The 72,089-nt window shown below is 30.3% G+C and overlaps 1 protein-coding gene across 1 annotated transcript; it reads right to left on the reverse strand.

The window, feature by feature from the left end:
• Positions 1-5,637: 5,637 nt before the first annotated feature.
• LOC129808900 (uncharacterized protein F54H12.2-like) lies at positions 5,638-6,077 on the reverse strand (the record flags this gene model as incomplete). Its single annotated transcript, XM_055858804.1, has 1 exon — positions 5,638-6,077. A coding segment is annotated over exon 1 (440 nt), but the record flags the coding sequence as incomplete, so codon positions are not given.
• Between the last annotated feature and the right edge of the window lie 66,012 nt (positions 6,078-72,089).

Here is a 72,089-nt window from a genome sequence, read left to right on the forward strand (position 1 = left end):
TTATGATTTGTTTGCACCAAGGCGCTTATGTACATGTTCATGAGCATAAGTAGTCATCATGGAAAGTTAGAATAGGTCCTACACTCGCAATATTCAGCAAAACTTTGTGATCGTACCATTAGACATGTTGGTTTAGAAACTAACAAAAAAATTATATATAATTTTTAATAAAATGAATTATGATTTGTTTGCACCAAGGCGCTTATGTACATGTTCATGACCATAAGTAGTCATCATGGAAAGTTAGAATAGGTCCTACACTCGCAATATTCAGCAAAACATTGGGATCTTACCATTAGACATGTTGGTTTAGAAACTGCCAAATATATTATATACATTTCTTAATAAAATGAATTATGATTTGTTTGCACCAAGGCGCTTATGTACATGTTCATGAGCATAAGTAGTCATCATGGAAAGTTAGAATACGTCCAAAACTCGCAATATTCAGCAAAACATTGGGATATTACCATTAGACATGTTGGTTTAGAAACTGCCAAATATATTATATACATTTCTTAATAAAATGAATTATGATTTGTTTGCACTAAGGCGCTTATGTACATGTTCATGAGCATAAGTAGTCATCATGGAAAGTTAGAATAGGTCCTACACTCGCAATATTCAGCAAAACATTGGGATCTTACCATTAGACATGTTGGTTTAGAAACTAACAAAAAAATTATATATAATTTTTAATAAAATGAATTATGATTTGTTTGCACCAAGGCGCTTACGTACATATTCATAAATATAAGTAGTCATCATAGAAAATTAGAACATGTCCTACACTCACAACATTCAGCAAAACATTGGGATCTTACCATTAGACATGGTGGATTAAAAACTACCAAAAATATTATATATAATTTTTAATAAAATGAATTAGGATTTGTTTGCACCAAGGCGCTTATGTACATGTTCATGAGCATAAGTAGTCATCATGGAAAGTTAGAATAGGTCCTACACTCGCAATATTCAGCAAAACATTGGGATCTTACCATTAGACATGTTGGTTTAGAAACTAACAAAAAAATTATATATAATTTTTAATAAAATGAATTATGATTTGTTTGCACCAAGGCGCTTATGTACATGTTCATGAGCATAAGTAGTCATCATGGAAAGTTAGAATAGGTCCTACACTCGCAATAATCAGCAAAACATTGGGATCTTACCATTAGACATGGTGGATTGGAAAATGCCAAATATATTATATATAATTTTTAATAAAATGAATTATGATTTGTTTGCACCAAGGCGCTTACGTACATATTCATAAATATAAGTAGTCATCATAGAAAATTAAAACATGTCCTACACTCACAACATTCAGCAAAACATTGGGATCTTACCATTAGACATGGTGGATTAAAAACTACCAAAAATATTATATATAATTTTTAATAAAATGAATTATGATTTGTTTGCACCAAGGCGCTTATGTACATGTTCATGAACATAAGTAGTCATTATAGAAAGTTAAAACAGGTTCTACACTAACAATATTCAGCAAAACATTAGGATCTTGCCATTAGACATGGTGGATTAGAAACTGCCAAATATATTATATACATTTCTTAATAAAATGAATTATGATTTATTTGCACCAAGGCGCTTATGTACATGTTCATGAGCATAAGTAGTCATCATGGAAAGTTAGAATAGGTCCTACACTCGCAATATTCAGCAAAACATTGGGATCTTACCATTAGACATGTTGGTTTAGAAACTAACAAAAAAATTATATATAATTTTTAATAAAATGAATTATGATTTGTTTGCACCAAGGCGCTTATGTACATGTTCATGAGCATAAGTTGTCATCATGGAAAGTTAGAATAGGTCCTACACTCGCAATATTCAGCAAAACATTGGGATCTTACCATTAGACATGTTGGTTTAGAAACTAACAAAAAAATTATATATAATTTTTAATAAAATGAATTATGATTTGTTTGCACCAAGGCGCTTATGTACATGTTCATGAGCATAAGTAGTCATCATGGAAAGTTAGAATAGGTCCTACACTCGCAATATTCAGCAAAACATTGGGATCTTACCATTAGACATGGTGGATTGGAAAATGCCAAATATATTATATATAATTTTTAATAAAATGAATTATGATTTGTTTGCACCAAGGCGCTTACGTACATATTCATAAATATAAGTAGTCATCATAGAAAATTAAAACATGTCCTACACTCACAACATTCAGCAAAACATTGGGATCTTACCATTAGACATGGTGGATTAGAAACTGCCAAATATATTATATACATTTCTTAATAAAATGAATTATGATTTATTTGCACCAAGGCGCTTATGTACATGTTCATGAGCATAAGTAGTCATCATGGAAAGTTAGAATAGGTCCTACACTCGCAATATTCAGCAAAACATTGGGATCTTACCATTAGACATGTTGGTTTAGAAACTGCCAAATATATTATATACATTTCTTAATAAAATGAATTATGATTTGTTTGCACCAAGGCGCTTATGTACATGTTCATGAGCATAAGTTGTCATCATGGAAAGTTAGAATAGGTCCTACACTCGCAATATTCAGCAAAACATTGGGATCTTACCATTAGACATGTTGGTTTAGAAACTAACAAAAAAATTATATATAATTTTTAATAAAATGAATTATGATTTGTTTGCACCAAGGCGCTTATGTACATGTTCATGAGCATAAGTAGTCATCATGGAAAGTTAGAATAGGTCCTACACTCGCAATAATCAGCAAAAGACATGGTGGATTGGAAAATGCCAAATATATTATATATAATTTTTAATAAAATGAATTATGATTTGTTTGCACCAAGGCGCTTACGTACATATTCATAAATATAAGTAGTCATCATAGAAAATTAAAACATGTCCTACACTCACAACATTCAGCAAAACATTGGGATCTTACCATTAGACATGGTGGATTAAAAACTACCAAAAATATTATATATAATTTTTAATAAAATGAATTATGATTTGTTTGCACCAAGGCGCTTATGTACATGTTCATGAACATAAGTAGTCATTATAGAAAGTTAAAACAGGTTCTACACTAACAATATTCAGCAAAACATTAGGATCTTGCCATTAGACATGGTGGATTAGAAACTGCCAAATATATTATATACATTTCTTAATAGAAATGAATTATGATTTATTTGCACCAAGGCGCTTATGTACATGTTCATGAGCATAAGTAGTCATCATGGAAAGTTAGAATAGGTCCTACACTCGCAATATTCAGCAAAACATTGGGATCTTACCATTAGACATGTTGGTTTAGAAACTAACAAAAAAATTATATATAATTTTTAATAAAATGAATTATGATTTGTTTGCACCAAGGCGCTTATGTACATGTTCATGAGCATAAGTAGTCATCATGGAAAGTTAGAACAGGTCCTACACTCGCAATATTCAGCAAAACATTGGGATCTTACCATTAGACATGTTGGTTTAGAAAGTAACAAAAAAATTATATATAATTTTTAATAAAATGAATTATGATTTGTTTGCACCAAGGCGCTTATGTACATGTTCATGAGCATAAGTAGTCATCATGGAAAGTTAGAATAGGTCCTACACTCGCAATATTCAGCAAAACATTGGGATCTTACCATTAGACATGGCGGATTAGAAACTACCAAAAATGTTATATATAATTTTTAATAAAATGAATTATGATTTGTTTGCACCAAGGCGCTTACGTACATATTCATAAATATAAGTAGTCATTATAGGAAGTTAAAACAGGTCCTACACTAACAACATTCAGCAAAACATTGGGATCTTACCATTAGACATGGTGGATTGGAAAATGCCAAATATATTATATAAGTAGTATACATCGAGCAAGTCGCTGTTTGTGACGTCACTATCGAGCAAGTCGCTGTGTTGTGACGTCACGTGTATGCTGACGTCACACCCTGGAGGCATGACGCAATATTTTGGGATGACGTCATCCCGGAGGAGGGAGCGCCATCTGTGATTGCGAAATTGAAATATGGGCTGCCATTTTGAATGCCCATCCTCCATTTTGATTTTTGTCCGCCATTTTGAATTATGGTCCGCCATTTTTATTTTTGTCCGCCATTTTGAATGCTTATCCGCCATTTTTAATTTTTATCCGCCATTTTTAATTTCCGACCGCCATTTTTATTTTTGTCCGCCATTTTTATTACCGACCGCTGCTCTTATTTTCTATGTGCGCGCCCGCCCTCTGTTATTCCTATTATTAACTATTCCCGTAATTTTTTTTCGCGACGTGAAAATTTTTTGGCCGAGACCTGGGATCGAACCGACAGATACTTAAAGTCTTAAACGTAATGTGTACCACCGCTTAGACCACTCGGGCACGGCGGCATGTTGGTGGGTTCCCGCTGAATCGTGAACCGTTGCATCGTCCACAGGCTGACGTCATCCATGCATAGATATCCCGTATAGACATTTCCCATGCATGCATACATTTTCATACACATACACATGCCCCGTGGGAATAATTGCGCGCGTCACTTGGTGGGAAAAATAGCAGAGACAGAAGATCTCAGATTACTGCGCGAGCTGTCTGGACATATGAGCCCTCCTGTGAGCCAGCCACACTTAAAGAGTGCATCCGATAGCAAAAAATTGGCACGGGCTGTGTCATATGGGATTGCAGATTAATTGTCGTGGGATTTTTTTAATTGCTGTGGGAATTTTCTATTTTTAATAATAAAACAAATCATTTTTACATGAAAAATATTTTTATTATAACATTTTCCTGGTTTTCTTATGACAAGATGATGTTCCTATTCTTATCTATTTCAAGCTTTGCATCATACTCAGCATATACAATACAAGTAATTGTGTTCTGTATGGTTTGCGAAAAACGTGCCTCTATACGAATTGAGCCCTGATCTAACAAAGAAAGACACCCTTGTGAATGAGCATCGGGATTTAGATCGTAGGCAAGAATAAAGTAGCCATTCTTGAAATCTTTATAAGTGATCTCATGGCCCCTATCATCATAATGAATCCCTGTGCCCGTGAAGAGAGTTTGATAAGCTTTCGCATATTGATCTTGAGCAAAATTCATCTGCAATGGTTGTACAGGATAAGGTGTACCATTGACAAGAAGAGCAAAATCTGAAACATTGTAATGGTGGAAGTTAAATGGATTTTTAGACTTTTGGCCATTGTATGCTAGATTATCCACCATAGCAAAAATTACTCTTCGGGGCAAAACTCCGTGAATAATGTTATCTAGATTTATAGAGTTTGACCCTGATGGGACTGTAACAGTTTTAATTTCAACTTTCTTATAATGATATTGGGCATTTTTATGTTCCAAAACCTTGTTGTGTGCAAACAATATGTTAGGATTTAGAGTCACCTGCTTCATGTACATGGTGGCTTCATGAACGCGAAATTGGGGGTTCAGACTTTCATTGCATAAGATAAAGAATGATGGTTTTTCAAGAGTGATAATTACGCGCAGATCCACATTGTTAATTAGAAATGTGGGTTGATTAAACAGGTCACAATGCAGTTTCCCTAAAACTTCAACTACTTTGCTATTTTTAAACAAGTTCTTCCTTTCAGTAAACCCAGTGTTGGTAAAACTTAAATCTTCCATACCCCCAGTATCCTCGAATCCATCCAGAATTGCGTAGAAATGTATCTTTTGCTCCCTTTCCATAGGTTAGAAGAGTCTCAAAGTAGCTTCGATAATGATAGTCTCCTTCATTTTGGGAAATTGTTTTCCCATTTAGAGAAACTGAGACAGAACGAATCATCGAATGAAGAATGTTATTTACAACTCCTGGCTGCTCCACATCCTCCTCGTTGAAGTTTTCGCCATTCTCCTTAAGGAGTTGGATTTTAAATTTGATGTAGATTGAAGACAAATCTCGGTAACAATCTCCATGCGCGACTGAGTAAAATTCTATAACTTTAGGATTCTCGAGGCTTGCCAATGGTTGATAAGAGATTTCATCGGCGCGTAGAATGGATGTTTGTACAGGAGGTGTTAGAAAAATATCCAACTCGCTCTTCATGCACTCTTTGTACTCTGCCATTATGAGAAAATGTCTAAATTTCGCGGTTTTTGATTTTTATTCGATTTCACTTTCTTTAATTTGCGCTTCTTCTTTGAAATGGCTGATTTAATCTTGTGGAGAATATTATGCTTTTTACTTGTTCCTGCAGATCCTGAAGGTAAGGATGATGTAGAAAGAATAGGATTTCTCTGTCGAGATCTGGTATTTATACCTTCCCCAGTCATATTTCGTACTTTTTTAATAATTTTCTGCTTCAACTCATCTCGGGCCTCTGTACCACGCTGCAACAAAATCTGTTTGATTGGTTTTGTACCAAGATCAGTTAGAATTTGAGCACCAGTTTTCGCAGCTTGTGTCTTGAGAGCTGACAATCCATTCATAAATAATGGTCTTAGAAATCTCATCAGACCTCCAAGGATTGACCCAAGACCTCTTCCTCTCTGTACACCGAAAAAATCAGGAACGTATACATTCCCAATTTCTCCGTGTCCAATTTGTTTCATATAATACGACGTGTAAAGGCTAGCCATGTTTGATAGAGTGTAGAAATTTGCAATTTCAGATGTATTTATACCCTTGCAAGATCTCATCTCAGCTTCCTCTTAAAATGAAGCACTAACATTGTCGGTGTAGAGCTTGGCTGAAAATTGTATGTTTCTCCATTCTGAGATGTTATAAGTATTTCTATTGTATCAAAACTGTTTTTTTCGAGAGGAAAATATTGTATGGCATTAAAAGATTTATAAATTTCACTATTTTGAATCAATAGGATTGTCCTCAAACATCTTGCAAAAGTATTACTCACTAATTGAGGCTTTATAATGTCTGAATAAACAAACATTAAATCGCGGGTATGATTTGGTGGAGCTGCTTGGGGTGTTATAGAGGGATGAAAAGTTGATGTTACAATTTCATCTTCATTGATGTTTCTCTCAATAGGAGGTGATTGAGAATTATGCAAAATGTCCAAAAGCTTTTCTCTGTTTATTTCTTTATAAGGTATTTCTTGCAATATTATTTTCATAATTTCTTCGATTGATTCGTAATTGTCTTTGTACAGAGGTACATTAATCTCCCCATCACCCACAGGAACTGTTATTGTAGTTAGAGGGGTTTCTGAATTATGAGATCCAAATGTTTGCCCTACTGAATAATCAGGCCCTTCACATTCAATTTCCATGATATGTTCTGACGGACCACCATCTTTTGTAGTATTAATTATTTTAACAGAATCTGGTTTAATTGTGGAGCATTTTGTAAATTCATCTATGACGCTTTTCACACGACTATCAAAATTTTTCTCCTCTAAACTGGTCCCAAGAATTATTTCATCACGTGGAGGCTCTTCTAATGAGAATCCATTTCTCAAAAGAAAAAGTAAACTGTGAAAAGGGGTGATCGTTGCATAAATTGGTATTTTCGTGGGTTTAACCCTCTTTTCATTATGAATCAATATAGTTCTTGGCTTTATTACTTTGGGCTTTGTACGTTCATCAGCTGTTTCAGCGACATTGAATGCAATTTCAGCGAGTCCAACGACCCAGTCGTCACCGAGGAAAAGCTTAGTCGGCAGTTTCGTCCGGAAATGTGCAAGTGTATTGCTTGGAAAATATTTCTGTCAGGAATTGCTGAGAAGAGTTAAATAAAACTCGTCTCTCATTTCAAGCGATGCCATGCTGTTTCAATAGATCAGATTGATTGATCCAATGGGGTGTGTTATCACCCTTAAATTTTACAAAGTACTGTAATTTTTTCCCCAAACCCCGGGTTTTTATAATTTTCTCTATTGGAGGATGTCCATTCTTGATTCTTACTTGCTGCAATTGTTGCTCATAAAAGCGACCAGAAATTGGCGTATTCTTATAGTCACGGAGAATGTACATGGGAAATGGAGATTTATTAATTATGCGATCAATGTAAAATTTTTCCTCGGTCCAACGGGGGTGAAATCCTCTATCAAAATTAGCCTTAGGCTTTGCAATACGTACAAGAACATCAATTTGAAATTTATGCCGCTTATTGCCATACTTTTGTACAAAAATTTTGTTCTTTTCTCTGTATAATCTATTCAATGTAGGAATATCTTCTTCTGAAACATCTGCGGGAGACATTTTTATAGTGGAGTGATAAGAACTATTGTACACATTTATTAATTTATCGAGAACATCAATATACCTGTTCGTTTTCTTATGAGTAAAATATCTGAACATTAATTGCTTTAGTGTTCTGTTAAAGCGTTCAACTACTGCACATTTTACGATGGGGTTGTAAGAAAAATATTGTGCAATATTCTTCTCCTCCAAATATTTTTTGAACACAGAATTCTTGAATTCTTTTCCATGATCTGATTGAACTTTCTCGGGGATGTTTCCACTCTTTTCAATTATGTGAGAAAAAGCCTTTGTAACCTCTTCAGCAGATTTAGTCTTTAATATGCGTGCATATGCAAATTTAGAAAACACATCAATCACTGTTAAGATGAAAGTGTAATTGTCGTTAAATTTTTTGTACAGTTTCATGTCCACCAAATCAATTTCCCACAATTCATTAATGTTGTAATAAAGTAACGGTTGCCCACCAGCTGCATCCCCTGGAAGGACAGCTCCCATTTTCCAGGTTGTATAGCCGAAATAACATCGTCGCGCAGCTCCCTTGAAAATGATTGGGGCAACCAGACCTTTTGTCCCGATGTAAATGTAACTAGGACCTGTTCCCCGAAACGGGTTGTTCTGCGCTCCATCCTTTCAATTGGGAAATATTCCCCCACCTCCAGTGAAGTGGCCGACTTGGTTGGTGTAACAGTATTAGCCCTGGTAAAAGCAGCTTTAAGATCCTGTGAGAAAATAAAACGAAAAAAATATTTGAAATCTCAAGCAAATGAAATAATGAACTCGCAATATAGGTATAGAAGTTTACTTAATATATTAAATCTTACCATTTTTTAAATTGAAGATATTAGAGATCTAGAGATGTAGCTGGAGACGTGAAGATTGTCTTATCCCTTAGACGACCAGATGAGTTAATGAGCTTCAACACAAATTCACTTTACAAGAAACCTCGGTCTCTATGCACATTTGCTAAAATAATTTCTTTCCCACGAAAAATCAACTGGTATTAAATTTCGTCTACCTTGGCTGGAAAAATGCTAAAGTCCACGATGAGGTCAATAATTTCACCATAATGAGAAATATTGTAAAATTATTTTTCGTCGCCGATTGATTTTTTCCCACCAAAAGTGCAATTATGCAGATCATCATCGAGGAAAACAGAATAGACAAAAAATTCCACGAAAACTGATCCGCTGCATTTCACACGTGCGCGAGCTGAATTTGATCCTCTTTTTCCTCTTTCTATGTCTCTCGATCAGAGTGCAATGTATGATTCATATATGCAATTCTTGTGATTTGGAATATGATGGGAAAATTGAAAATTGCAATGCTGCAAAAAATGTCAGGTCAACGATTCATGGGCGAAATTATATTATAAATACAGGGGAAAAATCAATTTGTCCTCACTTTTAAGTACCCAAGCAACTAATTCAATTGTTTTAATTCTCGCGCCCCGCGTAAATTATATTACGGATTTTTTTTTTTTATCTAAAATGAGTGGAATCGAAGGTTTTAGTGTAGAGAAAGTGGCTGCTCTTCTAGTGAAAACTAGATCAGTCGTTGATCTTATAAATTATGCGTTAGAAGGAAAAAGTGTTGCGGAACTCCTCAGTTTGCTAAATGAGGAAGGAAGCAGCATCCTACTAGATGCAATAATTTCGCGCATTGAAGACCTTGTGAAGAATGGTGTTGTGCTAAGTGAAGAAGAAAAACGATCTCTTTTAAGAAGTGCAATGGTTCATGGTCAGGGATCCTCTTCGCAGGCAGACCGTGTGTGCACTATCCTATTTAACAGGAAAGATACTCCGATAAGTGAACCCTCTGTGAAAAAGAGGAAACTGGATGATGCGATCCCCGGCTGTTCTAAGACCATTGATTCCAAAATTACGTGTAACTCAGTGTGCGATGTAATTGATCTGTGCGGGAGTGATTCGGAAGATAATGTTCCTGAGGAAAATCTTCCGATTAACCAAGGCCCAATTGTACAGACTGGAGGAGGTGGGATCGTGGATACTGCATCCCCAAGGACTGAGGCCTTTGATGGTGTAGAAGAAGATGATCAGCCATCATTGCTTAAAATTCTCGCTAAATCCAAAAATTATAGCGAATTTTTTAAGGTCACACAACTGATCATCAACTTCAAGTTGAACAGGCCCCAAAATTCTACGACAGGAGACTGGTTGGAGGGAGGCTTTGATGCTCTCATTAGGGAGATACAGAAAGAATCCCAATCTGATGCTGATTCCGTGATTTTGAAGGTAAATATTTTTATTCCCTTGAGAAATTTCATACATCAACCGTAACACAAAAGGGGTTTTTTAAAATGCATACATTTATTTTACAGATCTTTGTAGCAGAAGAACCCACGGAAAATGGATTTCATATCGGAAAAAGGCCATTGAATGCCCTCACTTCAGAGATAATTCTGGACATTATGGAAAAGGTATGTCTTAGAAGCATTTTAATTTTTTTATCTGATAGTATATTATTATCTAAAATATTTCAATGCAAATTTCAGATCCATCAAAGTAGGTGGTCTGATACTTCATCGTGGAAACGGGATCCAGAAGGACCGTTAATACCTCTGGGGAATTGAATACATAGAAGAGCCTTCCCGACTAGGTCTTCGGTTGCATAAAAACAAAAATGAAAGCTACCTTCCATAAGGTTACTTTCGGCGTACTATAAAAAGCATAAAAAAGAAGATGGCCTTCCATAAGGTACACTTCGGGCACACAAAAGATATAAAAAAAGATATACATCAATGTTCCACTCATCTGAGGCTCTGCAAGTGAGGGCATATTTATTTCACCCCGCCGAAGGACGTGGCAGGAACTACAATCCTGATGGAATGATTACTGAAAACATTCGCCGTTTCAAGAACAAGAGCTCTGTGGACTTCCCCAATAGCCAGAATAACTGTCTCCCGATATCGCTCATTGTGGGTAAGTCCCTTTTAACTAATAGTGCTGAGGCGGGCAGGATCATTTATCGGTACCAAAGGTACACGAAGGCTCTTAAAAAAGATTCGGAGAAATTTGTTCTCAGCCTCGGGATAAAGCCTTCAAATGAAGGGAAATATAATTTGGATCTCATTCAGAAATTTGTTAAAAAAGAAGACTACCGGTATAGAGTAAATGTTTATAACAAACTTAATGACTTCAAAAGTATAATTTTCTCCACCAAAAAAACCGAACAAAACATTGATAATATTATAAATTTATTTTATTCCGAGGCTGAGAAACATTTCTTCTGCATAAAAAACTTAAGGGGGTTTTTCAATTATAAATATGATTGCAAATTTTGTGGCCATCTTTATAATAACAGCCATATATGCCCCGAGAAATTTAGTTTCTGCAGGAATAGCCCTCCGTGTCCCAATACCCCTGAGAAAATTGATTGCTTAAATTGCAATCGTAGAGTCCTTGGTGAAATCTGCTTCAATTTTCATAGTGAGAATGGCACATGTGGACAGGTGAAATGTTGTAAAGACTGTGATACGATATACAAAACAAATGAGCCACATAGTTGTTTTACAACATTATGTAATATTTGCTACAAAAAAGTAACCTGTCCCCATTACTGCTACATTCAACCCCTTAAAAAAGCACCCCCTAAAGAATTTTCGATAATTTTTTATGATTTCGAGTGCGAACTCGTAGAGAAGGAAAATGGTTTCTCTGACCATATTCCCAATTTATGTGTGGCCCATGAGGTTTGCCATTTATGTGCAAAGTCTCCAGAGTCCGATTCTGAATGCGAAAATTGTAGCCCATCAAACAAAATTTTTGAAAATGATAGCTCCGGGTCGTGTGTTAAGAAATTTGTAGATCACGCACTCAAATTTAGACCTTTTCCTTCAGCAATAATTGCTCACAATGCCAAAAGCTATGATGGGCAATTTATTCTGGAGGAATTGTGCAAGAGGGATGAGCAGATCAACCCTATCTTCACAGGGTGAAAAATTTTATACGTGAAGATCAGTGATATTGTATTCTTAGATTCTCTGAGTTTCATCCCTTTTGCACTGTCTAAATTTAGTGCAAGTTTCGGGCTTCGTGATTGCGAAAAGGGAGAGTACCCTTATAGATTTAATACTTCGGCTAATATGAATTATGTTGGGAAATATCCCCCACAAGAAATGTATGCAATAGAGTCAGTGTCGTCAAATCGATACGAAAAATTCCGCGCGTGGTACGATGCCAATAAAGACAAGACATTTGATAACCGGAAAGAGTTGATTCATTACTGTAACCAAGACGTCAAAATTCTTAAGCTCGGGTGTTTAAATTTCATGTATTCGTTTTTAGATACCACCGGAATCAATCCATTCTTGCAGGCGATTACTCTGGCCGATGCTGTAATGAAGGTGTATAGAAAGAATTATCTTCAACCGAAAACTCTTTCTATCACGCCTAAGAATAATTACAGCTCGAGCTATATTAAACTCCAGAGCAAGATTGGATTGAAATGGCTCGTTTATCAAAAAATGAATACAGGAAAAGATATTCGCTATGAAGTTCGGTTGAAAAATTCACATTATATAGTCGATGGATTTGACGACAGCACAAACACTGTGTATAGTTTCGAGGGTTGCTATTATCATGGACATACATGTTTATTCTCCGTGACTATAAGAATACGCCAATTTCTGGTCGCTTTTATGAGCAACAATTGCAGCAAGTAAGAATCAAGAATGGACATCCTCCAATAGAGAAAATTATAAAAACCCTTGGGAGTTTTTTTTTTAATTTTTAAAAATGCCAAAATCTGCTCTAGAAACCGCAATTCTTAAAATTTCTCAATGAAAATCACATTAGAATACTTCAAATAATTCTACCAATCAATTAATATCATTAGTTGAATTTTTTTCTTGGAAAAATTCCCACCAAAAATCATCATGATCCCACCCTTGGGAGTTTTTTTTTAATTTTTTAAAAATGCCAAAATCTGCTCTAGAAACCACAATTCTTAAAATTTCTCAATGAAAATCACATTAGAATACTTCAAATAATTCTATCAATCAATTAGTATCATTAGTTGCATTATTTTCTTGGAAAAATTCCCACAAAAATCATCATGATCCCACCCTTGGGAGTTTTTTTTTTTAATTTTTAAAAATGCCAAAATCTGCTCTAGAAACCGCAATTCTTAAAATTTCTCAATGAAAATCACATTAGAATACTTCAAATAATTCTACCAATCAATTAATATCATTAGTTGAATTTTTTTCTTGGAAAAATTCCCACCAAAAATCATCATGATCCCACCCTTGGGAGTTTTTTTTTAATTTTTTAAAAATGCCAAAATCTGCTCTAGAAACCGCAATTCTTAAAATTTCTCAATGAAAATCACATTAGAATACTTCAAATAATTCTACCAATCAATTAATATCATTAGTTGAATTTTTTTCTTGGAAAAATTCCCACCAAAAATCATCATGATCCCACCCTTGGGAGTTTTTTTTTTAATTTTTTAAAAATGCCAAAATCTGCTCTAGAAGCCGCAATTCTTAAAATTTCTCAATGAAAATCACATTAGAATACTTCAAATAATTCTACCAATCAATTAATATCATTAGTTGAATTTTTTTCTTGGAAAAATTCCCACCAAAAATCATCATGATCCCACCCTTGGGAGTTTTTTTTAATTTTTTAAAAATGCCAAAATCTGCTCTAGAAACCGCAATTCTTAAAATTTCTCAATGAAAATCACATTAGAATACTTCAAATAATTCTACCAATCAATTAATATCATTAGTTGAATTTTTTTCTTGGAAAAATTCCCACCAAAAATCATCATGATCCCACCCTTGGGAGTTTTTTTTAATTTTTAAAAAATGCCAAAATCTGCTCTAGAAGCCGCGATTCTTAAAATTTCTCAATGGAAATCATATTAGAATACTTCAAATAATTCTACCAATCAATTAATATCATTAGTTGATTTTTTTTCTTGGAAAAATTCCCACCAAAAATCAACATGATCCCACCCTTGGAAGTTTTTTTTTTTTTAATTTTTTAAAAATGCCAAAATCTGCTCTAGGAGCCGCGATTCTTAAAATTTCTCAATGAAAATCACATTAGAATACTTCAAATAATTCTGTCAATCAATTAATATCATTAGTTGAATTATTTTCTTAGAAAAATTCCCACAAAAATCATCATGATCCCACCCTTGGGAGTTTTTTTTTTTTAATTTTTTAAAAATGCCAAAATCTGCTCTAGAAACCGCAATTCTTAAAATTTCTCAATGAAAATCACATTAGAATACTTCAAATAATTCTATCAATCAATTAATATCATTAGTTGAATTTTTTTCTTGGAAAAATTCCCACAAAAATCATCATGATCCCACCCTTGGGAGTTTTTTTTTTTTAATTTTTTAAAAATGCCAAAATCTGCTCTAGAAACCGCAATTCTTAAAATTTCTCAATGAAAATCACATTAGAATACTTCAAATAATTCTATCAATCAATTAATATCATTAGTTGCATTATTTTCTTGGAAAAATTCCCACAAAAATCATCATGATCCCACCCTTGGGAGTTTTTTTTTTAATTTTTAAAAATGCCAAAATCTGCTCTAGAAACCGCAATTCTTAAAATTTCTCAATGAAAATCACATTAGAATACTTCAAATAATTCTACCAATCAATTAATATCATTAGTTGAATTTTTTTCTTGGAAAAATTCCCACCAAAAATCATCATGATCCCACCCTTGGGAGTTTTTTTTTAATTTTTTAAAAGTGCCAAAATCTGCTCTAGAAACCACAATTCTTAAAATTTCTCAATGAAAATCACATTAGAATACATCAAATAATTCTATCAATCAATTAATATCATTAGTTGCATTATTTTCTTGGAAAAATTCCCACAAAAATCATCATGATCCCACCCTTGGGAGTTTTTTTTTTTAATTTTTAAAAATGCCAAAATCTGCTCTAGAAACCGCAATTCTTAAAATTTCTCAATGAAAATCACATTAGAATACTTCAAATAATTCTACCAATCAATTAATATCATTAGTTGAATTTTTTTCTTGGAAAAATTCCCACCAAAAATCATCATGATCCCACCCTTGGGAGTTTTTTTTTTATTTTTTAAAAATGCCAAAATCTGCTCTAGAAACCGCAATTCTTAAAATTTCTCAATGAAAATCACATTAGAATACTTCAAATAATTCTACCAATCAATTAATATCATTAGTTGAATTTTTTTCTTGGAAAAATTCCCACAAAAATTATCATGATCCCACCCTTGGGAGTTTTTTTTTTAATTTTTAAAAATGCCAAAATCTGCTCTAGAAACCGCAATTCTTAAAATTTCTCAATGAAAATCACATTAGAATACTTCAAATAATTCTACCAATCAATTAATATCATTAGTTGAATTTTTTTCTTGGAAAAATTCCCACCAAAAATCATCATGATCCCACCCTTAGGAGTTTTTTTTAATTTTTTAAAAATGCCAAAATCTGCTCTAGAAGCCGCAATTCTTAAAATTTCTCAATGAAAATCACATTAGAATACTTCATATAATTCTACCAATCAATTAATATCATTAGTTGAATTATTTTCTTGGAAAAATTCCCACCAAAACTCATCATGACCCCACCCTTGGGAGGTTTTTTTTAATTTTTTAAAAATGCCAAAATCTGCTCTAGAAACCGCAATTCTTAAAATTTCTCAATGAAAATCACATTAGAATACTTCAAATAATTCTACCAATCAATTAATATCATTAGTTGATTTTTGTTCTTGGAAAAATTCCCACCAAAAATCAACATGATCCCACCCTTGGGAGTTTTTTTTTTTAATTTTTTAAAAATGCCAAAATCTGCTCTAGAAGCCGCAATTCTTAAAATTTCTCAATGAAAATCACATTAGAATACTTCAAATAATTCTGTCAATCAATTAATATCATTAGTTGAATTATTTTCTTGGAAAAATTCCCACAAAAATCATCATGATCCCACCCTTGGGAGTTTTTTTTTTTAATTTTTTAAAAATGCCAAAATCTGCTCTAGAAACCGCAATTCTTAAAATTTCTCAATGAAAATCACATTAGAATACTTCAAATAATTCTATCAATCAATTAATATCATTAGTTGCATTATTTTCTTGGAAAAATTCCCACAAAAATCATCATGATCCCACCCTTGGGAGTTTTTTTTTTTTAATTTTTAAAAATGCCAAAATCTGCTCTAGAAACCGCAATTCTTAAAATTTCTCAATGAAAATCACATTAGAATACTTCAAATAATTCTACCAATCAATTAATATCATTAGTTGAATTTTTTTCTTGGAAAAATTCCCACCAAAAATCATCATGATCCCACCCTTGGGAGTTTTTTTTTAATTTTTTAAAAATGCCAAAATCTGCTCTAGAAACCACAATTCTTAAAATTTCTCAATGAAAATCACATTAGAATACTTCAAATAATTCTATCAATCAATTAGTATCATTAGTTGCATTATTTTCTTGGAAAAATTCCCACAAAAATCATCATGATCCCACCCTTGGGAGTTTTTTTTTTTTTAATTTTTAAAAATGCCAAAATCTGCTCTAGAAACCGCTATTCTTAAAATTTCTCAATGAAAATCACATTAGAATACTTCAAATAATTCTACCAATCAATTAATATCATTAGTTGAATTTTTTTCTTGGAAAAATTCCCACCAAAAATCATCATGATCCCACCCTTGGGAGTTTTTTTTTAATTTTTTAAAAATGCCAAAATCTGCTCTAGAAACCGCAATTCTTAAAATTTCTCAATGAAAATCACATTAGAATACTTCAAATAATTCTACCAATCAATTAATATCATTAGTTGAATTTTTTTCTTGGAAAAATTCCCACCAAAACTCATCATGACCCCACCCTTGGGAGGTTTTTTTTTAATTTTTTAAAAATGCCAAAATCTGCTCTAGAAACCGCAATTCTTAAAATTTCTCAATGAAAATCACATTAGAATACTTCATATAATTCTACCAATCAATTAATATCATTAGTTGAATTATTTTCTTGGAAAAATTCCCACCAAAACTCATCATGACCCCACCCTTGGGAGAAAAATTCCCACCAAAACTCATCATTTGGGAGGTTTTTTTTAATTTTTTAAAAATGCCAAAATCTGCTCTAGAAACCGCAATTCTTAAAATTTCGCAATGAAAATCACATTAGAATACTTCATATAATTCTATCAATCAATTAGTATCATTAGTTGATTTTTTTTTCTTGGAAAAATTCCCACCAAAAATCATCATGATCCCACCCTTGGGAGTTTTTTTTAATTTTTTAAAAATGCCAAAATCTGCTCTAGAAACCGCAATTCTTAAAATTTCTCAATGAAAATCACATTAGAATACTTCAAATAATTCTACCAATCAATTAATATCATTAGTTGAATTATTTTCTTGGAAAAATTCCCACAAAAATTATCATGATCCCACCCTTGGGAGTTTTTTTTTTTTAATTTTTAAAAATGACAAAATCTGCTCTAGAAACCGCAATTCTTAAAATTTCTCAATGAAAATCACATTAGAATACTTCAAATAATTCTACCAATCAATTAATATCATTAGTTGAATTTTTTTCTTGGAAAAATTCCCACCAAAAATCATCATGATCCCACCCTTGGGAGTTTTTTTTTAATTTTTTAAAAATGCCAAAATCTGCTCTAGAAACCACAATTCTTAAAATTTCTCAATGAAAATCACATTAGAATACTTCAAATAATTCTATCAATCAATGAATATCATTAGTTGCATTATTTTCTTGGAAAAATTCCCACAAAAATCATCATGATCCCACCCTTGGGAGTTTTTTTTTTTAATTTTTAAAAATGCCAAAATCTGCTCTAGAAACCGCAATTCTTAAAATTTCTCAATGAAAATCACATTAGAATACTTCAAATAATTCTACCAATCAATTAATATCATTAGTTGAATTTTTTTCTTGGAAAAATTCCCACCAAAAATCATCATGATCCCACCCTTGGGAGTTTTTTTTTAATTTTTTAAAAATGCCAAAATCTGCTCTAGAAACCGCAATTCTTAAAATTTCTCAATGAAAATCACATTAGAATACTTCAAATAATTCTACCAATCAATTAATATCATTAGTTGAATTATTTTCTTGGAAAAATTCCCACCAAAACTCATCATGACCCCACCCTTGGGAGGTTTTTTTTAATTTTTTAAAAATGCCAAAATCTGCTCTAGAAACCGCAATTCTTAAAATTTCTCAATGAAAATCACATTAGAATACTTCAAATAATTCTACCAATCAATTAGTATCATTAGTTGATTTTTTTCTTGGAAAAATTCCCACCAAAAATCATCATGATCCCACCCTTGGGAGTTTTTTTTAATTTTTTAAAAATGCCAAAATCTGCTCTAGAAGCCGCAATTCTTAAAATTTCTCAATGAAAATCACATTAGAATACTTCAAATAATTCTACCAATCAATTAATATCATTAGTTGAATTATTTTCTTGGAAAAATTCCCACAAAAATCATCATGATCCCACCCTTGGGAGTTTTTTTTTTAATTTTTAAAAATGCCAAAATCTGCTCTAGAAACCGCAATTCTTAAAATTTCTCAATGAAAATCACATTAGAATACTTCAAATAATTCTACCAATCAATTAATATCATTAGTTGAATTTTTTTCTTGGAAAAATTCCCACCAAAAATCATCATGATCCCACCCTTGGGAGTTTTTTTTTAATTTTTTAAAAATGCCAAAATCTGCTCTAGAAACCGCAATTCTTAAAATTTCTCAATGAAAATCACATTAGAATACTTCAAATAATTCTATCAATCAATTAATATCATTAGTTGCATTATTTTCTTGGAAAAATTCCCACAAAAATCATCATGATCCCACCCTTGGGAGTTTTTTTTTTAATTTTTAAAAATGCCAAAATCTGCTCTAGAAACCGCAATTCTTAAAATTTCTCAATGAAAATCACATTAGAATACTTCAAATAATTCTACCAATCAATTAATATCATTAGTTGAATTTTTTTCTTGGAAAAATTCCCACCAAAAATCATCATGATCCCACCCTTGGGAGTTTTTTTTTTCAATTTTTTAAAAATGCCAAAATCTGCTCTAGAAACCGCAATTCTTAAAATTTCTCAATGAAAATCACATTAGAATACTTCAAATAATTCTACCAATCAATTAATATCATTAGTTGAATTTTTTTCTTGGAAAAATTCCCACCAAAACTCATCATGATCCCACCCTTGGGAGTTTTTTTTAATTTTTTAAAAATGCCAAAATCTGCTCTAGAAACCGCAATTCTTAAAATTTCTCAATGAAAATCACATTAGAATACTTCAAATAATTCTACCAATCAATTAATATCATTAGTTGAATTTTTTTCTTGGAAAAATTCCCACCAAAAATCATCATGATCCCACTCTTGGGAGTTTTTTAATTTTTTAAAAATGCCAAAATCTGCTCTAAAAACCGCAATTCTTAAAATTTCTCAATGAAAATCACATTAGAATACTTCAAATAATTCTATCAATCAATTAATATCATTAGTTGAATTATTTTCTTGGAAAAATTCCCACCAAAAATCATCATGATCCCACCCTTGGGAGTTTTTTTTTAATTTTTTAAAAATGCCAAAATCTGCTCTAGAGGCCGCGATTCTTAAAATTTCTCAATGAAAATCACATTAGAATACTTCAAATAATTCTATCAATCAACTAATATCATTAGTTGAATTATTTTCTTGGAAAAATTCCCACAAAAATCATCATGATCCCACCCTTGGGAGTTTTTTTTTTAATTTTTTAAAAATGCCAAAATCTGCTCTAGAAACCGCAATTCTTAAAATTTCTCAATGAAAATCACATTAGAATACTTCAAATAATTCTACCAATCAATTAATATCATTAGTTGATTTTTTTTCTTGGAAAAATTCCCACCAAAAATCAACATGATCCCACCCTTGGGAGTTTTTTTTTAATTTTTTAAAAATGCCAAAATCTGCTCTAGAAGCCGCGATTCTTAAAATTTCTCAATGAAAATCACATTAGAATACTTCAAATAATTCTATCAATCAACTAATATCATTAGTTGAATTATTTTCTTGGAAAAATTCCCACAAAAATCATCATGATCCCACCCTTGGGAGTTCTTTTTTTAATTTTTTAAAAATGCCAAAATCTGCTCTAGAAACCGCAATTCTTAAAATTTCTCAATGAAAATCACATTAGAATACTTCAAATAATTCTATCAATCAATTAATATCATTAGTTGAATTATTTTCTTGGAAAAATTCCCACAAAAATCATCATGATCCCACCCTTGGGAGTTTTTTTTTTTAATTTTTTAAAAATGCCAAAATCTGCTCTAGAAACCGCAATTCTTAAAATTTCTCAATGAAAATCACATTAGAATACTTCAAATAATTCTACCAATCAATTAGTATCATTAGTTGATTTTTTTTCTTGGAAAAATTCCCACCAAAAATCATCATGATCCCACCCTTGGGAGTTTTTTTTAATTTTTTAAAAATGCCAAAATCTGCTCTAGAAGCCGCAATTCTTAAAATTTCTCAATGAAAATCACATTAGAATACTTCAAATAATTCTACCAATCAATTAATATCATTAGTTGAATTATTTTCTTGGAAAAATTCCCACAAAAATCATCATGATCCCACCCTTGGGAGTTTTTTTTTAATTTTTAAAAATGCCAAAATCTGCTCTAGAAACCGCAATTCTTAAAATTTCTCAATGAAAATCACATTAGAATACTTCAAATAATTCTACCAATCAATTAATATCATTAGTTGAATTTTTTTTCTTGGAAAAATTCCCACCAAAAATCATCATGATCCCACCCTTGGGAGTTTTTTTTTAATTTTTTAAAAATGCCAAAATCTGCTCTAGAAACCACAATTCTTAAAATTTCTCAATGAAAATCACATTAGAATACTTCAAATAATTCTATCAATCAATTAATATCATTAGTTGCATTATTTTCTTGGAAAAATTCCCACAAAAATCATCATGATCCCACCCTTGGGAGTTTTTTTTTTTAATTTTTAAAAATGCCAAAATCTGCTCTAGAAACCGCAATTCTTAAAATTTCTCAATGAAAATCACATTAGAATACTTCAAATAATTCTACCAATCAATTAATATCATTAGTTGAATTTTTTTCTTGGAAAAATTCCCACCAAAAATCATCATGATCCCACCCTTGGGAGTTTTTTTTTAATTTTTTAAAAATGCCAAAATCTGCTCTAGAAACCGCAATTCTTAAAATTTCTCAATGAAAATCACATTAGAATACTTCAAATAATTCTACCAATCAATTAATATCATTAGTTGAATTTTTTTCTTGGAAAAATTCCCACCAAAACTCATCATGATCCCACCCTTGGGAGTTTTTTTTAATTTTTTAAAAATGCCAAAATCTGCTCTAGAAACCGCAATTCTTAAAATTTCTCAATGAAAATCACATTAGAATACTTCAAATAATTCTACCAATCAATTAATATCATTAGTTGAATTTTTTTCTTGGAAAAATTCCCACCAAAAATCATCATGATCCCACTCTTGGGAGTTTTTTAATTTTTTAAAAATGCCAAAATCTGCTCTAAAAACCGCAATTCTTAAAATTTCTCAATGAAAATCACATTAGAATACTTCAAATAATTCTATCAATCAATTAATATCATTAGTTGAATTATTTTCTTGGAAAAATTCCCACCAAAAATCATCATGATCCCACCCTTGGGAGTTTTTTTTTAATTTTTTAAAAATGCCAAAATCTGCTCTAGAGGCCGCGATTCTTAAAATTTCTCAATGAAAATCACATTAGAATACTTCAAATAATTCTATCAATCAACTAATATCATTAGTTGAATTATTTTCTTGGAAAAATTCCCACAAAAATCATCATGATCCCACCCTTGGGAGTTTTTTTTTTAATTTTTTAAAAATGCCAAAATCTGCTCTAGAAACCGCAATTCTTAAAATTTCTCAATGAAAATCACATTAGAATACTTCAAATAATTCTACCAATCAATTAATATCATTAGTTGATTTTTTTTCTTGGAAAAATTCCCACCAAAACTCATCATGATCCCACCCTTGGGAGTTTTTTTTTTTAATTTTTTAAAAATGCCAAAATCTGCTCTAGAAGCCGCGATTCTTAAAATTTCTCAATGAAAATCACATTAGAATACTTCAAATAATTCTATCAATCAACTAATATCATTAGTTGAATTATTTTCTTGGAAAAATTCCCACAAAAATCATCATGATCCCACCCTTGGGAGTTTTTTTTTTAATTTTTTAAAAATGCCAAAATCTGCTCTAGAAACCGCAATTCTTAAAATTTCTCAATGAAAATCACATTAGAATACTTCAAATAATTCTATCAATCAATTAATATCATTAGTTGAATTATTTTCTTGGAAAAATTCCCACAAAAATCATCATGATCCCACCCTTGGGAGTTTTTTTTTTTTAATTTTTTAAAAATGCCAAAATCTGCTCTAGAAACCGCAATTCTTAAAATTTCTCAATGAAAATCACATTAGAATACTTCAAATAATTCTACCAATCAATTAGTATCATTAGTTGAATTATTTTCTTGGAAAAATTCCCACCAAAAATCATCATGATCCCACCCTTGGGAGTTTTTTTTTAATTTTTTAAAAATGTTAAAATCTGCTCTAGAAGCCGCAATTCTTAAAATTTCTCAATGAAAATCACATTAGAATACTTCAAATAATTCTACCAATCAATTAATATCATTAGTTGAATTATTTTCTTGGAAAAATTCCCACAAAAATCATCATGATCCCACCCTTGGGAGTTTTTTTTTTTAATTTTTAAAAATGCCAAAATCTGCTCTAGAAACCGCAATTCTTAAAATTTCTCAATGAAAATCACATTAGAATACTTCAAATAATTCTACCAATCAACTAATATCATTAGTTGAATTTTTTTCTTGGAAAAATTCCCACCAAAAATCATCATGATCCCACCCTTGGGAGTTTTTTTTTTTAATTTTTTAAAAATGACAAAATCTGCTCTAGAAACCGCAATTCTTAAAATTTCTCAATGAAAATCACATTAGAATACTTCAAATAATTCTACCAATCAATTAATATCATTAGTTGAATTTTTTTCTTGGAAAAATTCCCACGAAAACTCATCATGATCCCACCCTTGGGAGTTTTTTTTTTAATTTTTTAAAAATGCCAAAATCTGCTCTAAAAACTGCAATTCTTAAAATTTCTCAATGAAAATCACATTAGAATACTTCAAATAATTCTACCAATCAATTAATATCATTAGTTGAATTTTTTTCTTGGAAAAATTCCCACAAAAAACATCATGATCCCACCCTTGGGAGTTTTTTTTTTAATTTTTTAAAAATGCCAAAATCTGCTCTAGAAACCGCAATTCTTAAAATTTCTCAATGAAAATCACATTAGAATACTTCAAATAATTCTATCAATCAATTAATATCATTAGTTGAATTATTTTCTTGGAAAAATTCCCACAAAAATCATCATGATCCCACCCTTGGGAGTTTTTTTTTTTTTAATTTTTTAAAAATGCCAAAATCTGCTCTAGAAACCGCAATTCTTAAAATTTCTCAATGAAAATCACATTAGAATACTTCAAATAATTCTACCAATCAATTAGTATCATTAGTTGAATTATTTTCTTGGAAAAATTCCCACCAAAAATCATCATGATCCCACCCTTGGGAGTTTTTTTTTAATTTTTTAAAAATGTTAAAATCTGCTCTAGAAGCCGCAATTCTTAAAATTTCTCAATGAAAATCACATTAGAATACTTCAAATAATTCTACCAATCAATTAATATCATTAGTTGAATTATTTTCTTGGAAAAATTCCCACAAAAATCATCATGATCCCACCCTTGGGAGTTTTTTTTTTTAATTTTTAAAAATGCCAAAATCTGCTCTAGAAACCGCAATTCTTAAAATTTCTCAATGAAAATCACATTAGAATACTTCAAATAATTCTACCAATCAACTAATATCATTAGTTGAATTTTTTTCTTGGAAAAATTCCCACCAAAAATCATCATGATCCCACCCTTGGGAGTTTTTTTTTTTAATTTTTTAAAAATGACAAAATCTGCTCTAGAAACCGCAATTCTTAAAATTTCTCAATGAAAATCACATTAGAATACTTCAAATAATTCTACCAATCAATTAATATCATTAGTTGAATTTTTTTCTTGGAAAAATTCCCACCAAAACTCATCATGATCCCACCCTTGGGAGTTTTTTTTTTAATTTTTTAAAAATGCCAAAATCTGCTCTAGAAACTGCAATTCTTAAAATTTCTCAATGAAAATCACATTAGAATACTTCAAATAATTCTACCAATCAATTAATATCATTAGTTGAATTTTTTTCTTGGAAAAATTCCCACCAAAAATCATCATGATCCCACCATTGGGAGTTTTTTAATTTTTTAAAAATGCCAAAATCTGCTCTAGAAACCGCAATTCTTAAAATTTCTCAATGAAAATCACATTAGAATACTTCAAATAATTCTATCAATCAATTAATACCATTAGTTGAATTATTTTCTTGGAAAAATTCCCACCAAAAATCATCATGATCCCACCCTTGGGAGTTTTTTTTAATTTTTTAAAAATGCCAAAATCTGCTCTAGAAACCGCAATTCTTAAAATTTCTCAATGAAAATCACATTGGAATACTTCAAATAATTCTACAAATCAATTAATATCATTAGTTGAATTTTTTTCTTGGAAAAATTCCCACCAAAAATCATCATGACCCCACCCTTGGAAGGTTTTTTTTAATTTTTTAAAAATGCCAAAATCTGCTCTAGAAACCGCAATTCTTAAAATTTCTCAATGAAAATCACATTAGAATACTTCAAATAATTCTACCAATCAATTAATATCATTAGTTGAATTTTTTTCTTGGAAAAATTCCCACAAAAATCATCATGATCCCACCCTTGGGAGTTTTTTTTTTAATTTTTTAAAAATGCCAAAATCTACTCTAGAAACCGCAATTCTTAAAATTTCTCAATGAAAATCACATTAGAATACTTCAAATAATTCTACCAATCAATTAATATCATTAGTTGAATTTTTTTCTTGGAAAAATTCCCACCAAAAATCATCATGATCCCACCCTTGGGAGTTTTTTTTAATTTTTTAAAAATTCCAAAATCTGCTCTAGAAACCGCAATTCTTAAAATTTCTCAATGAAAATCACATTAGAATACTTCAAATAATTCTACCAATCAATTAATATCATTAGTTGAATTTTTTTCTTGGAAAAATTCCCACCAAAACTCATCATGATCCCACCCTTGGGAGTTTTTTTCAATTTTTTAAAAATGCCAAAATCTGCTCTAGAAACCGCAATTCTTAAAATTTCTCAATGAAAATCACATTAGAATACTTCAAATAATTCTACCAATCAATTAATATCATTAGTTGAATTTTTTTCTTGGAAAAATTCCCACCAAAAATCATCATGATCCCACCCTTAGGAGTTTTTTTTTAATTTTTTAAAAATGCCAAAATCTGCTCTAGAAGCCGCAATTCTTAAAATTTCTCAATGAAAATCACATTAGAATACTTCATATAATTCTACCAATCAATTAATATCATTAGTTGAATTATTTTCTTGGAAAAATTCCCATCAAAAATCATCATGACCCCACCCTTGGAAGGTTTTTTTTTAATTTTTTAAAAATGCCAAAATCTGCTCTAGAAACCGCAATTCTTAAAATTTCTCAATGAAAATCACATTAGAATACTTCAAATAATTCTACCAATCAATTAGTATCATTAGTTGATTTTTTTTCTTGGAAAAATTCCCACCAAAAATCATCATGATCCCACCCTTGGGAGTTTTTTTTAATTTTTTAAAAATGCCAAAATCTGCTCTAGAAGCCGCAATTCTTAAAATTTCTCAATGAAAATCACATTAGAATACTTCAAATAATTCTACCAATCAATTAATATCATTAGTTGAATTATTTTCTTGGAAAAATTCCCACAAAAAGCATCATGATCCCACCCTTGGGAGTTTTTTTTTAATTTTTTAAAAATGCCAAAATCTGCTCTAGAAACCGCTATTCTTAAAATTTCTCAATGAAAATCACATTAGAATACTTCAAATAATTCTATCAATCAATTAATATCATTAGTTGCATTATTTTCTTGGAAAAATTCCCACAAAAATCATCATGATCCCACCCTTGGGAGTTTTTTTTTTTAATTTTTAAAAATGCCAAAATCTGCTCTAGAAACCGCAATTCTTAAAATTTCTCAATGAAAATCACATTAGAATACTTCAAATAATTCTACCAATCAATTAATATCATTAGTTGAATTTTTTTCTTGGAAAAATTCCCACCAAAAATCATCATGATCCCACCCTTGGGAGTTTTTTTTTAATTTTTTAAAAATGCCAAAATCTGCTCTAGAAACCGCAATTCTTAAAATTTCTCAATGAAAATCACATTAGAATACTTCAAATAATTCTACCAATCAATTAATATCATTAGTTGATTTTTTTTCTTGGAAAAATTCCCACCAAAAATCAACATGATCCCACCCTTGGGAGTTTTTTTTTAATTTTTTAAAAATGCCAAAATCTGCTCTAGAAGCCGCAATTCTTAAAATTTCTCAATGAAAATCACATTAGAATACTTCAAATAATTCTACCAATCAATTAATATCATTAGTTGAATTATTTTCTTGGAAAAATTCCCACAAAAATCATCATGATCCCACCCTTGGGAGTTTTTTTTAATTTTTTAAAAATGCCAAAATCTGCTCTAGAAACCGCAATTCTTAAAATTTCTCAATGAAAATCACATTAGAATACTTCAAATAATTCTACCAATCAATTAATATCATTAGTTGAATTTTTTTCTTGGAAAAATTCCCACCAAAAATCATCATGATCCCACCCTTGGGAGTTTTTTAATTTTTTAAAAATGCCAAAATCTGCTCTAAAAACCGCAATTCTTAAAATTTCTCAATGAAAATCACATTAGAATACTTCAAATAATTCTATCAATCAATTAATATCATTAGTTGAATTATTTTCTTGGAAAAATTCCCACAAAAATCATCATGATCCCACCCTTGGGAGTTTTTTTTTTAATTTTTAAAAATGCCAAAATCTGCTCTAGAAACCGCAATTTTTAAAATTTCTCAATGAAAATCACATTAGAATACTTCAAATAATTCTACCAATCAATTAATATCATTAGTTGAATTTTTTTCTTGGAAAAATTCCCACCAAAACTCATCATGATCCCACCCTTGGGAGTTTTTTTTTAATTTTTTAAAAATGCCAAAATCTGCTCTAGAAACCGCAATTCTTAAAATTTCTCAATGAAAATCACATTAGAATACTTCAAATAATTCTACCAATCAATTAATATCATTAGTTGAATTATTTTCTTGGAAAAATTCCCACAAAAATCATCATGATCCCACCCTTGGGAGTTTTTTTTTTATTTTTTAAAAATGCCAAAATCTGCTCTAGAAACCGCAATTCTTAAAATTTCTCAATGAAAATCACATTAGAATACTTCAAATAATTCTACCAATCAATTAATATCATTAGTTGAATTTTTTTGTTGGAAAAATTCCCACCAAAAATCATCATGATCCCACCCTTGGGAGTTTTTTTTTAATTTTTTAAAAATGCCAAAATCTGCTCTAGAAACCGCAATTCTTAAAATTTCTCAATGAAAATCACATTAGAATACTTCAAATAATTCTACCAATCAATTAATATCATTAGTTGAATTTTTTTCTTGGAAAAATTCCCACAAAAATCATCATGATCCCACCCTTGGGAGTTTTTTTTTTAATTTTTTAAAAATGCCAAAATCTGCTCTAGAAACCGCAATTCTTAAAATTTCTCAATGAAAATCACATTAGAATACTTCAAATAATTCTACCAATCAATTAATATCATTAGTTGAATTTTTTTCTTGGAAAAATTCCCACCAAAAATCATCATGATCCCACCCTTGGGAGTTTTTTTTAATTTTTTAAAAATGCCAAAATCTGCTCTAGAAACCGCAATTCTTAAAATTTCTCAATGAAAATCACATTAGAATACTTCAAATAATTCTACCAATCAATTAATATCATTAGTTGAATTTTTTTCTTGGAAAAATTCCCACCAAAACTCATCATGATCCCACCCTTGGGAGTTTTTTTTTAATTTTTTAAAAATGCCAAAATCTGCTCTAGAAACCGCAATTCTTAAAATTTCTCAATGAAAATCACATTAGAATACTTCAAATAATTCTACCAATCAATTAATATCATTAGTTGAATTTTTTTCTTGGAAAAATTCCCACCAAAAATCATCATGATCCCACCCTTGGGAGTTTTTTTTTAATTTTTTAAAAATGCCAAAATCTGCTCTAGAAGCCGCAATTCTTAAAATTTCTCAATGAAAATCACATTAGAATACTTCATATAATTCTACCAATCAATTAATATCATTAGTTGAATTATCTTCTTGGAAAAATTCCCACCAAAAATCATCATGACCCCACCCTTGGAAGGTTTTTTTTTAATTTTTTAAAAATGCCAAAATCTGCTCTAGAAACCGCAATTCTTAAAATTTCTCAATGAAAATCACATTAGAATACTTCAAATAATTCTACCAATCAATTAGTATCATTAGTTGATTTTTTTTCTTGGAAAAATTCCCACCAAAAATCATCATGATCCCACCCTTGGGATTTTTTTTTAAATTTTTTAAAAATGCCAAAATCTGCTCTAGAAGCCGCAATTCTTAAAATTTCTCAATGAAAATCACATTAGAATACTTCAAATAATTCTACCAATCAATTAATATCATTAGTTGAATTATTTTCTTGGAAAAATTCCCACAAAAAGCATCATGATCCCACCCTTGGGAGTTTTTTTTTTAATTTTTTAAAAATGCCAAAATCTGCTCTAGAAACCGCTATTCTTAAAATTTCTCAATGAAAATCACATTAGAATACTTCAAATAATTCTATCAATCAATTAATATCATTAGTTGCATTATTTTCTTGGAAAAATTCCCACAAAAATCATCATGATCCCACCCTTGGGAGTTTTTTTTTTAATTTTTAAAAATGCCAAAATCTGCTCTAGAAACCGCAATTCTTAAAATTTCTCAATGAAAATCACATTAGAATACTTCAAATAATTCTACCAATCAATTAATATCATTAGTTGAATTATTTTCTTGGAAAAATTCCCACAAAAAGCATCATGATCCCACCCTTGGGAGTTTTTTTTTAATTTTTTAAAAATGCCAAAATCTGCTCTAGAAACCGCTATTCTTAAAATTTCTCAATGAAAATCACATTAGAATACTTCAAATAATTCTACCAATCAATTAATATCATTAGTTGAATTTTTTTCTTGGAAAAATTCCCACCAAAAATCATCATGATCCCACCCTTGGGAGTTTTTTTTTAATTTTTTAAAAATGCCAAAATCTGCTCTAGAAACCGCAATTCTTAAAATTTCTCAATGAAAATCACATTAGAATACTTCAAATAATTCTACCAATCAATTAATATCATTAGTTGATTTTTTTTCTTGGAAAAATTCCCACCAAAACTCATCATGATCCCACCCTTGGGAGTTTTTTTTAATTTTTTAAAAATGCCAAAATCTGCTCTAGAAACCGCAATTCTTAAAATTTCTCAATGAAAATCACATTAGAATACTTCAAATAATTCTATCAATCAATTAATATCATTAGTTGAATTATTTTCTTGGAAAAATTCCCACAAAAATCATCATGATCCCACCCTTGGGAGTTTTTTTTAATTTTTTAAAAATGCCAAAATCTGCTCTAGAAGCCGCAATTCTTAAAATTTCTCAATGAAAATCACATTAGAATACTTCAAATAATTCTACCAATCAATTAATATCATTAGTTGAATTATTTTCTTGGAAAAATTCCCACAAAAAGCATCATGATCCCACCCTTGGGAGTTTTTTTTTAATTTTTTAAAAATGCCAAAATCTGCTCTAGAAACCGCAATTCTTAAAATTTCTCAATGAAAATCACATTAGAATACTTCAAATAATTCTATCAATCAATTAATATCATTAGTTGCATTATTTTCTTGGAAAAATTCCCACAAAAATCATCATGATCCCACCCTTGGGAGTTTTTTTTTTTAATTTTTAAAAATGCCAAAATCTGCTCTAGAAACCGCAATTCTTAAAATTTCTCAATGAAAATCACATTAGAATACTTCAAATAATTCTACCAATCAATTAATATCATTAGTTGAATTTTTTTCTTGGAAAAATTCCCACCAAAAATCATCATGATCCCACCCTTGGGAGTTTTTTTTTAATTTTTTAAAAATGCCAAAATCTGCTCTAGAAACCGCAATTCTTAAAATTTCTCAATGAAAATCACATTAGAATACTTCAAATAATTCTACCAATCAATTAATATCATTAGTTGAATTTTTTTCTTGGAAAAATTCCCACCAAAACTCATCATGATCCCACCCTTGGGAGTTTTTTTTAATTTTTTAAAAATGCCAAAATCTGCTCTAGAAACCGCAATTCTTAAAATTTCTCAATGAAAATCACATTAGAATACTTCAAATAATTCTATCAATCAATTAATATCATTAGTTGAATTATTTTCTTGGAAAAATTCCCACAAAAATCATCATGATCCCACCCTTGGGAGTTTTTTTTTTAATTTTTAAAAATGCCAAAATCTGCTCTAGAAACCGCAATTCTTAAAATTTCTCAATGAAAATCACATTAGAATACTTCAAATAATTCTACCAATCAATTAATATCATTAGTTGAATTTTTTTCTTGGAAAAATTCCCACCAAAAATCATCATGATCCCACCCTTGGGAGTTTTTTTTTAATTTTTTAAAAATGCCAAAATCTGCTCTAGAAACCGCAATTCTTAAAATTTCTCAATGAAAATCACATTAGAATACTTCAAATAATTCTACCAATCAATTAATATCATTAGTTGATTTTTTTTCTTGGAAAAATTCCCACCAAAAATCATCATGATCCCACCCTTGGGAGTTTTTTTTTAATTTTTTAAAAATGCCAAAATCTGCTCTAGAAACCGCAATTCTTAAAATTTCTCAATGAAAATCACATTAGAATACTTCAAATAATTCTACCAATCAATTAATATCATTAGTTGAATTATTTTCTTGGAAAAATTCCCACAAAAATCATCATGATCCCACCCTTGGGAGTTTTTTTTAATTTTTTAAAAATGCCAAAATCTGCTCTAGAAACCGCAATTCTTAAAATTTCTCAATGAAAATCACATTAGAATACTTCAAATAATTCTACCAATCAATTAATATCATTAGTTGAATTTTTTCTTGGAAAAATTCCCACAAAAATCATCATGATCCCACCCTTGGGAGTTTTTTTTTTAATTTTTTAAAAATGCCAAAATCTGCTCTAGAAACCGCAATTCTTAAAATTTCTCAATGAAAATCACATTAGAATACTTCAAATAATTCTATCAATCAATTAATATCATTAGTTGAATTATTTTCTTGGAAAAATTCCCACAAAAATCATCATGATCCCACCCTTGGGAGTTTTTTTTTTAATTTTTTTTAAAAATGCCAAAATCTGCTCTAGAAACCGCAATTCTTAAAATTTCTCAATGAAAATCACATTAGAATACTTCAAATAATTCTACCAATCAATTAATATCATTAGTTGAATTTTTTTCTTGGAAAAATTCCCACCAAAAATCATCATGATCCCACCCTTGGGAGTTTTTTTTTAATTTTTTAAAAATGCCAAAATCTGCTCTAGAAACCGCAATTCTTAAAATTTCTCAATGAAAATCACATTAGAATACTTCAAATAATTCTACCAATCAATTAATATCATTAGTTGAATTATTTTCTTGGAAAAATTCCCACAAAAATCATCATGATCCCACCCTTGGGAGTTTTTTTTTTAATTTTTTAAAAATGCCAAAATCTGCTCTAGAAACCGCAATTCTTAAAATTTCTCAATGAAAATCACATTAGAATACTTCAAATAATTCTACCAATCAATTAATATCATTAGTTGAATTTTTTTCTTGGAAAAATTCCCACCAAAAATCATCATGATCCCACCCTTGGGAGTTTTTTTTAATTTTTTAAAAATGCCAAAATCTGCTCTAGAAACCGCAATTCTTAAAATTTCTCAATGAAAATCACATTAGAATACTTCAAATAATTCTACCAATCAATTAATATCATTAGTTGAATTTTTTCTTGGAAAAATTCCCACCAAAAATCATCATGATCCCACCCTTGGGAGTTTTTTTTTAATTTTTTAAAAATGCCAAAATCTGCTCTAGAAACCGCAATTCTTAAAATTTCTCAATGAAAATCACATTAGAATACTTCAAATAATTCTACCAATCAATTAATATCATTAGTTGAATTTTTTTCTTGGAAAAATTCCCACCAAAAATCATCATGATCCCACCCTTGGGAGTTTTTTTTTTTAATTTTTTAAAAATGCCAAAATCTGCTCTAGAAACCGCAATTCTTAAAATTTCTCAATGAAAATCACATTAGAATACTTCAAATAATTCTACCAATCAATTAATATCATTAGTTGATTTTTTTTCTTGGAAAAATTCCCACCAAAACTCATCATGATCCCACCCTTAGGAAGGTTTTTTTTTAATTTTTTAAAAATGCCAAAATCTGCTCTAGAAACCGCAATTCTTAAAATTTCTCAATGAAAATCACATTAGAATACTTCAAATAATTCTACCAATCAATTAATATCATTAGTTGAATTTTTTTCTTGGAAAAATTCCCACCAAAAATCATCATGATCCCACCCTTGGGAGTTTTTTTTAATTTTTTAAAAATGCCAAAATCTGCTCTAGAAGCCGCAATTCTTAAAATTTCTCAATGAAAATCACATTAGAATACTTCAAATAATTCTACCAATCAATTAATATCATTAGTTGAATTTTTTTCTTGGAAAAATTCCCACCAAAAATCATCATGATCCCACCCTTGGGAGTTTTTTTTTAATTTTTTAAAAATGCCAAAATCTGCTCTAGAAACCGCAATTCTTAAAATTTCTCAATGAAAATCACATTAGAATACTTCAAATAATTCTACCAATCAATTAATATCATTAGTTGAATTTTTTTCTTGGAAAAATTCCCACCAAAAATCATCATGATCCCACCCTTGGGAGTTTTTTTTTTAATTTTTAAAAATGCCAAAATCTGCTCTAGAAACCGCAATTCTTAAAATTTCTCAATGAAAATCACATTAGAATACTTCAAATAATTCTACCAATCAATTAATATCATTAGTTGAATTTTTTTCTTGGAAAAATTCCCACCAAAAATCATCATGATCCCACCCTTGGGAGTTTTTTTTTAATTTTTTAAAAATGCCAAAATCTGCTCTAAAAACCGCAATTCTTAAAATTTCTCAATGAAAATCACATTAGAATACTTCAAATAATTCTACCAATCAATTAATATCATTAGTTGAATTTTTTTCTTGGAAAAATTCCCACCAAAACTCATCATGATCCCACCCTTGGGAGTTTTTTTTAATTTTTTAAAAATGCCAAAATCTGCTCTAGAAACCGCAATTCTTAAAATTTCTCAATGAAAATCACATTAGAATACTTCAAATAATTCTACCAATCAATTAATATCATTAGTTGAATTTTTTTCTTGGAAAAATTCCCACAAAAATCATCATGATCCCACCCTTGGGAGTTTTTTTTAATTTTTTAAAAATGCCAAAATCTGCTCTAGAAGCCGCAATTCTTAAAATTTCTCAATGAAAATCACATTAGAATACTTCAAATAATTCTACCAATCAATTAATATCATTAGTTGAATTATTTTCTTGGAAAAATTCCCACAAAAATCATCATGATCCCACCCTTGGGAGTTTTTTTTTTTTAATTTTTAAAAATGCCAAAATCTGCTCTAGAAACCGCAATTCTTAAAATTTCTCAATGAAAATCACATTAGAATACTTCAAATAATTCTACCAATCAATTAATATCATTAGTTGAATTTTTTTCTTGGAAAAATTCCCACCAAAAATCATCATGATCCCACCCTTGGGAGTTTTTTTTTTAATTTTTTAAAAATGCCAAAATCTGCTCTAGAAGCCGCAATTCTTAAAATTTCTCAATGAAAATCACATTAGAATACTTCAAATAATTCTACCAATCAATTAATATCATTAGTTGAATTTTTTTCTTGGAAAAATTCCCACCAAAACTCATCATGATCCCACCCTTGGGAGTTTTTTTTTAATTTTTTAAAAATGCCAAAATCTGCTCTAGAAACCGCAATTCTTAAAATTTCTCAATGAAAATCACATTAGAATACTTCAAATAATTCTACCAATCAATTAATATCATTAGTTGAATTTTTTTCTTGGAAAAATTCCCACAAAAATCATCATGATCCCACCCTTGGGAGTTTTTTTTTTTAATTTTTTAAAAATGCCAAAATCTGCTCTAGAAACCGCAATTTTTAAAATTTCTCAATGAAAATCACATTAGAATACTTCAAATAATTCTACCAATCAATTAATATCATTAGTTGAATTTTTTTCTTGGAAAAATTCCCACCAAAAATCATCATGATCCCACCCTTGGGAGTTTTTTTTTAATTTTTAAAAATGCCAAAATCTGCTCTAGAAACCGCAATTCTTAAAATTTCTCAATGAAAATCACATTAGAATACTTCAAATAATTCTACCAATCAATTAATATCATTAGTTGAATTTTTTTCTTGGAAAAATTCCCACAAAAATCATCATGATCCCACCCTTGGGAGTTTTTTTTTTTAATTTTTAAAAATGCCAAAATCTGCTCTAGAAACCGCAATTTTTAAAATTTCTCAATGAAAATCACATTAGAATACTTCAAATAATTCTACCAATCAATTAATATCATTAGTTGAATTTTTTTCTTGGAAAAATTCCCACCAAAACTCATCATGATCCCACCCTTGGGAGTTTTTTTTTAATTTTTTAAAAATGCCAAAATCTGCTCTAGAAACCGCAATTCTTAAAATTTCTCAATGAAAATCACATTAGAATACTTCAAATAATTCTACCAATCAATTAATATCATTAGTTGAATTATTTTCTTGGAAAAATTCCCACAAAAATCATCATGATCCCACCCTTGGGAGTTTTTTTTTATTTTTTAAAAATGCCAAAATCTGCTCTAGAAACCGCAATTCTTAAAATTTCTCAATGAAAATCACATTAGAATACTTCAAATAATTCTACCAATCAATTAATATCATTAGTTGAATTTTTTTGTTGGAAAAATTCCCACCAAAAATCATCATGATCCCACCCTTGGGAGTTTTTTTTAATTTTTTAAAAATGCCAAAATCTGCTCTAGAAACCGCAATTCTTAAAATTTCTCAATGAAAATCACATTAGAATACTTCAAATAATTCTACCAATCAATTAATATCATTAGTTGAATTTTTTTCTTGGAAAAATTCCCACAAAAATCATCATGATCCCACCCTTGGGAGTTTTTTTTTTAATTTTTTAAAAATGCCAAAATCTGCTCTAGAAACCGCAATTCTTAAAATTTCTCAATGAAAATCACATTAGAATACTTCAAATAATTCTACCAATCAATTAATATCATTAGTTGAATTTTTTTCTTGGAAAAATTCCCACCAAAAATCATCATGATCCCACCCTTGGGAGTTTTTTTTAATTTTTTAAAAATTCCAAAATCTGCTCTAGAAACCGCAATTCTTAAAATTTCTCAATGAAAATCACATTAGAATACTTCAAATAATTCTACCAATCAATTAATATCATTAGTTGAATTTTTTTCTTGGAAAAATTCCCACCAAAACTCATCATGATCCCACCCTTGGGAGTTTTTTTTAATTTTTTAAAAATGCCAAAATCTGCTCTAGAAACCGCAATTCTTAAAATTTCTCAATGAAAATCACATTAGAATACTTCAAATAATTCTACCAATCAATTAATATCATTAGTTGAATTTTTTTCTTGGAAAAATTCCCACCAAAAATCATCATGATCCCACCCTTGGGAGTTTTTTTTTAATTTTTTAAAAATGCCAAAATCTGCTCTAGAAGCCGCAATTCTTAAAATTTCTCAATGAAAATCACATTAGAATACTTCATATAATTCTACCAATCAATTAATATCATTAGTTGAATTATCTTCTTGGAAAAATTCCCACCAAAAATCATCATGACCCCACCCTTGGAAGGTTTTTTTTTAATTTTTTAAAAATGCCAAAATCTGCTCTAGAAACCGCAATTCTTAAAATTTCTCAATGAAAATCACATTAGAATACTTCAAATAATTCTACCAATCAATTAGTATCATTAGTTGATTTTTTTTCTTGGAAAAATTCCCACCAAAAATCATCATGATCCCACCCTTGGGAGTTTTTTTTAATTTTTTAAAAATGCCAAAATCTGCTCTAGAAGCCGCAATTCTTAAAATTTCTCAATGAAAATCACATTAGAATACTTCAAATAATTCTACCAATCAATTAATATCATTAGTTGAATTATTTTCTTGGAAAAATTCCCACAAAAAGCATCATGATCCCACCCTTGGGAGTTTTTTTTTAATTTTTTAAAAATGCCAAAATCTGCTCTAGAAACCGCTATTCTTAAAATTTCTCAATGAAAATCACATTAGAATACTTCAAATAATTCTATCAATCAATTAATATCATTAGTTGCATTATTTTCTTGGAAAAATTCCCACAAAAATCATCATGATCCCACCCTTGGGAGTTTTTTTTTTTAATTTTTAAAAATGCCAAAATCTGCTCTAGAAACCGCAATTCTTAAAATTTCTCAATGAAAATCACATTAGAATACTTCAAATAATTCTACCAATCAATTAATATCATTAGTTGAATTTTTTTCTTGGAAAAATTCCCACCAAAAATCATCATGATCCCACCCTTGGGAGTTTTTTTTAAATTTTTTAAAAATGCCAAAATCTGCTCTAGAAACCGCAATTCTTAAAATTTCTCAATGAAAATCACATTAGAATACTTCAAATAATTCTACCAATCAATTAATATCATTAGTTGAATTTTTTTCTTGGAAAAATTCCCACCAAAACTCATCATGATCCCACCCTTGGGAGTTTTTTTTAATTTTTTAAAAATGCCAAAATCTGCTCTAGAAACCGCAATTCTTAAAATTTCTCAATGAAAATCACATTAGAATACTTCAAATAATTCTATCAATCAATTAATATCATTAGTTAAATTATTTTCTTGGAAAAATTCCCACAAAAATCATCATGATCCCACCCTTGGGAGTTTTTTTTTTAATTTTTAAAAATGCCAAAATCTGCTCTAGAAACCGCAATTCTTAAAATTTCTCAATGAAAATCACATTAGAATACTTCAAATAATTCTACCAATCAATTAATATCATTAGTTGAATTTTTTTCTTGGAAAAATTCCCACCAAAAATCATCATGACCCCACCCTTGGGAGGTTTTTTTTAATTTTTTAAAAATGCCAAAATCTGCTCTAGAAACCGCAATTCTTAAAATTTCTCAATGAAAATCACATTAGAATACTTCAAATAATTCTACCAATCAATTAATATCATTAGTTGATTTTTTTTCTTGGAAAAATTCCCACCAAAAATCAACATGATCCCACCCTTGGGAGTTTTTTTTTTAATTTTTTAAAAATGCCAAAATCTGCTCTAGAAGCCGCAATTCTTAAAATTTCTCAATGAAAATCACATTAGAATACTTCAAATAATTCTACCAATCAATTAACATCATTAGTTGAATTATTTTCTTGGAAAAATTCCCACAAAAATCATCGTGATCCCACCCTTGGGAGTTTTTTTTTAATTTTTTAAAAATGCCAAAATATGCTCTAGAAACCGCAATTCTTAAAATTTCTCAATGAAAATCACATTAGAATACTTCAAATAATTCTATCAATCAATTAATATCATTAGTTGAATTATTTTCTTGGAAAAATTCCCACAAAAATCATCATGATCCCACCCTTGGGAGTTTTTTTTTTTAATTTTTAAAAATGCCAAAATCTGCTCTAGAAACCGCAATTCTTAAAATTTCTCAATGAAAATCACATTAGAATACTTCAAATAATTCTACCAATCAATTAATATCATTAGTTGAATTTTTTTCTTGGAAAAATTCCCACCAAAAATCATCATGATCCCACCCTTGGGAGTTTTTTTTTTAATTTTTTAAAAATGCCAAAATCTGTTCTAGAAGCCGCAATTCTTAAAATTTCTCAATGAAAATCACATTAGAATACTTCAAATAATTCTACCAATCAATTAATATCATTAGTTGAATTATTTTCTTGGAAAAATTCCCACAAAAATCATCATGATCCCACCCTTGGGAGTTTTTTTTTAATTTTTAAAAATGCCAAAATCTGCTCTAGAAGCCGCAATTCTTAAAATTTCTCAATGAAAATCACATTAGAATACTTCAAATAATTCTACCAATCAATTAATATCATTAGTTGAATTATTTTCTTGGAAAAATTCCCACAAAAAGCATCATGATCCCACCCTTGGGAGTTTTTTTTTTAATTTTTTAAAAATGCCAAAATCTGCTCTAGAAACCGCTATTCTTAAAATTTCTCAATGAAAATCACATTAGAATACTTCAAATAATTCTATCAATCAATTAATATCATTAGTTGCATTATTTTCTTGGAAAAATTCCCACAAAAATCATCATGATCCCACCCTTGGGAGTTTTTTTTTTTAATTTTTAAAAATGCCAAAATCTGCTCTAGAAACCGCAATTCTTAAAATTTCTCAATGAAAATCACATTAGAATACTTCAAATAATTCTACCAATCAATTAATATCATTAGTTGAATTTTTTTCTTGGAAAAATTCCCACCAAAAATCATCATGATCCCACCCTTGGGAGTTTTTTTTTAATTTTTTAAAAATGCCAAAATCTGCTCTAGAAACCGCAATTCTTAAAATTTCTCAATGAAAATCACATTAGAATACTTCAAATAATTCTACCAATCAATTAATATCATTAGTTGAATTTTTTTCTTGGAAAAATTCCCACCAAAACTCATCATGATCCCACCCTTGGGAGTTTTTTTAATTTTTTAAAAATGCCAAAATCTGCTCTAGAAACCGCAATTCTTAAAATTTCTCAATGAAAATCACATTAGAATACTTCAAATAATTCTATCAATCAATTAATATCATTAGTTGAATTATTTTCTTGGAAAAATTCCCACAAAAATCATCATGATCCCACCCTTGGGAGTTTTTTTTTTTTAATTTTTAAAAATGCCAAAATCTGCTCTAGAAACCGCAATTCTTAAAATTTCTCAATGAAAATCACATTAGAATACTTCAAATAATTCTACTAATCAATTAATATCATTAGTTGAATTTTTTTCTTGGAAAAATTCCCACCAAAAATCATCATGACCCCACCCTTGGGAGGTTTTTTTTAATTTTTAAAAAATGCCAAAATCTGCTCTAGAAACCGCAATTCTTAAAATTTCTCAATGAAAATCACATTAGAATACTTCAAATAATTCTACCAATCAATTAATATCATTAGTTGATTTTTTTTCTTGGAGAAATTCCCACCAAAAATCAACATGATCCCACCCTTGGGAGTTTTTTTTTTAATTTTTTAAAAATGCCAAAATCTGCTCTAGAAGCCGCGATTCTTAAAATTTCTCAATGAAAATCACATTAGAATACTTCAAATAATTCTATCAATCAACTAATATCATTAGTTGAATTATTTTCTTGGAAAAATTCCCACAAAAATCATCATGATCCCACCCTTGGGAGTTTTTTTTTTAATTTTTTAAAAATGCCAAAATCTGCTCTAGAAACCGCAATTCTTAAAATTTCTCAATGAAAATCACATTAGAATACTTCAAATAATTCTATCAATCAATTAATATCATTAGTTGAATTATTTTCTTGGAAAAATTCCCACAAAAATCATCATGATCCCACCCTTGGGAGTTTTTTTTTTAATTTTTTAAAAATGCCAAAATCTACTCTAGAAACCGCAATTCTTAAAATTTCTCAATGAAAATCACATTAGAATACTTCAAATAATTCTACCAATCAACTAGTATCATTAGTTGAATTTTTTTCTTGGAAAAATTCCCACCAAAAATCATCATGATCCCACCCTTGGGAGTTTTTTTTTTAATTTTTTAAAAATGCCAAAATCTGCTCTAGAAGCCGCAATTCTTAAAATTTCTCAATGAAAGTCACATTAGAATACTTCAAATAATTCTACCAATCAATTAATATCATTAGTTGAATTATTTTCTTGGAAAAATTCCCACAAAAATCATCATGATCCCACCCTTGGGAGTTTTTTTTTAATTTTTTAAAAATGCCAAAATCTGCTCTAGAAACCGCAATTCTTAAAATTTCTCAATGAAAATCACATTAGAATACTTCAAATAATTCTATCAATCAATTAATATCATTAGTTGAATTATTTTCTTGGAAAAATTCCCACAAAAATCATCATGATCCCACCCTTGGGAGTTTTTTTTTTTCAATTTTTAAAAATGCCAAAATCTGCTCTAGAAACCGCAATTCTTAAAATTTCTCAATGAAAATCACATTAGAATACTTCAAATAATTCTACCAATCAATTAATATCATTAGTTGAATTTTTTTCTTGGAAAAATTCCCACCAAAAATCATCATGATCCCACCCTTGGGAGTTTTTTTTTTAATTTTTTAAAAATGCCAAAATCTGTTCTAGAAGCCGCAATTCTTAAAATTTCTCAATGAAAATCACATTAGAATACTTCAAATAATTCTACCAATCAATTAATATCATTAGTTGAATTTTTTTCTTGGAAAAATTCCCACCAAAACTCATCATGATCCCACCCTTGGGAGTTTTTTTTAATTTTTAAAAATGCCAAAATCTGCTCTAGAAACCGCAATTCTTAAAATTTCTCAATGAAAATCACATTAGAGTACTTCAAATAATTCTACCAATCAATTAATATCATTAGTTGAATTATTTTCTTGGAAAAATTCCCACAAAAATCATCATGATCCCACCCTTGGGAGTTTTTTTTTAATTTTTAAAAATGCCAAAATCTGCTCTAGAAACCGCAATTCTTAAAATTTCTCAATGAAAATCACATTAGAATACTTCAAATAATTCTACCAATCAATTAATATCATTAGTTGAATTATTTTCTTGGACAAATTCCCACCAAAAATCATCATGACCCCACCCTTGGAAGGTTTTTTTTAATTTTTTAAAAATGCCAAAATCTGCTCTAGAAACCGCAATTCTTAAAATTTCTCAATGAAAATCACATTAGAATACTTCAAATAATCCTACCAATCAATTAATATCATTAGTTGAATTTTTTTCTTGGAAAAATTTCCACCAAAACTCATCATGATCCCACCCTTGGGAGATTTTTAAATTTTTTAAAAATGCCAAAATCTGCTCTAGAAACCGCAATTCTTAAAATTTCTCAATGAAAATCACATTAGAATACTTCAAATAATTCTACCAATCAATTAATATCATTAGTTGAATTATTTTCTTGGAAAAATTCCCACAAAAATCATCATGATCCCACCCTTGGGAGTTTTTTTTAATTTTTTAAAAATGCCAAAATCTGCTCTAGAAACCGCAATTCTTAAAATTTCTCAATGAAAATCACATTAGAATACTTCAAATAATTCTACCAATCAATTAATATCATTAGTTGAATTTTTTTCTTGGAAAAATTCCCACAAAAATCATAATGATCCCACCCTTGGGAGTTTTTTTTAATTTTTTAAAAATGCCAAAATCTGCTCTAGAAACCGCAATTCTTAAAATTTCTCAATGAAAATCACATTAGAATACTTCAAATAATTCTACCAATCAATTAATATCATTAGTTGAATTATTTTCTTGGAAAAATTCCCACAAAAATCATCATGATCCCACCCTTGGGAGTTTTTTTTAATTTTTTAAAAATGCCAAAATCTGCTCTAGAAACCGCAATTCTTAAAATTTCTCAATGAAAATCACATTAGAATACTTCAAATAATTCTACCAATCAATTAATATCATTAGTTGAATTATTTTCTTGGAAAAATTCCCACAAAAATCATCATGATCCCACCCTTGGGAGTTTTTTTTAATTTTTTAAAAATGCCAAAATCTGCTCTAGAAACCGCAATTCTTAAAATTTCTCAATGAAAATCACATTAGAATACTTCAAATAATTCTACCAATCATATAATATCATTAGTTGAATTATTTTCTTGGAAAAATTCCCACAAAAATCATCATGATCCCACCCTTGGGAGTTTTTTTTTAATTTTTTTTAAAAATGCCAAAATCTGCTCTAGAAACCGCAATTCTTAAAATTTCTCAATGAAAATCACATTAGAATACTTCAAATAATTCTACCAATCAATTAATATCATTAGTTGAATTTTTTTCTTGGAAAAATTCCCACCAAAAATCATCATGATCCCACCCTTGGGAGTTTTTTAATTTTTTAAAAATGCCAAAATATGCTCTAAAAACCGCAATTCTTAAAATTTTTCAATGAAAATCACATTAGAATACTTCAAATAATTCTATCAATCAATTAATATCATTAGTTGAATTATTTTCTTGAAAAAAATCCCACAAAAATCATCATGATCCCACCCTTGGGAGTTTTTTTTTTAATTTTTAAAAATGCCAAAATCTGCTCTAGAAACCGCAATTCTTAAAATTTCTCAATGAAAATCACATTATAATACTTCAAATAATTCTACCAATCAATTAATATCATTAGTTGAATTTTTTTCTTGGAAAAATTCCCACCAAAAATCATCATGATCCCACCCTTGGGAGTTTTTTTTAATTTTTTAAAAATGCCAAAATCTGCTCTAGAAGCCGCAATTCTTAAAATTTCTCAATGAAAGTCACATTAGAATACTTCAAATAATTCTACCAATCAATTAATATCATTAGTTGAATTTTTTTCTTGGAAAAATTCCCACCAAAACTCATCATGATCCCACCCTTGGGAGTTTTTTTTTAATTTTTAAAAATGCCAAAATCTGCTCTAGAAACCGCAATTCTTAAAATTTCTCAATGAAAATCACATTAGAATACTTCAAATAATTCTACCAATCAATTAATATCATTAGTTGAATTTTTTTCTTGGAAAAATTCCCACCAAAAATCATCATGATCCCACCCTTGGGAGTTTTTTTTTTTAATTTTTTAAAAATGCCAAAATCTGCTCTAGAAGCCGCATTTCTTAAAATTTCTCAATGAAAATCACATTAGAATACTTCAAATAATTCTACCAATCAATTAATATCATTAGTTGATTTTTTTTCTTGGAAAAATTCCCACCAAAACTCATCATGATCCCACCCTTAGGAATTTTTTTTTAATTTTTTAAAAATGCCAAAATCTGCTCTAGAAACCGCAATTCTTAAAATTTCTCAATGAAAATCACATTAGAATACTTCAAATAATTCTACCAATCAATTAATATCATTAGTTGAATTTTTTTCTTGGAAAAATTCCCACCAAAAATCATCATGATCCCACCCTTGGGAGTTTTTTTTAATTTTTTAAAAATGACAAAATCTGCTCTAGAAGCCGCAATTCTTAAAATTTCTCAATGAAAATCACATTAGAATACTTCAAATAATTCTACCAATCAATTAATATCATTAGTTGAATTTTTTTCTTGGAAAAATTCCCACCAAAAATCATCATGATCCCACCCTTGGGAGTTTTTTTTAATTTTTTAAAAATGCCAAAATCTGCTCTAGAAACCGCAATTCTTAAAATTTCTCAATGAAAATCACATTAGAATACTTCAAATAATTCTACCAATCAATTAATATCATTAGTTGAATTTTTTTCTTGGAAAAATTCCCACCAAAAATCATCATGATCCCACCCTTGGGAGTTTTTTTTAATTTTTAAAAAATGCCAAAATCTGCTCTAGAAGCCGCGATTCTTAAAATTTCTCAATGGAAATCATATTAGAATACTTCAAATAATTCTACCAATCAATTAATATCATTAGTTGAATTTTTTTCTTGGAAAAATTCCCACCAAAAATCATCATGATCCCACCCTTGGGAGTTTTTTAATTTTTTAAAAATGCCAAAATCTGCTCTAAAAACCGCAATTCTTAAAATTTCTCAATGAAAATCACATTAGAATACTTCAAATAATTCTACCAATCAATTAGTATCATTAGTTGAATTTTTTTCTTGGAAAAATTCCCACCAAAACTCATCATGATCCCACCCTTGGGAGTTTTTTTTAATTTTTTAAAAATGCCAAAATCTGCTCTAGAAACCGCAATTCTTAAAATTTCTCAATGAAAATCACATTAGAATACTTCAAATAATTCTACCAATCAATTAATATCATTAGTTGAATTTTTTTCTTGGAAAAATTCCCACAAAAATCATCATGATCCCACCCTTGGGAGTTTTTTTTAATTTTTTAAAAATGCCAAAATCTGCTCTAGAAGCCGCAGTTCTTAAAATTTCTCAATGAAAATCACATTAGAATACTTCATATAATTCTACCAATCAATTAATATCATTAGTTGAATTATTTTCTTGGAAAAATTCCCACAAAAATCATCATGATCCCACCCTTGGGAGTTTTTTTTTTTTAATTTTTAAAAATGCCAAAATCTGCTCTAGAAACCGCAATTCTTAAAATTTCTCAATGAAAATCACATTAGAATACTTCAAATAATTCTACCAATCAATTAATATCATTAGTTGAATTTTTTTCTTGGAAAAATTCCCACCAAAAATCATCATGATCCCACCCTTGGGAGTTTTTTTTAATTTTTTAAAAATGCCAAAATCTGCTCTAGAAGCCGCAATTCTTAAAATTTCTCAATGAAAGTCACATTAGAATACTTCAAATAATTCTACCAATCAATTAATATCATTAGTTGAATTTTTTTCTTGGAAAAATTCCCACCAAAACTCATCATGATCCCACCCTTGGGAGTTTTTTTTTAATTTTTAAAAATGCCAAAATCTGCTCTAGAAACCGCAATTCTTAAAATTTCTCAATGAAAATCACATTAGAATACTTCAAATAATTCTACCAATCAATTAATATCATTAGTTGAATTTTTTTCTTGGAAAAATTCCCACAAAAATCATCATGATCCCACCCTTGGGAGTTTTTTTTTTTAATTTTTTAAAAATGCCAAAATCTGCTCTAGAAACCGCAATTCTTAAAATTTCTCAATGAAAATCACATTAGAATACTTCAAATAATTCTACCAATCAATTAATATCATTATTTGAATTTTTTTCTTGGAAAAATTCCCACCAAAACTCATCATGATCCCACCCTTGGGAGTTTTTTTTAATTTTTTAAAAATGCCAAAATCTGCTCTAGAAACCGCAATTCTTAAAATTTCTCAATGAAAATCACATTAGAATACTTCAAATAATTCTACCAATCAATTAATATCATTAGTTGAATTTTTTTCTTGGAAAAATTCCCACCAAAACTCATCATGATCCCACCCTTGGGAGTTTTTTTTAATTTTTTAAGAATGACAAAATCTGCTCTAGAAGCCGCAATTCTTAAAATTTCTCAATGAAAATCACATTAGAATACTTCAAATAATCCTACCAATCAATTAATATCATTAGTTGAATTTTTTTCTTGGAAAAATTCCCACCAAAAATCATCATGATCCCACCCTTGGGAGTTTTTTTTAATTTTTTAAAAATGCCAAAATCTGCTCTAGAAACCGCAATTCTTAAAATTTCTCAATGAAAATCACATTAGAATACTTCAAATAATTCTACCAATCAATTAATATCATTAGTTGAATTTTTTTCTTGGAAAAATTCCCACCAAAAATCATCATGATCCCACCCTTGGGAGTTTTTTTTTAATTTTTTAAAAATGCCAAAATCTGCTCTAGAAACCGCAATTCTTAAAATTTCTCAATGGAAATCACATTAGAATACTTCAAATAATTCTACCAATCAATTAATATCATTAGTTGAATTTTTTTCTTGGAAAAATTCCCACAAAAATCATCATGATCCCACCCTTGGGAGTTTTTTTTTAATTTTTTAAAAATGCCAAAATCTGCTCTAGAAGCCGCAATTCTTAAAATTTCTCAATGAAAATCACATTAGAATACTTCAAATAATTCTACCAATCAATTAATATCATTAGTTGAATTTTTTTCTTGGAAAAATTCCCACAAAAATCATCATGATCCCACCCTTGGGAGTTTTTTTTTATTTTTTAAAAATGCCAAAATCTGCTCTAGAAAGCGCAATTCTTAAAATTTCTCAATGAAAATCACATTAGAATACTTCAAATAATTCTACCAATCAATTAATATCATTAGTTGAATTTTTTTCTTGGAAAAATTCCCACCAAAAATCATCATGATCCCACCCTTGGGAGTTTTTTTTAATTTTTAAAAAATGCCAAAATCTGCTCTAGAAGCCGCGATTCTTAAAATTTCTCAATGGAAATCATATTAGAATACTTCAAATAATTCTACCAATCAATTAATATCATTAGTTGAATTTTTTCTTGGAAAAATTCCCACCAAAACTCATCATGATCCCACCCTTGGGAGTTTTTTTTAATTTTTTAAAAATGCCAAAATCTGCTCTAGAAACCGCAATTCTTAAAATTTCTCAATGGAAATCACATTAGAATACTTCAAATAATTCTACCAATCAATTAATATCATTAGTTGAATTTTTTTCTTGGAAAAATTCCCACCAAAACTCATCATGATCCCACCCTTGGGAGTTTTTTTTAATTTTTTAAAAATGCCAAAATCTGCTCTAGAAACCGCAATTCTTAAAATTTCTCAATGAAAATCACATTAGAATACTTCAAATAATTCTACCAATCAATTAATATCATTAGTTGAATTTTTTTCTTGGAAAAATTCCCACAAAAATCATCATGATCCCACCCTTGGGAGTTTTTTTTAATTTTTTAAAAATGCCAAAATCTGCTCTAGAAGCCGCAATTCTTAAAATTTCTCAATGAAAATCACATTAGAATACTTCATATAATTCTACCAATCAATTAATATCATTAGTTGAATTATTTTCTTGGAAAAATTCCCACCAAAAATCATCATGACCCCACCCTTGGGAGGTTTTTTTAAATTTTTTAAAAATGCCAAAATCTGCTCTAGAAACCGCAATTCTTAAAATTTCTCAATGAAAATCACATTAGAATACTTCAAATAATTCTATCAATCAATTAATATCATTAGTTGAATTATTTTCTTGGAAAAATTCCCACAAAAATCATCATGATCCCACCCTTGGGAGTTTTTTTTTTAATTTTTTAAAAATGCCAAAATCTGCTCTAGAAACCGCAATTCTTAAAATTTCTCAATGAAAATCACATTAGAATACTTCAAATAATTCTATCAATCAATTAATATCATTAGTTGAATTTTTTCTTGGAAAAATTCCCACAAAAATCATCATGATCCCACCCTTGGGAGTTTTTTTTTTAATTTTTTAAAAATGCCAAAATCTGCTCTAGAAACCGCGATTCTTAAAATTTCTCAATGAAAATCACATTAGAATACTTCAAATAATTCTACCAATCAATTAGTATCATTAGTTGATTTTTTTTCTTGGAAAAATTCCCACCAAAAATCATCATGATCCCACCCTTGGGAGTTTTTTTTTAATTTTTTAAAAATGCCAAAATCTGCTCTAGAAACCGCAATTCTTAAAATTTCTCAATGGAAATCACATTAGAATACTTCAAATAATTCTACCAATCAATTAATATCATTAGTTGAATTTTTTTCTTGGAAAAATTCCCACAAAAATCATCATGATCCCACCCTTGGGAGTTTTTTTTTAATTTTTTAAAAATGCCAAAATCTGCTCTAGAAGCCGCAATTCTTAAAATTTCTCAATGAAAATCACATTAGAATACTTCAAATAATTCTACCAATCAATTAATATCATTAGTTGAATTTTTTTCTTGGAAAAATTCCCACAAAAATCATCATGATCCCACCCTTGGGAGTTTTTTTTTATTTTTTAAAAATGCCAAAATCTGCTCTAGAAACCGCAATTCTTAAAATTTCTCAATGAAAATCACATTAGAATACTTCAAATAATTCTACCAATCAATTAATATCATTAGTTGAATTTTTTTCTTGGAAAAATTCCCACCAAAAATCATCATGATCCCACCCTTGGGAGTTTTTTTTTAATTTTTAAAAAATGCCAAAATCTGCTCTAGAAGCCGCGATTCTTAAAATTTCTCAATGGAAATCATATTAGAATACTTCAAATAATTCTACCAATCAATTAATATCATTAGTTGAATTTTTTCTTGGAAAAATTCCCACCAAAACTCATCATGATCCCACCCTTGGGAGTTTTTTTTAATTTTTTAAAAATGCCAAAATCTGCTCTAGAAACCGCAATTCTTAAAATTTCTCAATGGAAATCACATTAGAATACTTCAAATAATTCTACCAATCAATTAATATCATTAGTTGAATTTTTTTCTTGGAAAAATTCCCACCAAAACTCATCATGATCCCACCCTTGGGAGTTTTTTTTAATTTTTTAAAAATGCCAAAATCTGCTCTAGAAACCGCAATTCTTAAAATTTCTCAATGAAAATCACATTAGAATACTTCAAATAATTCTACCAATCAATTAATATCATTAGTTGAATTTTTTTCTTGGAAAAATTCCCACAAAAATCATCATGATCCCACCCTTGGGAGTTTTTTTTAATTTTTTAAAAATGCCAAAATCTGCTCTAGAAGCCGCAATTCTTAAAATTTCTCAATGAAAATCACATTAGAATACTTCATATAATTCTACCAATCAATTAATATCATTAGTTGAATTATTTTCTTGGAAAAATTCCCACCAAAAATCATCATGACCCCACCCTTGGGAGGTTTTTTTTAATTTTTTAAAAATGCCAAAATCTGCTCTAGAAACCGCAATTCTTAAAATTTCTCAATGAAAATCACATTAGAATACTTCAAATAATTCTATCAATCAATTAATATCATTAGTTGAATTATTTTCTTGGAAAAATTCCCACAAAAATCATCATGATCCCACCCTTGGGAGTTTTTTTTTTAATTTTTTAAAAATGCCAAAATCTGCTCTAGAAACCGCAATTCTTAAAATTTCTCAATGAAAATCACATTAGAATACTTCAAATAATTCTATCAATCAATTAATATCATTAGTTGAATTTTTTCTTGGAAAAATTCCCACAAAAATCATCATGATCCCACCCTTGGGAGTTTTTTTTTTAATTTTTTAAAAATGCCAAAATCTGCTCTAGAAACCGCGATTCTTAAAATTTCTCAATGAAAATCACATTAGAATACTTCAAATAATTCTACCAATCAATTAGTATCATTAGTTGATTTTTTTTCTTGGAAAAATTCCCACCAAAAATCATCATGATCCCACCCTTGGGAGTTTTTTTTTAATTTTTTAAAAATGCCAAAATCTGCTCTAGAAGCCGCAATTGTTAAAATTTCTCAATGAAAATCACATTAGAATACTTCAAATAATTCTACCAATCAATTAATATCATTAGTTGAATTATTTTCTTGGAAAAATTCCCACCAAAAATCATCATGATCCCACCCTTGGGAGTTTTTTTTTAATTTTTTAAAAATGCCAAAATCTGCTCTAGAAACCGCAATTCTTAAAATTTCTCAATGAAAATCACATTAGAATACTTCAAATAATTCTATCAATCAATTAATATCATTATTTGCATTATTTTCTTGGAAAAATTCCCACAAAAATCATCATGATCCCACCCTTGGGAGTTTTTTTTTTTTAATTTTCAAAAATGCCAAAATCTGCTCTAGAAACCGCAATTCTTAAAATTTCTCAATGAAAATCACATTAGAATACTTCAAATAATTCTACCAATCAATTAATATCATTAGTTGAATTTTTTTCTTGGAAAAATTCCCACCAAAACTCATCATGATCCCACCCTTGGGAGTTTTTTTTAATTTTTTAAAAATGCCAAAATCTGCTCTAGAAACCGCAATTCTTAAAATTTCTCAATGAAAATCACATTAGAATACTTCAAATAATTCTATCAATCAATTAATATCATTAGTTGAATTATTTTCTTGGAAAAATTCCCACAAAAATCATCATGATCCCACCCTTGGGAGTTTTTTTTTTTAATTTTTAAAAATGCCAAAATCTGCTCTAGAAACCGCAATTCTTAAAATTTCTCAATGAAAATCACATTAGAATACTTCAAATAATTCTACCAATCAATTAATATCATTAGTTGAATTTTTTTCTTGGAAAAATTCCCACCAAAAATCATCATGATCCCACCCTTGGGAGTTTTTTTTTTAATTTTTTAAAAATGCCAAAATCTGCTCTAGAAACCGCAATTCTTAAAATTTCTCAATGAAAATCACATTAGAATACTTCAAATAATTCTACCAATCAATTAATATCATTAGTTGAATTTTTTTCTTGGAAAAATTCCCACCAAAACTCATCATGATCCCACCCTTGGGAGTTTTTTTTAATTTTTTAAAAATGCCAAAATCTGCTCTAGAAACCGCAATTCTTAAAATTTCTCAATGAAAATCACATTAGAATACTTCAAATAATTCTACCAATCAATTAATATCATTAGTTGAATTTTTTTCTTGGAAAAATTCCCACCAAAAATCATCATGATCCCACCCTTGGGAGTTTTTTTTTAATTTTTTAAAAATGCCAAAATCTGCTCTAAAAACCGCAATTCTTAACACTTCTCAATGAAAATCACATTAAAATACTTCAAATAATTCTATCAATCAATTAATATCATTAGTTGAATTATTTTCTTGGAAAAATTCCCACCAAAAATCATCATGATCCCACCCTTGGGAGTTTTTTTTAATTTTTTAAAAATGCCAAAATCTGCTCTAGAAACCGCAATTCTTAAAATTTCTCAATGGAAATCACATTAGAATACTTCAAATAATTCTATCAATCAATTAATATCATTAGTTGAATTTTTTTCTTGGAAAAATTCCCACAAAAATCATCATGATCCCACCCTTGGGAGTTTTTTTTTAATTTTTTAAAAATGCCAAAATCTGCTCTAGAAGCCGCAATTCTTAAAATTTCTCAATGAAAATCACATTAGAATACTTCAAATAATTCTACCAATCAACTAATATCATTAGTTGAATTTTTTTCTTGGAAAAATTCCCACAAAAATCATCATGATCCCACCCTTGGGAGTTTTTTTTTATTTTTTAAAAATGCCAAAATCTGCTCTAGAAACCGCAATTCTTAAAATTTCTCAATGAAAATCACATTAGAATACTTCAAATAATTCTACCAATCAATTAATATCATTAGTTGAATTTTTTTCTTGGAAAAATTCCCACCAAAAATCATCATGATCCCACCCTTGGGAGTTTTTTTAATTTTTAAAAAATGCCAAAATCTGCTCTAGAAGCCGCGATTCTTAAAATTTCTCAATGGAAATCATATTAGAATACTTCAAATAATTCTACCAATCAATTAATATCATTAGTTGAATTTTTTTCTTGGAAAAATTCCCACCAAAAATCATCATGATCCCACCCTTGGGAGTTTTTTAATTTTTTAAAAATGCCAAAATCTGCTCTAAAAACCGCAATTCTTAAAATTTCTCAATGAAAATCACATTAGAATACTTCAAATAATTCTACCAATCAATTAATATCATTAGTTGAATTTTTTTCTTGGAAAAATTCCCACCAAAACTCATCATGATCCCACCCTTGGGAGTTTTTTTTTAATTTTTTAAAAATGCCAAAATCTGCTCTAGAAACCGCAATTCTTAAAATTTCTCAATGAAAATCACATTAGAATACTTCAAATAATTCTACCAATCAATTAATATCATTAGTTGAATTTTTTTCTTGGAAAAACTCCCACAAAAATCATCATGATCCCACCCTTGGGAGTTTTTTTTAATTTTTTAAAAATGCCAAAATCTGCTCTAGAAGCCGCAATTCTTAAAATTTCTCAATGAAAATCACATTAGAATACTTCATATAATTCTACCAATCAATTAATATCATTAGTTGAATTTTTTTCTTGGAAAAATTCCCACCAAAAATCAGCATGATCCCACCCTTGGGAGTTTTTTTTTTAATTTTTAAAAATGCCAAAATCTGCTCTAGAAACCGCAATTCTTAAAATTTCTCAATGAAAATCACATTAGAATACTTCAAATAATTCTATCAATCAATTAATATCATTATTTGCATTATTTTCTTGGAAAAATTCCCACAAAAATCATCATGATCCCACCCTTGGGAGTTTTTTTTTTAATTTTTAAAAATGCCAAAATCTGCTCTAGAAGCCGCAATTCTTAAAATTTCTCAATGAAAATCACATTAGAATACTTCAAATAATTCTACCAATCAATTAATATCATTAGTTGAATTTTTTTCTTGGAAAAATTCCCACCAAAAATCATCATGATCCCACCCTTGGGAGTTTTTTTTTAATTTTTTAAAAATGCCAAAATCTGCTCTAGAAACCGCGATTCTTAAAATTTCTCAATGAAAATCACATTAGAATACTTCAAATAATTCTACCAATCAATTAATATCATTAGTTGAATTATTTTCTTGGAAAAATTCCCACCAAAAATCATCATGATCCCACCCTTGGGAGTTTTTTTTAATTTTTTAAAAATGCCAAAATCTGCTCTAAAAACCGCAATTCTTAACATTTCTCAATGAAAATCACATTAGAATACTTCAAATAATTCTATCAATCAATTAACATCATTAGTTGAATTTTTTTCTTGGAAAAATTCCCACCAAAAATCATCATGATCCCACCCTTGGGAGTTTTTTTTTAATTTTTTAAAAATGCCAAAATCTGCTCTAGAAACCGCAATTCTTAAAATTTCTCAATGAAAATCACATTAGAATACTTCAAATAATTCTACCAATCAATTAATATCATTAGTTGAATTATTTTCTTGGAAAAATTCCCACCAAAAATCATCATGATCCCACCCTTGGGAGTTTTTTTTAATTTTTTAAAAATGCCAAAATCTGCTCTAGAAGCCGCAATTCTTAAAATTTCTCAATGAAAATCACATTAGAATACTTCAAATAATTCTACCAATCAATTAATATCATTAGTTGAATTTTTTTCTTGGAAAAATTCCCACCAAAAATCATCATGATCCCACCCTTGGGAGTTTTTTTTTAATTTTTTAAAAATGCCAAAATCTGCTCTAGAAACCGCAATTCTTAAAATTTCTCAATGAAAATCACATTAGAATACTTCAAATAATTCTACCAATCAATTAATATCATTAGTTGAATTATTTTCTTGGAAAAATTCCCACCAAAAATCATCATGATCCCACCCTTGGGAGTTTTTTTTAATTTTTTAAAAATGCCAAAATCTGCTCTAAAAACCGCAATTCTTAACATTTCTCAATGAAAATCACATTAGAATACTTCAAATAATTCTATCAATCAATTAACATCATTAGTTGAATTTTTTTCTTGGAAAAATTCCCACCAAAACTCATCATGATCCCACCCTTGGGAGTTTTTTTTAATTTTTTAAAAATGCCAAAATCTGCTCTAGAAACCGCAATTCTTAAAATTTCTCAATGAAAATCACATTAGAATACTTCAAATAATTCTACCAATCAATTAATATAATTAGTTGAATTTTTTTCTTGGAAAAATTCCCACCAAAAATCATCATGATCCCACCCTTGGGAGTTTTTTTTTAATTTTTTAAAAATGCCAAAATCTGCTCTAAAAACCGCAATTCTTAACATTTCTCAATGAAAATCACATTAGAATACTTCAAATAATTCTATCAATCAATTAATATCATTAGTTGAATTATTTTCTTGGAAAAATTCCCACAAAAATCATCATGATCCCACCCTTGGGAGTTTTTTTTTTAATTTTTAAAAATGCCAAAATCTGCTCTAGAAACCGCAATTCTTAAAATTTCTCAATGAAAATCACATTAGAATACTTCAAATAATTCTACCAATCAATTAATATCATTAGTTGAATTTTTTTCTTGGAAAAATTCCCACAAAAATCATCATGATCCCACCCTTGGGAGTTTTTTTTAATTTTTTAAAAATGCCAAAATCTGCTCTAGAAACCGCAATTCTTAAAATTTCTCAATGAAAATCACATTAGAATACTTCAAATAATTCTACCAATCAATTAATATCATTAGTTGAATTTTTTTCTTGGAAAAATTCCCACCAAAAATCATCATGATCCCACCCTTGGGAGTTTTTTTTAATTTTTTAAAAATGACAAAATCTGCTCTAGAAGCCGCAATTCTTAAAATTTCTCAATGAAAATCACATTAGAATACTTCAAATAATTCTACCAATCAATTAATATCATTAGTTGAATTTTTTTCTTGGAAAAATTCCCACCAAAAATCATCATGATCCCACCCTTGGGAGTTTTTTTTAATTTTTTAAAAATGCCAAAATCTGCTCTAGAAACCGCAATTCTTAAAATTTCTCAATGAAAATCACATTAGAATACTTCAAATAATTCTACCAATTGAAGTATATTCGATGAATGTCATGTAACGGTAGGGTCCCGTTGAGGACATTTGTAATATAAGCCTCGGGTCAAATAAATTTATAGTCAGTCACCTCCCAAACTCTGCCTTTCACTCTTCTCGATACGTCATTATTGGCGACGAGAATAAAGTTCTTTGTAAAGTGTGCAGTGAGAAAAAGTGAGTTTTTCCATGACAAGTACGGGAAGTACTGAGAGAATTGGGCCAACAGGATTTGTGGGCCATATTGAGCCCTATGTTCCTGGAGATGATTTCGTCATTTACATTGAGCGGCTGGAGAAAATTTTCTTGATAAACCAAGTGGAGAGTGAGCGGCTGAAGCATGGGTACTTGGTCGGGTTTATTGGCCAGGAAGCGTACAAGGTTCTTAAGTCAACGCTACACCCGCACACCGTGGACAGTAGAACTTATGAACAATTGGTGGAGGTGTTAAAAGCCAAGTACGCGCCAAAAAAGAGCGTCATTGCTGAAAGGTTCAAGTTCTACAAGAGAGAGCAGGAAAACGGTGAATCGATCAGAGACTATGTGGTTGGGCTCCAAATTTTGGCAGAGACGTGCGAATTTGGGGACTTTCTCTTCAGTGCGCTCAGAGACAAGTTCGTGATGGGGCTACAAGACTCCCATGTCCAGATAAAGTTACTCTCATTGGATCAGGGATTTGAGGAATCGGTGAAAGTGGCCATGGCTAGTGAGTTGGCGAGCAATTCAGTAGACGCAATGAAGCCCAGAGTTGATGCACTGAGGAGAGGACGTCAACGGGACTTTGGGTCATCGACCTCATTGAAGCGACGTCAGAGAGAAAGGACTGGGTCAGAGTCTGTTCATTGGGATCAAGGGCGTGAAGCCAAAAGGAGGAAGATCCAGTGTTACAAGTGCAAACAATGGGGGTTCCACTACGCCTATGAATGTCCCATGAAAAAGCATCGAGGACGTGACAAAAGAGTGCAGTTCACAGATTACAACCAGGAAAGCTCTGAGACAGAGGAGGATGACGAGATGCCTGGTATGTTGAGTGCAATGTTCTTGAATGCTGTGAGGGATGAGAAAGAGCTTGGAGATTGTGCGCCATATATGCCGAAAAGAGATAGTGCGCCAATTGGTAACGTGGTGAGTATGGATCGTAAGTATGAGACAAAAAATGTATCAGCTGAATATTTAATTACTGTTATCGATAACAAGAGAATCAAGTTTGAAATAGACACAGGGGCTTGTGTAAGTTGTATGCACGAGAAATTATTTCGCAAAATTTTTCCTCATCAGAGATTGTTGAGATGTGAGTTAAATTTGAGTGTTGTCACGGGAAATAAATTGTGCGTGTTAGGATGTATAGTAGTGTCAATAGGTGTTCTTATTAATGGGAATCTGAGAGAATTTAACAAAATGAGAATTGTGATATTTAGTGGACCAAAAATTCTCCCACCTTTGTGTGGCCGCGATTGGCTGGATGAGATTTTTCCAAGGTGGAGAAAGATGTTTCATGGAATTTCATATGTAGAAAAGGGAATTTATCACCTGTTTGAAGCAAAGCAAGTAATTGAGAAATTTCCAGATGTGTTTAAGAACAATGAAAATGCGTGTATTAGGGATTTGAGAGCTGTGATTGTGGTTAAAGAAAATTGCGTGCCAATTTTTCATAAAGCATATGCTGTGCCGTATGGAATAAGGGATAAAGTGGAAGCTGAACTTAAGCGTTTAGTTGAGGCTAAGATTTTAGTTCCAGTAGATCATTCAGAGTGGGCGAGTCCTATTGTTGTAGTACCAAAAAAAGATGGGTCAATTCGTATGTGTGTTGATTGTAAGGTAACCGTGAATAAGGTGGTGAAAATCGCGCACTATCCTCTTCCCACTCTGCAGGAAATCTTTAATAAATTGATAGGATCGCGTTTCTTTTGTGTATTAGATCTTACTGGAGCCTATCAACAGTTAGAAGTGGCACCAGAATGTCGAAAATTCCTAACCATAAATACGCATGTTGGTCTTTATCAATACACAAGATTAGTGTTTGGATTGTCCTCTTCCCCTGCAATATTTCAGAAAACAATTGATGGTATATTAAGAGGAATTCCCAAAACAGCAGCGTATATAGACGATATAATTGTAGGAGGGGCTACTAAAGAGGAGTGCCAAGAAAATTTATTTAAAGTTTTACAAAAGTTGAGTGATTTTAAAGTTAAAGTTAATAAACAAAAATGTGTCTTTTTCCGTGAAGAGGTTGATTTTCTGGGGCATGTCTTGAACGGTGATGGAATCCGACCTTTGAAAAGTAAGCTATTGGAGATTGAAAGAGCTAAGCAACCGCATGATCTTACGTCATTAAAAGCATATTTAGGACTGTTAACTTATTATGGCAAATTTATTAAAAATTTATCTAGCAGACTTTCTCCTTTATACCAGCTTTTAAAGTCGGATGAACCATTTGTTTGGAATGAGGAGCGTGATTCAGTTTTTCGGGAAAGTAAAAAATGGCTATCAGAGAGTGATATGCTGACCCATTATGACCCTAAATTGCCACTAGTGATCGCGACGGATGCGAGTGGGGATGGCGTAGGGGCAGTTTTAAGCCATTTAAAAGACGGAATAGAAAAACCGATCCTCATGGTATCATCCACACTTTCAGCGAGTGAAAAAAATTATTCGATAGTTGAGAGAGAAGCTCTTGCTTTGGTATTTGCCGTAAGAAGGTTTCACCAATATATATATGGACGTTCGGTTACAGTCTATACGGATCATCAATGCTTAAGGGAGTTATTTGGTGATGGACGTAAAAGTTCGGCAATTGCGGCAGCTCGGATACAGAGATGGGCCGTATTTTTAGGCATGTATAATCTCAACATAGTTTACAAAAGGGGTGTGCATAATGGAAATGCGGATTTTCTTTCACGATTTTCATTACGGTGTGATACTGGAGTAAACGATGAAATCGTGAAGTTCGTAGACATTAAGGGAGATGTAGCCTTAGATGAATCGCAAATTCGTGAGGAAACGGAAAAAGATCATGACTTAAAAGTTTTAATTGATTTTATAAAAGAAGGTTTTCCTTCGGATAAGTGTGTGTTGTCTAAGTGGCCTATGTTAAGTCCTTTTTTGAAATTTAAAAACTCCTTGACAGTAGAAAACGGTATCTTATATTTAGGACACAGGGTGGTAGTTCCTAAGCAACTGCATAAAAGAGTGCTAGATCTGATTCATGATGGGCACGATGGAATGGTGCGGATGAAGGCGATCGCGAGGGGTTGTGTATGGTGGCCAGGGTTGGAGAGCGAATTGGAAAGGACAGCAAAGTCATGTGAAACATGCCAGTTATTGGCTCCACGTCCAAGAAATATGTCATTGAAAAAGTGGACAGATACAGTTTACCCATATGAGAGAATCCACATAGACTTTTTCTTTTGGGACTCAAAGACATTCTTGGTAATTGTAGACGATTTTTCCAAATTGATCGATGTTAGGCAGGTTCAAAAGAATAACGTGTGGGTGACTCTTGAAGCCCTACAGCGAAATTTTGCTATATATGGACTGCCTTACGCAATAGTTTCGGACAATGGCAGCCCTTTCCAGTCTAAAGAATTCGCAAATTTTTGTAAGGTTCATAGAATCGTTCATAAAACAGCTCCACCTTATCACCCTCAATCCAACGGCTCCGCTGAGAAATCTGTGCACACAGTAAAAAAAGCTCTAAAGAAATATATGATCGATGAGAAGAAAAAGAATTGGTCATTGAATAATAAGATATCTCATTTTTTATTCAGGCACAACAATACCCCATCAACAGTGACAGGGTTACCTCCGAATGCGATAATGATGAATTATACCGCACGGACCCTGACGACCTTGTTGAATCAGAAGGAGAAGGTGCCTCAGGAGCGAAAAATCAGAGCTGCTTCGAAGGAGATTTTTAGCGAGGTGAGGGAGGAGCTGCGCGCGGGCCAGGAGGTTTTGTTCTATGACACATTGGGTCTTATATGGACGAAAGCTAAAGTGGTCAAACAACTCACTTCAACTGTATATTTAATCGATGTTAATGGATCCAAAAAAAAGGCTCATCGCGACCAATTAAAAAAAATTGTGCGGCGGGAGGTAATCGTCGATAGGAATGCTTCTCAACTGTCATCGCCAGCAGGATCTCCACAACAGCCTTCACCAGAGGAAGAAGAGTTCTGCACGCCACCGCAGCCTACCGAACCAGAGTGTAAGAAGAGGAAACGAGCAAAGTTAAGGGAGGATACACCAATACCAAGACGCAGTGAGAGGATTAAGAAAAAATTAAATTTTGCATGAATTAATGTGATGATAGTTTGTTTATTAAAATAAAAATAATATGGGAATTTTAGTAGAGAATTATTTGTAAAGAATTAAGTATTATTTTATAAAAAGTTTTGAAGATCTTAGAGGGGGGAAGTGAAGTATATTCGATGAATGTCATGTAACGGTAGGGTCCCGTTGAGGACATTTGTAATATAAGCCTCGGGTCAAATAAATTTATAGTCAGTCACCTCCCAAACTCTGCCTTTCACTCTTCTCGATACGTCACCAATCAATTAATATCATTAGTTGATTTTTTTTCTTGGAAAAATTCCCACCAAAAATCATCATGATCCCACCCTTGGGAGTTTTTTTTAATTTTTTAAAAATGCCAAAATCTGCTCTAGAAACCGCAATTCTTAAAATTTCTCAATGGAAATCACATTAGAATACTTCAAATAATTCTACCAATCAATTAATATCATTAGTTGAATTTTTTTCTTGGAAAAATTCCCACAAAAATCATCATGATCCCACCCTTGGGAGTTTTTTTTTTAATTTTTTAAAAATGCCAAAATCTGCTCTAGAAGCCGCAATTCTTAAAATTTCTCAATGAAAATCACATTAGAATACTTCAAATAATTCTACCAATCAATTAATATCATTAGTTGAATTTTTTTCTTGGAAAAATTCCCACAAAAATCATCATGATCCCACCCTTGGGAGTTTTTTTTTATTTTTTAAAAATGCCAAAATCTGCTCTAGAAACCGCAATTCTTAAAATTGCTCAATGAAAATCATATTAGAATACTTCAAATAATTCTACCAATCAATTAATATCATTAGTTGAATTTTTTTCTTGGAAAAATTCCCACCAAAAATCATCATGATCCCACCCTTGGGAGTTTTTTTTAATTTTTAAAAAATGCCAAAATCTGCTCTAGAAGCCGCGATTCTTAAAATTTCTCAATGGAAATCATATTAGAATACTTCAAATAATTCTACCAATCAATTAATATCATTAGTTGAATTTTTTTCTTGGAAAAATTCCCACCAAAAATCATCATGATCCCACCCTTGGGAGTTTTTTAATTTTTTAAAAATGCCAAAATCTGCTCTAGAAACCGCAATTCTTAAAATTTCTCAATGAAAATCACATTAGAATACTTCAAATAATTCTACCAATCAATTAATATCATTAGTTGAATTTTTTTCTTGGAAAAATTCCCACCAAAACTCATCATGATCCCACCCTTGGGAGTTTTTTTTAATTTTTTAAAAATGCCAAAATCTGCTCTAGAAACCGCAATTCTTAAAATTTCTCAATGAAAATCACATTAGAATACTTCAAATAATTCTACCAATCAATTAATATCATTAGTTGAATTATTTTCTTGGAAAAATTCCCACCAAAAATCATCATGACCCCACCCTTGGGAGGTTTTTTTTAATTTTTTAAAAATGCCAAAATCTGCTCTAGAAACCGCAATTCTTAAAATTTCTCAATGAAAATCACATTAGAATACTTCAAATAATTCTACCAATCAATTAATATCACTAGTTGATTTTTGTTCTTGGAGAAATTCCCACCAAAAATCAACATGATCCCACCCTTGGGAGTTTTTTTTTAATTTTTTAAAAATGCCAAAATCTGCTCTAGAAGCCGCGATTCTTAAAATTTCTCAATGGAAATCATATTAGAATACTTCAAATAATTCTACCAATCAATTAATATCATTAGTTGAATTTTTTTCTTGGAAAAATTCCCACCAAAAATCATCATGATCCCACCCTTGGGAGTTTTTTAATTTTTTAAAAATGCCAAAATCTGCTCTAGAAACCGCAATTCTTAAAATTTCTCAATGAAAATCACATTAGAATACTTCAAATAATTCTACCAATCAATTAATATCATTAGTTGAATTTTTTTCTTGGAAAAATTCCCACCAAAACTCATCATGATCCCACCCTTGGGAGTTTTTTTTAATTTTTTAAAAATGCCAAAATCTGCTCTAGAAACCGCAATTCTTAAAATTTCTCAATGAAAATCACATTAGAATACTTCAAATAATTCTACCAATCAATTAATATCATTAGTTGAATTATTTTCTTGGAAAAATTCCCACCAAAAATCATCATGACCCCACCCTTGGGAGGTTTTTTTTAATTTTTTAAAAATGCCAAAATCTGCTCTAGAAACCGCAATTCTTAAAATTTCTCAATGAAAATCACATTAGAATACTTCAAATAATTCTACCAATCAATTAATATCACTAGTTGATTTTTGTTCTTGGAGAAATTCCCACCAAAACTCATCATGATCCCACCCTTGGGAGTTTTTTTTAATTTTTTAAAAATGCCAAAATCTGCTCTAGAAACCGCAATTCTTAAAATTTCTCAATGAAAATCACATTAGAATACTTCAAATAATTCTACCAATCAATTAATATCACTAGTTGATTTTTGTTCTTGGAGAAATTCCCACCAAAAATCAACATGATCCCACCCTTGGGAGTTTTTTTTTAATTTTTTAAAAATGCCAAAATCTGCTCTAGAAACCGCAATTCTTAAAATTTCTCAATGAAAATCACATTAGAATACTTCAAATAATTCTATCAATCAATTAATATCATTAGTTGAATTATTTTCTTGGAAAAATTCCCACAAAAATCATCATGATCCCACCCTTGGGAGTTTTTTTTTAATTTTTTAAAAATGCCAAAATCTGCTCTAGAAACCGCAATTCTTAAAATTTCTCAATGAAAATCACATTAGAATACTTCAAATAATTCTATCAATCAATTAATATCATTAGTTGAATTATTTTCTTGGAAAAATTCCCACAAAAATCATCATGATCCCACCCTTGGGAGTTTTTTTTTTAATTTTTTAAAAATGCCAAAATCTGCTCTAGAAACCGCAATTCTTAAAATTTCTCAATGAAAATCACATTAGAATACTTCAAATAATTCTACCAATCAATTAGTATCATTAGTTGAATTTTTTTCTTGGAAAAATTCCCACCAAAAATCATCATGATCCCACCGTTGGGAGTTTTTTTTTAATTTTTTAAAAATGCCAAAACCTGCTCTAGAAGCCGCAATTCTTAAAATTTCTCAATGAAAATCACATTAGAATACTTCAAATAATTCTACCAATCAATTAATATCATTAGTTGAATTATTTTCTCGGAAAAATTCCCACAAAAATCATCATGATCCCACCCTTGGGAGTTTTTTTTTTAATTTTTTAAAAATGCCAAAATCTGCTCTAGAAACCGCAATTCTTAAAATTTCTCAATGAAAATTACATTAGAATACTTCAAATAATTCTATCAATCAATTAATATCATTAGTTGAATTATTTTCTTGGAAAAATTCCCACAAAAATCATCATGATCCCACCCTTGGGAGTTTTTTTTTTTAATTTTTAAAAATGCCAAAATCTGCTCTAGAAACCGCAATTCTTAAAATTTCTCAATGAAAATCACATTAAAATACTTCAAATAATTCTACCAATCAATTAATATCATTAGTTGAATTTTTTTCTTGGAAAAATTCCCACAAAAATCATCATGATCCCACCCTTGGGAGTTTTTTTTAATTTTTTAAAAATGCCAAAATCTGCTCTAGAAGCCGCAATTCTTAAAATTTCTCAATGAAAATCACATTAGAATACTTCAAATAATTCTACCAATCAATTAATATCATTAGTTGATTTTTTTTCTTGGAAAAATTCCCACCAAAAATCATCATGATCCCACCCATGGGAGTTTTTTTTTTAATTTTTTAAAAATGCCAAAATCTGCTCTAAAAACCGCAATTCTTAACATTTCTCAATGAAAATCACATTAGAATACTTCAAATAATTCTACCAATCAATTAATATCATTAGTTGAATTTTTTTCTTGGAAAAATTCCCACCAAAAATCATCATGATCCCACCCTTGGGAGTTTTTTTTAATTTTTTAAAAATGCCAAAATCTGCTCTAGAAGCCGCAATTCTTAAAATTTCTCAATGAAAATCACATTAGAATACTTCAAATAATTCTACCAATCAATTAATATCATTAGTTGTATTATTTTCTTGGAAAAATTCCCTCAAAAATCATCATGATCCCACCCTTGGGAGTTTTTTTTAATTTTTTAAAAATGCCAAAATCTGCTCTAGAAACCGCAATTCTTAAAATTTCTCAATGAAAATCACATTAGAATACTTCAAATAATTCTACCAATCAATTAATATCATTAGTTGATTTTTTTTCTTGGAAAAATTCCCACCAAAAATCAACATGATCCCACCCTTGGGAGTTTTTTTTTTAATTTTTTAAAAATGCCAAAATCTGCTCTAGAAGCCGCGATTCTTAAAATTTCTCAATGGAAATCACATTAGAATACTTCAAATAATTCTACCAATCAATTAATATCATTAGTTGAATTTTTTTCTTGGAAAAATTCCCACCAAAACTCATCATGATCCCACCCTTGGGAGTTTTTTAATTTTTAAAAATGCCAAAATCTGCTCTAAAAACCGCAATTCTTAAAATTTCTCAATGAAAATCACATTAGAATACTTCAAATAATTCTACCAATCAATTAATATCATTAGTTGAATTTTTTTCTTGGAAAAATTCCCACCAAAACTCATCATGATCCCACCCTTGGGAGTTTTTTTTTAATTTTTAAAAATGCCAAAATCTGCTCTAGAAACCGCAATTCTTAAAATTTCTCAATGAAAATCACATTAGAATACTTCAAATAATTCTACCAATCAATTAATATCATTAGTTGAATTATTTTCTTGGAAAAATTCCCACAAAAATCATCATGATCCCACCCTTGGGAGTTTTTTTTAATTTTTTAAAAATGCCAAAATCTGCTCTAGAAACCGCAATTCTTAAAATTTCTCAATGAAAATCACATTAGAATACTTCAAATAATTCTACCAATCAATTAATATCATTAGTTGAATTTTTTTCTTGGAAAAATTCCCACAAAAATCATCATGATCCCACCCTTGGGAGTTTTTTTTAATTTTTTAAAAATGCCAAAATCTGCTCTAGAAACCGCAATTCTTAAAATTTCTCAATGAAAATCACATTAGAATACTTCAAATAATTCTACCAATCAATTAATATCATTAGTTGAATTTTTTTCTTGGAAAAATTCCCACCAAAAATCATCATGATCCCACCCTTGGGAGTTTTTTTTTTAATTTTTTAAAAATGCCAAAATCTGCTCTAGAAACCGCAATTCTTAAAATTTCTCAATGAAAATCACATTAGAATACTTCAAATAATTCTACCAATCAATTAATATCATTAGTTGAATTTTTTTCTTGGAAAAATTCCCACCAAAAATCATCATGATCCCACCCTTGGGAGTTTTTTTTAATTTTTTAAAAATGCCAAAATCTGCTCTAGAAGCCGCAATTCTTAAAATTTCTCAATGAAAATCACATTAGAATACTTCAAATAATTCTACCAATCAATTAATATCATTAGTTGAATTTTTTTCTTGGAAAAATTCCCACCAAAACTCATCATGATCCCACCCTTGGGAGTTTTTTTTAATTTTTTAAAAATGCCAAAATCTGCTCTAGAAACCGCAATTCTTAAAATTTCTCAATGAAAATCACATTAGAATACTTCAAATAATTCTACCAATCAATTAATATCATTAGTTGAATTTTTTTCTTGGAAAAATTCCCACAAAAATCATCATGATCCCACCCTTGGGAGTTTTTTTTAATTTTTTAAAAATGCCAAAATCTGCTCTAGAAACCGCAATTCTTAAAATTTCTCAATGAAAATCACATTAGAATACTTCAAATAATTCTACCAATCAATTAATATCATTAGTTGAATTATTTTCTTGGAAAAATTCCCACAAAAATCATCATGATCCCACCCTTGGGAGTTTTTTTTAATTTTTTAAAAATGCCAAAATCTGCTCTAGAAACCGCAATTCTTAAAATTTCTCAATGAAAATCACATTAGAATACTTCAAATAATTCTACCAATCAATTAATATCATTAGTTGAATTTTTTTCTTGGAAAAATTCCCACCAAAAATCATCATGATCCCACCCTTGGGAGTTTTTTTTAATTTTTTAAAAATGCCAAAATCTGCTCTAGAAACCGCAATTCTTAAAATTTCTCAATGAAAATCACATTAGAATACTTCAAATAATTCTACCAATCAATTAATATCATTAGTTGAATTTTTTTCTTGGAAAAATTCCCACCAAAAATCATCATGATCCCACCCTTGGGAGTTTTTTTTAATTTTTTAAAAATGCCAAAATCTGCTCTAGAAGCCGCAATTCTTAAAATTTCTCAATGAAAATCACATTAGAATACTTCAAATAATTCTACCAATCAATTAATATCATTAGTTGAATTTTTTTCTTGGAAAAATTCCCACCAAAAATCATCATGATCCCACCCTTGGGAGTTTTTTTTAATTTTTTAAAAATGCCAAAATCTGCTCTAGAAACCGCAATTCTTAAAATTTCTCAATGAAAATCACATTAGAATACTTCAAATAATTCTACCAATCAATTAATATCATTAGTTGAATTTTTTTCTTGGAAAAATTCCCACCAAAAATCATCATGATCCCACCCTTGGGAGTTTTTTTTAATTTTTTAAAAATGCCAAAATCTGCTCTAGAAACCGCAATTCTTAAAATTTCTCAATGGAAAATCACATTAGAATACTTCAAATAATTCTACCAATCAATTAATATCATTAGTTGAATTTTTTTCTTGGAAAAATTCCCACAAAAATCATCATGATCCCACCCTTGGGAGTTTTTTTTAATTTTTTAAAAATGCCAAAATCTGCTCTAGAAACCGCAATTCTTAAAATTTCTCAATGAAAATCACATTAGAATACTTCAAATAATTCTACCAATCAATTAATATCATTAGTTGAATTTTTTTCTTGGAAAAATTCCCACAAAATTTCTCATCATGATCCCACCCTTGGGAGTTTTTTTTAATTTTTTAAAAATGCCAAAATCTGCTCTAGAAACCGCAATTCTTAAAATTTCTCAATGAAAATCACATTAGAATACTTCAAATAATTCTACCAATCAATTAATATCATTAGTTGAATTTTTTTCTTGGAAAAATTCCCACCAAAAATCATCATGATCAGTGCCCGGCGCGAGACGCCTTTCGGCGGCGGCGGCTAAATTTCGTTTTACAGTCAGCGGCGGCTGGCGCGCCGGCGCGCCAGCCAAAGCTCTTGGCGGCGACGGCGCCAGGCGCGCCGGTTGTTTTTTCTTCGAATTGCATGCAGAAATTTAAACAAAATCTGCTGTTCTCAAATATTCTGTATTTTTCTCAAGAAAAACCGTTCGTGAAAGCTCTATAAATTATCGCTTTGGGTTTTTTTTTTAAATTGTTTGGCAATTATTTGACAAAGGAAATAATTCTATGAGCTGAAGTGAAGCCTTTACGTAGTTTCAGAAAAATAACAATACTCCAACCGTCTTGGAATTTGTCCAGTTATTAATTTTACCGATCGAACTCCACAGACAGAGCGTGACGCTTTGATACTTCTTTTATAATAATTAAGGGATTGTATGGGTCAGAATGGCAAAAACAACACATTTTGATTACATTTTTGTCAAAAGTATAATTTTTTTTTTGAAAAGTATGAATTAAACTCTTAAGCCACTTAAGCATATAAAAATGCAACTGTTGTACTATAGTAAAGAGAGGTAATCCGGATACTTTTCATTGAGTGCGACTTTAATGCTTGTTTTTGGACTGATGAAATATTTTTTTCGCCATTCCAAATCAATAGAATTATTCTTTGTTTAATTTAGAATCATAATAGAAATAGAATTTTAGCAATAATATTGATGAAAATTAATAAAATTACGATAATATTAATATATGCGCAAGAATGTTACTGCGTTGCTTTTTTGTAACTCCGTTGAATTCGATGTAACTCGGATGCTCATTTTAAGGAAAAGTTTAATGCATAAAAATGAGAAGATATTATTTCAAAAACATTTTTTAGAGTTTTATTCCATCAATTCATTTCATTAATTTATTATTTAATTATATATATTTTTATTTATTTTAAGATTGCACTCAATTCTTTGATTTTTCCTCGGTTTTCTTGGCTGACTTCCTTCCACGTTTTTTCTTTTCAGCTTCAATTGGCATTTGAGCCTTTTCCTTTACCATGTTTTTCTCCTTTAGTTTTATCTCCTTTTCTTCTGCCCTTATATTTTTGTTCCTCTCTCTGGTCAACTTCCGTTCAGCAATTTCTTTCTTTTTTTGTAAATCCTGCCTCAATTTTTCCTCCTGTTCCGCGATAATTTCCTCGGAAGATACAATATACTGGTGTTTGACATTGCTGGCTTTGACCCTCTTCTTCTGACGACGTTTTGGAATTTCTTCTGGCCAGAAATAGCATTGTTTTAGTGTGTCGAAGATCGGTTGAGTCTCAGAAGTTGCAGAGAGTTGGTTTCCAGGGATGACTGGATCATTTGAAGGATTATTGTCGGTGGCCTGATCGTGCTGGTTATTGATAATGGACTCCTCTGAATGTTGGAAAACAATTTTCGGGAAATAAAGACCAGCATAGAAAAGTGGCCCATCCATCCAGCCACTCTGTGGTGACGTTCCCATTTTCCATTTCTGCGTTGTGAATGGCAATTTTTGGAGTAATGTCAGTTTTATGAACAGTCATTGGAGGAGCAAGTTCGCCAGTAGCTGACACCCTGAGGAGTACTGTGATACATTGCTTCGGTCCTGAATTTTTAAGAGATGGAACTACACGTGAACCTCTCCTGGACAGGACATTTCCATCTTCCGGTGTCAAAAAGAAGGCACTTTCGTCGCAATTAAAAACACGGTCTGGTGAAATGCTCAGAAGGTTGTGTTCTGTGAAATATTTAAGACAATTCTGAAACCATTCCGTGAGGTCTTCAGCAGTAACAGTAGCTCTTTCCAATGAGAAGGATTTTGGCTTGCGCATGCTGAGCTCTGGATGACGCTTAAGAAAATTCCTGAACTAAACGTCTCCGGGTCTTCCAGCTGTAAAATGGTTTGTAATTTTGTAGACCTCACAAATGAGTTTAACGCTGTCCAGAACTTGTTCCTTCCCGATGGGATGCCAGCCATCCGCACATCCCAGGATCCATTTGACAAGTTCTTTTTCCTGTTCTTTTGAAAGAACTGTTGGCCTGCCATTGGGGCACTCCTCTGGGTATTTGCCGGTCAATTTGTTGTGCAGTGTTGTTCTTGGGACATTAAATGTTTTGGATGCATATGCTATGGTAGAACCATCTCGTACACACTGCAAGGCATTCCTAATACCTTCCTTAGAGTCGGGCTTGTCCTTATAGGTCTTTTCTTTTGTTCCCTTTGGCATCTGAAACAGAAAAAGAGTCCTGAACAATGCAAATTCTGAACCAAAACATTGACTTTCACCGCATCCGACATGCATCGAAATGTAAACATTCACAAAAATCACTTATTTCTGTATGAATTATTAATATATTATCAATAAACTCTTACTCACCTTGTAGATCAATAACTACACTAACTTTTATTAATAATTTTGATTGCAAATAATGTTTTATTATATAGAAAAAACACTAAACTTTTTCCAGCGACGAGCTGTCAACAGCAAAATTTTCTCAGAAATTAAATTTTTAGTACACAACCCAGCTGACCCGAGCTTAAAAAATATTTCTTTTACCCACTTATTAAACCGATAAAAATATAATTTTTGGTTTTTCTTAAAGTAGAATAGTTATATTATGATACTTCAGTAATTAATTACAGAATTAAAAATATAAATTATATTTTAAGTGGATGTATCGGAGTTAAATCGGTCGCGGCATCCGAGTTTTGCAATCGTCGGAGTTACATGGCCTTACTATATATCCCTTGAAATTTTCTTTTAAAAATTTTAAAGATTTAGCCGTTCGGAGTTGGGACCTTGTTTTCGGAGACCTTTTTGAAAAAAGATTTTTTCGGAAGACAAAATTACCGTGACAAGGAAAGTACTCGGGCCATCGGAAGAAATTTCTTTATGAAACTTTGCATATTACTTAATTTTAGAACGACAAATACGATAGTGCAATTTATTGTGTAACCCGTTAGAGGGTGACCTAAAAAATATGTTTTTTAGGGATATCTCGAAAACTACTCTCACGATTGTTGTCATTGTCAGATACGTTTTTTTATGTTTTTCCATTAAATTTATGAAATTTTCATGAAATTTATTAAATTTTCGTGAAACATATAAAAACTTACTGTATTAAATTGAATGGTAATGACTGGTTGATATATATCTTGCGAAATGCATTGCACAGATTATGTTTTGTAAATGAAATGAAACTGTACTTTTTAAGTGAACGAGTATGATTATTATGATAATAACATTTATTTTCAATTCAATTCCAAACCATATAAATATTGCATGGAGTACGATATAATATGCATAAAAATTTTTCACTTTTTAGAAGGTCCGTTGCTATTTTTAGTTATGAAATTTATCTATTTTTAAGGTTTCATCTCTATTTGTTAAATAAAATGGTGCTGAAAACACGCACAGCTCAAGCATCAAACGGGCAAAATTGTGCTGAGAACATGCTTACATCAAGCATGAGCGGGCAGATACTTCGCGTAAAAACACGCACAGCTTAAGCACAAAACGGATAATGATGCGCTTAAAAATCATGCATAGTTTAAGCATAAAACGTTTATTATTCCGCTTAAAAACACAAACAGCTTAACCCTTTAACAACGAGATACTTTCTACGGACTGAAAATCAACAATAAAAATTAAACTGGGAAATATAATCAATGATTAGTCTTACATCTAACCTTGGAAAGTCCAACAGAGTCTGATTCGGTGTATTTTGTGCTTCTATGGACGATAGGGACAAAAATAGCCCAAAAATTTAAGTAATTTTTCTGACAATACCAATGAATTATATTTTTCGCTTTAATGAAAAATATTACATATGAGTATTGTAGTTTTTAGTAGCGAAAGGGTTTTGCTTAAAAAAAATTGGAAGTATAAAAAATAAATAAAATCAATTATGAATTTGAGAATTTAAAAATTCACCATTTTTGAGCTTAAATATTTACTACATATCAAATAGATAGAGACTTTCAAAAAATATTGTAGATTCCTTAAATCTTCTACTTTACAATTATGTACAGACATAAGAAAAAAATAACTTTGGGTAGTCAGGAAAAATTATTTTCTTTATGGGACACCGGTGTTCCAATCGTCCTTAAAGGGTTAAGCATAAAACGGTTAGCGCTTAAAAACACAAACAGCTTAATCACAAAACGGTTGATATTCCGCTTAAAAACACGCACAAATGAAGTACAAAACGGGTGACATTCCGCTTAACACGCACAGCTTGAGCATAAAACGGTTATTGTGCCTAAAAACATGCATAGCTCAGACATAAAACGGTTAATATTGCGCTTAAACATACGCACAGCTTAAGCACAAAACGGTTGATATTCCGCTTAAAAGCACGCGCTACTCAATCATAAAACGGATAAAATTTCGCTTAAAATCACTCACAGCTGAATCGTAAAACGTAAAAAACGCTTAAAATCACGCACAGCTCAATCATAAAACGACTAAGAATGCGCTTAAAATCACGTACAGATCAATCATAAAACGGTTACGAATGTGCTTAAAATCACGCACAGCTCAATCGTAAATCGGTTAAAATCACGCACAGCTGAATCGTAAAATGGTTAAAAATTCGCTTAAAATCACGCACATCTCAATAACAAAGGTTAAGATTACGCTTAAAACCGTTCCATGATTGAGCTGTGCGTGATTTTAAGCGCAGTCTTAATCGTTTTTCGATTGAGCTGTGCGTGATTTTAAGCGCATTCTTATCCGTTTTTCGATTAATCTGTGCGTGATTTTAAGCGCAATCTTAGCCGTTTTACGATTGAGCTGGGCGTGATTTCAAGCGCATTCTTAACCGATTTACGATTGAGCTGTGCGCGATTTTAAGAGCACCCTTAGTCGTTTTATGATTAATCTGTGCGTGATTTTAAGCTCGTTCTTAGCCTTTTTATGATTGAGCTGTGCGTACTTTTAAACGTATTCTTAACCAATTTATGATCGTATTGTGCGTGTTTTAAACACGATTTTAGATAGCGTTTTATGCTTGCCCTGTGCGTATTTTGCAAACGATTCTAGGTATGTTTTTTGCTAGCGCTGTGTGTATTTTACACACGATTTTAGAGAGAGCTTAAAAAATAAAAAAATATATATAAAATTAAAAGAATTCTAAAAAAACTAAAAAAAGCATCGTGAGAAATTTATGGAAAAGAGTTAGTTTTTTGGTGACAACAACAAATTGTGGAGCATAGGTTTGAAAAGAAAACGATAATGGAATTTGAGTATATATGAAAACAGGGTCAACAAAAAAACAGTGATAAACCCAGATAAGCTTGTGGTAGCTAATATTCTTTACAGGTGACCTCGAACTCACTGTTCGAGGTCACCTGCAACTCGGAGTGTTTGCAACTTGGTATGCGTGAAAATTCGATTGTGAGTTGAATTTCGGGGGTAAAGAATTGCGTCAAGTAAACGGTTTTCGTCGGTCGAAATGAATAAAATTGGCTCGACGCGATTCTTTACCCCCAAAATTCAACTCAAACACGCATTTTGAGGTCGCCTGTAAAGAATCTCAGCTACCATAAGCTTATCTGGGCTTATATCACTGGTCATTTTCTATTGTGAATTTAAATAGTCCGAGTGGAAAAGGCGAACAAAAAATCATTGAAATAGGTTAATAAACTTTAAAGATAGAGTCCGGTCCATTTGGATATAGTAAGGGTCGGGGTACAGTGGGTTGCGGTAGAGACGGATGGGACCCATACATCCTTAGGACAGTTTCAAAGTTGCCCC

Source organism: Phlebotomus papatasi, unplaced genomic scaffold, assembly GCF_024763615.1.
Source record: "Phlebotomus papatasi isolate M1 unplaced genomic scaffold, Ppap_2.1 HiC_scaffold_18, whole genome shotgun sequence".
Lineage (NCBI taxonomy): Eukaryota > Metazoa > Arthropoda > Insecta > Diptera > Psychodidae > Phlebotomus > Phlebotomus papatasi.